This window comes from Dendrobates tinctorius, unplaced genomic scaffold (genome assembly GCF_039654945.1).
Source record: "Dendrobates tinctorius isolate UK_male_01 unplaced genomic scaffold, ASM3965494v1 ptg000016l, whole genome shotgun sequence".
In the NCBI taxonomy this organism is placed as follows: domain Eukaryota; kingdom Metazoa; phylum Chordata; class Amphibia; order Anura; family Dendrobatidae; genus Dendrobates; species Dendrobates tinctorius.
Genome location: NW_027361684.1, coordinates 30252708 through 30310054, shown reverse-complemented (window position 1 = coordinate 30310054; position 57347 = coordinate 30252708). Strand labels below are relative to the sequence as shown.

Here is a 57347-nt window from a genome sequence, read left to right as displayed (position 1 = left end):
ATGTCGTCTCTCCGCCTTTCCCTTTTCTTTCCTTGCTTTTCCCATTGCTTTTCTTCCCCTCCTGCTCTTAAACGTTTGATATATAAGGTATCTTATATCTGTACCGTAACCAGGTCCAGACTGATAATCTGCCCAGGCGGGCAGATGCCCGCTGGGCCAGCGGCACTGAGATTAAAAATGGGCTGCTGGCCCTTTAAATCTTCTGCACAGGCCCTGGTGAGCACGGCCCTCGTCAGTGCGGACAAGCACGAAAGCTCGCACCAGGGCATGTGAAGAAGTTTGAAAAGCCTGCCGCCGCCACGCGCACAGGACGCCTGACCTGTAGCGGACCGGACGCATGATGATGGGGAGGGGAGTTAAAGGGGGACTGCACATGATGATGTGGGAGGGTTAAAGGGGGAGCGCACATGATGATGTGGGGAAGGTATTAAAAGGAACTGCAAAGGATGACATGGGGTAAAGAGGACTGCACATGATGATGTGGGGAGGGGGGATAAAGGGGGACTGCACATGATGTGGGGAGGGGAGATAAAGGGGGACTGCACATGATGATGTGGGGAGGGGGATAAAGGAGGACTGCACATGATGTGGGGAGGGGGTTAAAGGGGGACTGTACATGATGTGGAGAGGGGGGTTAAAGGGGGGCTGCACATGATGATGTGGGGGGTTAAAGGGGGAATGCACATGTTGATGTGGGGAAGGTATCCTGCAAAGGATGACATGGGGTAAAGGGGACTGCTCATGATGAAGTGGTGGCAAAGGGGACTGCACATGATGAAGTGGGGGAAAGGGGCCTGCACATGATGAAGAGGGGGAGGGGGACTGCACATGGTGAAGTGGGGGGAGGGGACGGGAGACTGCAAATGATGAATTGAGAGTGAGGGAAGAGGGACATCAATTGAATTGAGGGTGGGGAGAGCAAATGATGATCTGGGGAGAGAGGAAATAATAATGTATTGAATGTCCTGGTGTGACAGCATTTGTCCCTTGTATGTGGTATTATAGGTCACTATGTGGTGGTAATATGTAGTCTGGTCATGGTGTGACGGTATTTGTCCCTTGTATGTTGTATGAATGGTCATTTTAAAAAAAATGTATGTGACTCACTCCCTTAAAGAAAAATACATAAAAATATATTTATATTTAAAAGGTTAGAGTAGAGTAGGGTCCGGCCAAAAGAGTCTACTGTGTTGTGGTGGCGGCTTAAAAAATCTTTTGGCTAGAACACAAGCTGCTGGTTATGTATGTGATTTGGTGTTTGATGGGAACTGTTAATCTCTAATTGATGAGGAGGTGGTGGAGACGTTGAGTTTTTCCAAGAGTGAGCGGTGGGACTGTGGAAGGTTTGAAGGGTGGAGGCGGAGCTGGGGTAGAGCCTGGGCGGAGTCTCAAGGGGGCCCAAAAATGTTGCCAGTATGGGGCCCCAATATTCCTAGTGGCAGCCCTGCTGCTCAGTACCACTTTTCCTGTCTTGTATATATACAATGCACAGTACCACGCCAGTCCTGTTGTTGGAGAGGTGACATTGGTCTTTGGGAGAGTTAATACTGGGTTATTATTTTCAGGAATACTATGGGAAAATAAAAAATACCGTATTTTTCGGACTATAAGGCGCACTTTTTTTCTCCCAAAATGTGGAGGAAAATGGTGGTGCGTCTTAGAGTCCAGATAAACCAGCAGTGGTGGGGAGGTGGGGGAGCGGCATTGGCGGAGCAGTGGGTTACAGACGCAGGGGCCGGCGGCTGCGGCTAACTCCTGTGCGCGCTGCTAAATAGAAATGAATTTTCACTGCATTCCACCCCCATGGGCCTGGAGGGCAATAAAAATTAATTTCTTTTTAGCAACCCGGTATAATTGGCCCCCATCCCGGTCCTGGTATGATTGGTCCTATCCTTATTCTGGTATGATTGCCCCCCACCATCTTGGTATGCATGGCCCCATCCTTATCCTGATATGATCTTTTCCTTATTCTGGTAAGAATGGCCCCATCCCTATCCTGGTATGCAGGGCCCCATCTTGTCCTAGTATGCAGAGCCCCATCTCGTCCTAGTATGCATGACTCCTCATGCCTATCCTGATAGGAATGGTCCACCTCATCATTATCCTTGCAGGAATGATCGCCCTAATCCCTATACTGGTATGCAGAGTCCCCATCTCGTCCAAGTATGCATGGCCCCATCCCTATCCTGGTATGCAGGGCCCCGTTTCATCCTAGTATGCATGGCTCCTTGTTGTGAGTTCATTTTTCCCTTCACCGTTGAGGTCTGATGAACTCCCTCCTCTGGTGAAGGAAGGTAGTGAGGCTGATTACCAAACACCTGGGCAGCTAGGTGATGACTGGGTGGCTGGAATTGAGGACTGGATATAAGGCAGCCGACGCCCTTCTGCCTTGCTGGTGATCCTGCTGGATTCTTGGAGACCAGTCTGATTCCTGCATCTCAAAGCTAAGTTTTTCTGCTCTGCTTTGTACACTTCAGTTTTGTTTTTGTTTTGCCTTGTTTTTTGGGAGTTCTGCCATCCCCGGCCGGGGGTGAGCTGAATTCCATTTTTGTCTCTGATCTGTTGATCTTTTGCTCTGTCTTCAGAATATACCTGAGTGCTGATATAGTCTTTTGAAGCCTAGCCACTTCAGGGCCTGTTTTTCCTATCAGTCGGTTGGCACATTTTGGATAGGGTTTTTGCGGATGGCAGACAGCGGCTTTCCTATCCTGTCCTATTTAGTTAGCTTGGGCCCCATCATTTGCTCAACCTATCTTTCTATCTGTGTTAGTGTTTTCATCTTGCTTCACCGTCATTATATGTTGGGGGCTGCCTATTGCTTTGGGGTCTGCTCTGGGGCAGTTTAGTTTTTCCCCTTTCTGTCTTTAGGCTATGTAGTTCTCCGGCTGTGATCGAGGGGTCTAGGGCACCGTAGGAACCCCCCATGGCTACTGCTAGTTGTTGTGGATAGGTTCAGGGGTCTGCAATCCGATAGCTGCCAACCTCTCTGGTTTTTCTGGACTTAGCTAGTATTTTGTTTTTTCCTCCTTCGGTGACTCATCATAACAGCTCCTCATGCCTATCCTGATAGGAATGGTCCACCTCATCCTTATTCTGGCAGGAATGATTGCCCTCATCCCTATCCTGGTATGCAGAGCCTCATCCTTTACCTGTTATGATGGGCCCCCATCCAAAAAAAAACATTACACTTACCTTCCTGGCGCTCCCTCTCAGCATCCTGCTCCGTTGCCAGCAGCTGCTTAATGCTTGTAAGCAGCGCATGGCAGGAATGTCATGTCCTGCTTGCAAGCCGCAGAGCAGCTGCCGGAATAATCAGTGCTCGCTGCACGCCGGGACTGTTCATCGCAGAGAGCTGTGAGTATTCATTGCTCTTTAGTAGCGCGCAGTGTCAACTGGAGCCCTCCTGCAGCGACCAGCGTTCATGTGTGCCCATACTTAAGAGAAATTAATATTCCTATGTAGTCTCGGAGGTCCGACCGCTGGGACCCCCATGATTCCGAGAACCGGCGCTCTAAAGAAGAGGTCGATCATGCGCACTGCGTCGGCATTCACACATGGCTCTTCAAATAACGCCTTTAAGAGAAGTGCTGAAGGGCACGACAAAATATAGCAAAATCTACTGATCGGGTGTGGGGGGAGTGTTAGGCCGGGATCACACACAGCGAGATACGGCCGAGTCTCGCAGGTTAAAACCAAGCTCTGGCGCCGGCACTCCGGAGCGGAGTGTGCAGCCGCACAGCAATACATGGAGCTGCACGCTCTGCTCTGGAGTGCTGGCGCCAGAGCTTGGTTTTAACCTGCGAGACTCGGCCGTATCTCGCTGTAGTGTGACTCTGGCCTTATAGTATGTGGGCTGGTGGGGTTTGTGTGGCAGGGCTGCTTTTTTTTTGTCCCAGTCCGGCTCTGACCGTATCCCCTTTCCCTCGCCTATCACGTACAGACCAATCTTTTTCATTTTCCTTCTTTCCCTTTAATTTCTTTCTTTTTTTTTCCCGTTTCCCATTTCCCTTAATAAACCATATTTTTCCTTCCCCCTTCTCATCCTTAACCCTTTCCACCCTTTATTTTGCCTATATCTTTCATCCTTGTATATTTCCCTTTTTTGCTGTTATTTGCTCTTGTTGGCGTCTGTATTTATTATATGTCTCTCCCCTTTTTCTTTACCCCATTTCTGTAAAAAATCCTTAACAAAAACTACTTTAAGAAAAACTTAAAAACTAAAAGTTAAGTTTTAAATATAGGTGCACGGTTAGACGCATATTTCTTTTTAAATGACTAAGCAGATTGATTATGGTGATGCATTGAATACAGTAGAATAAGCGCTATAACCCTATCAGATCTACTAATCACTATAAAGGAGGGTTATCACAAGTCATTAATGACTATTCATTAGTACCGCGATTTGTTAAAGGACAAATGGCTGCAGCTGGGTGAGCTAATATATAAGGACGAGCTGACAGGCACTCATCACAGCCCTGACGAAGAGGGAAGTCTCCCTCGAAACGCGTTGGATTGTGCCCTCTGTGCACCCATCCTTTTTGCCTAGCTTGTGACGTCACATAGCTCCGCCCCCTGATCGCGCAGCGTCCTCACTGTTGCTTCCGGCCGGAGTACACGAGGTGCTGGTGTTCACCCACTCCCCCAGCCACGTGCGGTGCAGCCTTATCCTCCTCGCTTACAGCTATCGCCTCGCTAACAGCCACCACCTGGGCATATTGCGGTATTCAACAAGCGGTACAAGTAAGTCCAGACGAGTCCTATTAGGACTGACTGATCACTCTAACAACACTATACTAAATGTTTGTCTTTTTCTGTTTAGAGCCTTGCCATAACCAGCATAACAGCAAACATCGCTCCTGCTCCGTTCAACTAGCAGGAATTACCAGAAGCATTCTATCAGAATCCACTGACGATTCGGTGGCCACTACTATTATGTAGTAAAAGCAAACTTTTTATAGCTAAAGCTCCATTACAATGCTCATATGAGAGGATATTGTTTCCTGCTTACTTTTTTCAACACTAAAATTAAGTGCAAGTAAGGCTGGTTTCACATTTGCGTTTTTTAGCGCTGGAAAAAAACGCATACCTGCGCATGCGTTTTTTCCCCTATATTTAACATGGGTGCGCATACCTGCGCGCTGGTAAGCGCATGTATGCGATTTTCATGCGCTGCGTTTTTTTGGGGTGTGCGTTGGTATTTTCCAGACGCAGCATGTTGCATTTTTTGGCCCTGCAAAAAAGCGCATGCGCACATATGCGCACGTTTTGCGCTAAAAATGGCCATTATAGCCTATGGATGCGCATATGTGCGCACTGGCATGCTCATGTATGCGTTTTTTTGCATATGCGTTTTTTTTTTTTAACCATGGAATTTAGGGGTTTGGGTTAGAGTTAGGGTCAGGGTTAGGGTTAGGGTTGGGGTCAGGGTAAGGGTTAGGGTCAGGGTTAGGGTTAAGTATGGTTTTGTTAAGGGTTAGGGTCAGGGTTAGGGTTAGGGTTAGGGTCAGGGTTAGGGTTAGGGTCAGGGTTAGGGTTAGGGTCAGGGTTAGGGTTAAGTATGGTTTTGTTAAGGATTAGGGTCAGGGTTAGGGTCAGGATTAGGGTTAAGTATGGTTTTGTTAAGGGTTAGGGTCAGGGTTAGGGTTAGGGTTAGGGTCAGGGTTAGGGTCAGGATTAGGGTTAAGTATGGTTTGGTTAAGGGTTAGGGTCAGGGTTAGGGTTAGGGTTAGGGTTAGGGTCAGGGTTAGGGTTAGGGTTAGGGTCAGGGTTAGGGTTAGGGTCAGGGTTAGGGTTAAGTATGGTTTTGTTAAGGATTAGGGTCAGGGTTAGGGTCAGGATTAGGGTTAAGTATGGTTTTGTTAAGGGTTAGGGTCAGGGTTAGGGTTAGGGTTAGGGTTAGGGTCAGGGTTAGGGTCAGGATTAGGGTTAAGTATGGTTTGGTTAAGGGTTAGGGTCAGGGTTAGGGTTAGGGTTAGGGTCAGGGTTAGGGTTAGGGTTAGGGTCAGGGTTAGGGTTAGGGTCAGGGTTAGGGTTAAGTATGGTTTTGTTAAGGATTAGGGTCAGGGTTAGGGTCAGGATTAGGGTTAAGTATGGTTTTGTTAAGGGTTAGGGTCAGGGTTAGGGTTAGGGTCAGGGTTAGGGTTAGGGTTAGGGTCAGGGTTAGGGTTAGGGTCAGGGTTAGGGTTAAGTATGGTTTTGTTAAGGATTAGGGTCAGGGTTAGGGTCAGGATTAGGGTTAAGTATGGTTTTGTTAAGGGTTAGGGTCAGGGTTAGGGTTAGGGTTAGGGTTAGGGTCAGGATTAGGGTTAAGTATGGTTTGGTTAAGGGTTAGGGTCAGGGTTAGGGTTAGGGTTAGGGTCAGGGTTAGGGTTAAGTATGGTTTTGTTAAGGGTTAGGGTCAGGGTTAGGGTTAGGGTCAGGGTTAGGGTTAGGGTCAGGGTTAGGGTTAGGGTTAGGGTCAGGGTTAGGGTTAGGGTTAGGGTCAGGGTTAGGGTTAGGGTTAGGGTTAGTTAGGGTTTAGGGTTTGGGTTAGGGTTAAGTATGATTTGGTTAAGGGTTAGGGTCAGGGTTAGGGTTAGGGTTAGGGTCAGGGTTAGGGTTAGTAAAGTCATGGTTTGGGTAGTGTGAGGGGCCACCTAAAAATGTTGGAAAAAAACGCAAACGCGGTAAAAACGCACTAAAAACGCATACAAACGCATAAAAACGCTGCGTTTTTTTCATGCATGCTCATAAAAATGCTTGAAAAAAACGCAGCAGTTGTATGCTTATGTATGCGTTTTTTCAATGCGTTTTTTTGCGGGAAAAACGCGCTGCAAAAAAAAGCAAGTGTGAAACTAGCCTTAGTGCAGAGGTACCCTTATAGCTGTGACTTATTATCCAGTTCACGGTTACTAGTATTAATTAAATCCAATTTTATCTGAACAGCACTGTGAAATTGGGCTATCAGCAAGCACCACGGTACCACCTCAAAAGGGAATAGAAATACTTAGAAAATACTAGTAAGTACAGTGAATATAAAAGGTTCAGCATGGGATATTAATATTACTGTTATTTTAATTCTATCCTTATTATTTTATTAGCACCACTGACCACTACAAGAAACAACCAACACAATACCATTAGCGAGGTAGCCGCTGGCAGATAAGCGCCTTAAACTGTAAAGAATATTCTACAACTCCTTCATTTATAAGTAAGTATTGATAACTGCATAAATAATCCCTTTTTGTCCACTACAGACTTCTTTCCTGTTTCATACATCTGCTCAGTATAGCGCGGTAAACTATATAATTATACAGTTTTTTAGTTTAAACAGGAACCGACACAGTCCTGTCTCCTTACCAGCTACATCTGAGCTATAATTTGTAGCTAGGTAGCGCCCGTGTATACTCCACCCCATTTGTTTTATACTTAAAAACGTCTTCCGCTGTGTGCCCAAGGACGCTGCTGAACTGTGCGGTTTTGGGGCTTTTTTTTCTCTCTTGTCTTCATGTAAAAGACTGCAGATACTTTATTAAGTGCAAAATTAAAGCTTTTCTGGACCATAAAAAGCACACTAAAAACGCATCAAATAAGGGGAGAAGATTGTTATTGTGTAGTTTGGTGCGGATCCTGCAGCAAACAGAAAACACAGTATTTCTGCAGCGTGTGAACACGGCCTTACAGACACCAGAAGCCGGATGTCGTATAGTGACGCTACATAAAGATGAGAAAGTTCTGGCGGCTCCGACTGTGAATGAAGGAACAAACAATCCCCAGGTGCCAACTAGAGATGGGCAGGATGCAGAGATGATGCCGCACTGCCCGGACTAATGAAAAGCTGCGCCAGGGGCGACGGAAGGTAAGAGATTCGCCGCCTCCCGTTCCACCCCGGTACCACTGACCTGGACCAGACACCCAGGATTCCAGCCGCTCAGCTCTAGTCCCAACTGTCCCGGATACAGCGGACAGTCCTGGATTTGGGTCTACGCCCTGTAGTCTCAGGCATCTGCTGAATGTTCCTCACTGCCAGCGCCCCTCTGACAACTCCTCCTGCCAGGAGAGAAAGAAATGGTAAATGGGTGCGGATTGGGGTGTGGCCATCATCTCTGGCTACGGCTACGCGATACACAACCCTCATGATCTGTCCTTCTGTTCCTCAGAAGTTCTGAGGTGTGTAGATCCCTGGATCTGATATTGCCCCAAATCTGAAGGGACAGAATCAGCGGGATCCGGTGAAGCGTTCCAGAGTTATTACCTCATAAAGTGATACAGGTCAGAATTGTAAAAATTGGCCCAGTCAGAGGAAGGAGAAAACAAGCTGGGGGTGAAGGGGTTAAAAAGGCCTTAGCAACTAATATGATTCCTACTCTCATTTCACAGCCGGGTTAGTCGCTACAGAGAGTTCGCTTTATTATGACTGAATACACGGAGGGGTCACTTAGTGATAGCACTGTGTGGTAGAGCCATCACCCCAGAACTAGAGATGAGCGACTTTGCCTTTTTTTGGGTCGAGTCGGGTTTCATGAAACCCGACTTTCGCAAAAGTCGGGTCGAACGAAATCGGCCGATTTTTGTGAAAAGTCGAAGGCCAACTGAAACACGAAACCCAATGCAAGTCAATGGGCAAGCAAAGTCGGCAGGGAGTGGAGGCCAGGAAACACACCTACAGTGCCCTTTTGAATGCCAAAAACATCAATTCTTATTACAGAAGCTTTTCAACCTTAATTTACTTCATAATACTAGTTACGCACTGAAAAATGGGGGTTATTTGGCTAAATTTGAGGGGGGGTAGGGCTGGCTTCAGGTTTTCATGTGCCCTGGGCCAAAGAGCGCCCCTTTAACACATACCACAACTCATGATGCTCCGATACGGCAGAGAAATAGCGGTATAGTACAATGACACATACTTCACTTTTTACATCTCATGACTGATATCCATTTTCAATTCTCCAATAGCTCCAAAAACGGACAGGATCTTACTCCATACAGTATTATGGCCACCGCATATTGCGCCATACAGAGTAATGAGGCCCATATATTTCACCATACAGAATCATTGGTCCCATATAATGTTTGAAACAGTATATGATGAGCTCCACATAATGCTACAGTATATGTTGGTCCCCATGGATGAAGCTGCACTGTCTTATGGGCCCAAATAATGCTCTATATATAATGGGCCCCATTTCTAATGCTCTAGTGTATAATGGGCCCTGTAAATGCTGCTCCAGTGTCTGATGTCCACCTTTGGAATGCTCCAGTGTATGGTGGGCCCCATATATCATTCTCCAGAGTATAGTGCTCCCCAAAAATTGCAGTCCCAACATTGAAAACAATTAAATAAGTCTCCTCAAATAAGTCTCCTCGCTAGGGAATCCATGTACTAGTCTGGGCGTACAGACGTGATGTCATTGCGCTCTCTGATCAGAATATCACTGTCAGGAAACGCGGAAGACGTTTATGGAGGTGGAGCAGGGAGAGGTAAGTATTTCAACTTTGCAAGTGCTGTGATCCAGAGCAAGCAGGGGGGGCCCACTCGTTGGCGACGGCACTGGCACAGGGCCCCTCATAGTACGGCGGTGTGTCTGACGGTGGGTGGGCCGAACCTGCACTTTCAGCTGCACCTTCCTTTTTGTCACCGTGTAAGGTGGTACAGTATATGGTAAGGGTAACCTGAGTTTCATCTGGGTCACATTCAGGCTGTGTAGAGTGCGAGGGGAATGTAGTGGTCTGGGTCAATGTACCAGCAGAATCATCTAGCAGTGGCTGGGCCTCAGTGCACTTGTGGCACCCCCAGGAGTACGGTCGCCACAGTGGCATTACCTTCCTCCTAGGGAGTGTGATGTCATGCTTAGGAGCATCGAAGGATCTCTCTAGCAGTTAAACCAACACACAACACATTTCTCACTCCAGGCCAGCAGGGAGACCTCTGAACCTGACTGCTGAGGAGCTGCTGTCTGTGGTCGGGAGGAGGTAAGTTAGGGCAGTCTGTGAAGGGAAGGGGAAGTGTGTGGACGTGAGAAGGGGAGCTGGAGGATGAGCAGAGTTAAGGCTCACTCCTAGCTTGAGCGCATGGTCCGGATTCTGGTCTCCGAGTTTGTAGGGACACTGACGTTCCTGCAGCAGAAACCGGAGGAAGTAGCAGCTGTAAATGCTCTGTACCCAACTAAGGCTCGGAGGCCCCAGCAGCGATGTGTGGGAGCCAGAAGGAAAAGGCTACGGCTGCCTGCCATACGAGAAAGTTCCAAGAGAGAGTCAACAGGGGGAACTTCATTGAACTCAGCACTGCGAGTACCTCAGATAAGCGCTAGAACGGAGGCCACACTACCTATCTGCAGAGAGAGAATTCCAAATTGACTTCCAGGCTGACCAACTCCTTCTCCATCTGTACTCTGGGTCCTGGACGGCACTTACCAAGTTCAGGTAAAGGAACTGCATGACTGTGTCTGTCCCCTTTCTCCTGCGCCTGGCGCACGGCTCTGCTACATCCTGCACTGCACACCAACTACCAACTCTTTCATGTGCCCTGCGACAACGGCCATACCTGTGCAGGGCTTCTACATCTTAGCTGCACCACAACTTCTGTCCCAGAGAAGCGCCACTGCAGCGCTGGTCAATCTACTCAGAAACCACAGGTGGCGTCACGTATCATTCACCTCTAAACGTAATTCACCCCTTTGCATGGACGCCCAGGGCCATGGAACGGGTCACCACCACTGTGACACATCCCAGGGAGACACCGTCCCGGTACTGATTAACCCCACTGCCCTGCCTGGCCACCCACACTCCATGTCAGATTCATCTTGGACTGAGAAATTCACGATTTGACTTGATAACCCATGCATGGTATGATAGAAAGAGCTACATGGACTAATGTGAAGTTTGGCCTGCTGCATCATTCACTTTGGGTGGGGGTGCAGGACACAAGGAAAGGGGTTCTTCCTGACCAGGAGCCAGCACTTGACGACTCAGTGCTTGCATTTTTTGAAACTTCAGAAGAGGAGGGCATATTTGCTGGAGTCTGTTTCAGCAATGTAAGCCCAAACCAGTTCCTCATGCTCCGGCTTTAAAAACGGTTAACCTACTCCCAGAAAAAGTAGCCTTCCAGGCTTTCCATAGACAGACCATGACGCAGGCTCAACACCTCCTGCCTTAGCTACTTGTCATGATCTGAAGTGATCTGACAGTTTTAAAAGCACTGTGTGAACTTTTTTTCCTTTTGGCAAGTTGCCAAGGTGACTTGACTGTCCCCGGTGGTGGTTAGTGGTATTGCACCTTAGGTTTCAGTTTAATGTGCACGTAATTAGGAATCAGGTGTGGGGCTCTATAAAGGAGTCTCAGGGTGTGCAATCACTGCTGGTGATATTGATTGATTCTGAGTTTGTGAGAGCCTGGTGGAAGGATGGTGCTCAGGAGGAGTCCTGCGCAGCTTAGCCAGGGGGGAAGTGTGTCAGCTATGGTGTCTGGACAAAGGGCTGGCATGGCGTGGTGGGGTCGCAGTGATGGTGTCAGCGGGAAGTGTCTGCATGGTCTGGTGGAGTGGCTACTATGGAGAGTGGCACTCACCATGTGGGACTTGGCTGCTGAGCTGGACTCAAGCATGCTTGACTTCGTGGCAGAAGCTGAACTCATCCTTGGGACTCTGTTACTAAGCAGCAGCAACTGGTGGTGGACTCTGGTCCTAGGCAGCACTATGGTGCAGGATCCTGTTATGGTGATGGATCCGGGTGGAGGAGAAGACGCACGCAGGTGGAGGTCTCTGTTGCAGGAGCATAAGCACAGAGCATAAAGCTAAGTGGTGTCCCCCTGTATTGTCTCTTTCCCTCATGTGTGTTATTAGTGCAGTGGTGGGATTAGTTTCCGCACCGACCAATTCCCTAGTGAGGGTTTAGGGTCAGGGCGAGCTAGGGCGTTGAGGTACGCGTGCGGCGCCCGGTGCGGAACCGGCATAGGGAACGTTAGGAGTGCAGGGACACTGGCTCAGGGGAGCTCAGGAGGTCTCCAATTCCCTTTTCCCTATCGCAGGGCCCACCACTGTTAATGTTTCCCAGGTCCCCCTTATTATTTAAATTCGCCGTACTGGAGGCGGGGTTTCCAGAATGTTTATTAACGTGTAATACCTAAATTCGCCAGGTGGAGGCGGTGTATCCATCTGCACGTTTTATTATTTAAATTCGCCCCACTGGAGGCGCTGTATCCAGGGTCACGTGTGTTATGGGTTCGCCTTGCGGTAACACCTGCGCCCAGACACACAGTGACCATGAAATTATCACCAGCCCTACCTTTTTTCCGGTGGGCCTTGGCCGTGTGGAGACCTGTGGGTGGTTGCTGCCGGGCCTCACTGGGGTGAGTGGGGAGCGGCGTGGTGTGTTGGAGCCGCTGCAGCAGCAGTTGTCAGGGTCTGGGGCCTCTGCTCGGGTAGCCAGGAAGTCAAGATGGCGGCGTTTGGCAAAAGGTCCCCTGGAGTCGCTGCTGGGGAGCGGGACTTGCTCATGCACGGGGGGTGCCCAGGCGGGTGGGAGGAGTGGTGCCCCACGGAGCTGCCTGGTATTCCCCGAGGTGGGGGGGTGCATCCCTGTGGTGAGCGGACTGGTGTGGTGGTCCGCGGGGTTTATGCCAAATCTTCCATACCATTGAAGAAGCTGCCCCCTCCTGGTCGTGTGGAGGCGACCAGCGAGTGTATTTTTCCTCCATATTCCTGCGGCTCTGGAAAAGTGCCCCCTAGAGTCGCTGCTGGGGAGCGGGACTTGTTCATACAGGCGGACGTAACCAGACAGGTGGGTGAATTGGTGTCCCCATGGTGCTGTCTGGGGTTCCCCGAGGTGAAGGGGTACATCCCTGTAGTGAGCAGACTGGTGTGATAGTCCGCGGGGCTTACGCCAAATCTTCAAATACCACCGAAGAAGCCGCCCCTCCTGGTCGTGTGGAGGCGACCATCGAGTGTATATTCCCTCCATATCCCGGTCCCTTCACCTCCAGGTTTGAGCAGCAGGTGTGCTGCGGGGGAATAGGGACAAATCTCACCCCTCGCCATTAACCAACCCTGTGAGGTGCAGACCTCATGGTGAAAGGGTTGGAGGGTGGTGTCCCTTGGTGAATAGCGGGGTTGTGAGTATGGTGACAGCGGAGGGACGCCTCTGTTGTCGAGTCCAGAATGAGTTCACCAAATTATGACTAACGAATGTGTGCAATAAACGTTCAGGTCCGGACCTGTGTGTGAACGAGCGTGTATGTGTGCCACCAAAAAACATCTTGTGGAAGTGTGTTGTGGAGCCTGATCAGCTCATAACAAACAAACATACACATACATAAACTCGTACCCCAGGTCGGCGCTGTGGAGATGTGTGGTGCCTCCAAAATGAACTTTATTGCCAATACCAGCGGTGTGTTGTCATAAACCTGAAGTGTCAGGTAGTGGTGAGTGAACTCAGGATCTGGCCATCCCCGCTGTAGGTGTTTCCCTAATGAGGGGTGGTCTTGAGGGTCCAGAGGCCCCTCATTAAGGAGGGGGTACTGTCATGATCTGAAGTGATCTGACAGTTTTAAAAGCACTGTGTGAACTTTTTTTCCTTTTGGCAAGTTGCCAAGGTGACTTGACTGTCCCCGGTGGTGGTTAGTGGTATCGCACCTTAGGTTTCAGTTTAATGTGCACGTAATTAGGAATCAGGTGTGGGGCTCTATAAAGGAGTCTCAGGGTGTGCAATCACTGCTGGTGATATTGATTGATTCTGAGTTTGTGAGAGCCTGGTGGAAGGATGGAGCTGAGGAGGAGTCCTGCGTAGCTTAGCCAGGGGGGAAGTGTGTCAGCTATGGTGTCTGGACGAAGGGCTGGCATGGCGTGGTGGGGTCGCAGTGATGGTGTCAGCGGGAAGTGTCTGCATGGTCTGGTGGAGTGGCTACTATGGAGAGTGGCACTCACCATGTGGGACTTGGCTGCTGAGCTGGACTCAAGCATGCTTGACTTCGTGGCAGAAGCTGAACTCATCCTTGGGACTCTGTTACTAAGCAGCAGCAACTGGTGGTGGACTCTGGTCCTAGGCAGCACTATGGTGCAGGATCCTGTTATGGTGATGGATCCGGGTGGAGGAGAAGACGCACGCAGGTGGAGGTCTCTGTTGCAGGAGCATAAGCACAGAGCATAAAGCTAAGTGGTGTCCCCCTGTATTGTCTCTTTCCCTCATGTGTGTTATTAGTGCAGTGGTGGGATTAGTTTCCGCACCGACCAATTCCCTAGTGAGGGTTTAGGGTCAGGGCGAGCTAGGGCGTTGAGGTACGCGTGCGGCGCCCGGTGCGGAACCGGCATAGGGAACGTTAGGAGTGCAGGGACACTGGCTCAGGGGAGCTCAGGAGGTCTCCAATTCCCTTTTCCCTATCGCAGGGCCCACCACTGTTAATGTTTCCCAGGTCCTCCTTATTATTTAAATTCGCCGTACTGGAGGCGGGGTTTCCAGAATGTTTATTAACGTGTAATACCTAAATTCGCCAGGTGGAGGCGGTGTATCCATCTGCACGTTTTATTATTTAAATTCACCCCACTGGAGGCGCTGTATCCAGGGTCATGTGTGTTATGGGTTCGCCTTGCGGTAACACCTGCGCCCAGACACACAGTGACCATGACACTACTATTGTACTTTTGCCACTACCAGCAGATGCACCACCATCAGCACCAGCTGGTCCCCCCACGCCCACGTCCGCGGCCTCTTCCACCAAACTTCCAAATTTAGCACAAAATAGACACAAAATAACATCACATATACAGTCATATGTTAAAGTTTGGGCACCCCTATTAATGTTAACCTTTTCTCTTTATAACAATTTTGGTTTTTGCAACAGCTATTTCAGTTTCATATATCTAATAACTGATGGACTCAGTTATATTTCTGGATTCAAATGAGGTTTATTGTACTAACAGAAAATGTGCAATGTGCATTTTAACAAAATTTGAGCGGTGCAAAAGTATGGGCACCCTTATCATTTTCTTGATTTGAACACTCCTAACTACTTTTTACTGACTTCCAGAAGCACTAAATTGGTTTTGTAACCTCATTGTACAAAGTTGAGATAGGGTACATTATCACTGGATAGCAGGTATATACAGCATAGTTTAAACATTTAAAATCTCCGTGTTCTCTGCATGGATTACACAACAATCTAAAAACTAGAAAAAAGGAATTTCAAACGTACACCATGATACACTTTTGGTGGTATTTTTAAATCTTGATTTATATTTCTGTCTCAGTAAGACAGCCCAGACTCTCTGCAATAGGAAATTAGATGCATACAATTATTTACCTAAAGTCTAGTGATTGCAAAAATCTACAAATTACTATTCACGGGAACAACTTCCGTCACAATTCTCAGAGGCGATGCTGACCCTCAATTAATTAGTGTGTGGACACAGCAAAAACCTTTCTTTGTGAAGAAAGTGTTGCTGTATCGTAGTACCATTGATCCCATCGCCGTTACTCATATCCATCCAATTTTGATCACAGGGAGAGATGTAAACATGGTGCTCATTGCCTATCATGATCTGTCACGTAACTTTGAAGTGCAAAACACAGAAGCCACAGGCCGTAGGTGATTCAATTGGATTGGCATGAGAGGGAGGGCACATTTAAAAATGTGCGCTGGAATGTCACACGTCTGTGGGTAGGAAAACTGTTAAAGCTGATGAGAAACCACCACTGCATCTTAATGTGAGTCGACGTCGATAAGAAATGGAAGCCATTGATCATCTGAAGCTAGATCCCGGCCAGCGGGACAGGGCATAGCTACGTCTTAACCATCATCTTCTATCAGTTCACCAAATTTGAAGTGCCAGTCCCAGTGATGGATTTGACAGCCCAGACTTCACAGCGTAGGAGCAGGGAGAGGTAAACATTGCAAATGCTGGGGCCCTGCCCAAGCAAGGGGGGCCCACTCGTGGGCGTCGGCACTGGCACTGGGCCCCTCATAGTACGGCGGTGTGTCTGACGGCGGGTGTGCACCACCACCGTCAGAGACACTTGATTGCACTATGAGGGACCCTGTGCTAGTGCCCGTGCCCACGAGTCGGCCCACCCACCTGTCCAGGGCAATGGCACTCGCACGGTTGCGTGCGCTCGGTGGTGACCCCGGCCATTGGGGGGGAGGAGGCTGCCCAGTTAGGGAGGTTTAAAAAATGCCATATGTTGATGTGGGACATTCACCTGCTGCTAAAGGCGAAATTGGTCAAGTCCCAGGAACAGGGGACCAAAGAAAACAATTTTTCTGGCAACCTATGTGTCATCAGGGTAAGGTGGGACAAAATCCTTGGAAACCCATGCATGGTTCATTTTAATGAAGGTTAGATCATCTACATTTTGGGTCGACAGATGGGTCCTTTTTTCTGTCAGTATTGATCCAGCAGCACTGAAGACTCTTTCCGACAGCACACTTGCAGCTGGGCATGCGAGCTCCTGTAAGGCATATTGTGCCAATTCAGGCCAGGTGTCCAGTTTAGCTGCCCAATAGTCAAATCGGAATGACCTGTGAGGGAGAACATCGATATGGGAGGAAAAGTAGTTTGTAACCATACTTGACAACTGCTGTCTCCTGTCACTTTCAATCGATGCAGTATTACCAGTCGTGTGAGCGGGACTTGAAAAATCAGTCCACAACATGGTCATGAAACCCCTGTCTCCAACGCCACTTCTGATGTGTCCACCACCAACACTGCTTCCAAGTTGCCCCCGGCCCCTACGGCTCGTGTGAGAACCATCACCGCTGCTGTGTGCTGGGAATGCCTCAACCTAACGGTTTACCAGATTAGCTTGTTAGCCAATATTAAGTCATGGTTCTCCTGTGGCATGATGTTTTGGAATTTGCCTTTATAGCGTGGATCCAGGATGCTGGCCAACCAGTAGTCATCATCGGTCATCATTTTGGCAATGCGGGGGTCCCTTTTTAGGATCTGCAAGGCATAATCTGACATGTGGGCCAATGTTCCCGGTGTCAATGATGCACTGCGAGTGCTGGGTGGAGGAGCACTTTCTGGCAAATCCACATCCCTCCAGTCACACACAAACCCTGTACCAGACCTTGCAAAGCCAACATTTTCTCTTGCCCCACGAGAAGCATCCTCCTCCCCTAAATAATCATCCCCATCATCATCCTCCTCCTCTTCCTCTTCTTCCTCCACCTCGTCCACGACAGTTCCCTGACCAGACAATGGCTGACTGTCATCAAGGCTTCCCTCCTCTTCTTCCTCCTCATCAACCTCGGCTGCAGACGCCTGCTCCTTAATGTGCGTCAAAGTTTGCATGAGCAGACGCATAAGTGGGATGCTCATGCTTATGATGGCGTCGTCTGCGCTTACCAGTCGTGTGCATTCCTCAAAACACTGAAGGACTTTACAGAGGTCTTTCAGCTTCGACCACTGCACACCTGTCAACTCCATGCCTGCCCTCAAAGTGCCTGCCCGTGTATCCTCCCACAAATGCATTACGGCCTGCCTTTGTTCGCACAGCCGCTCAACCATGTGCAGGGTGGAGTTCCACCTTGTTGCAACGTCGATAATTAGGCGGTGCTTGGGAAGGTGGAGCAATCGCTGCAGCTTCTGCATACTAATGGAGTGTACAGGTGACCGGCGGATGTGCGCGCACAGTCTTCGAACCATAAGTAGCAGGCCTGTTAAATCCGGATAATTAGTGAGGAAGCACTGCACCACCAGGTTCAAGGTGTGAGCCAAGCAAGGTATGTGTCTGAGTTTTGAAAGGGCTATGGCTGCCACAAAATTCCGGCCGTTATCACTAACTACCTTGCCTGCCTCAAGATGTAGACTGCCCAGCCATGACTCAGTTTGTCGCTGAAAGTAGTCGGCCAGTACCTCTGCGGTGTGTCTGTCGCCCAAACACATCATCTGCAACACAGCCTGCTGACGCTTTCCACTAGCTGATCGATAGGGGGACACCTCGTTTGCAACACTGTCAACTGCGGATGCAGTGCTCGTGCGACTGCGCTCTGTGGACCAGCTTTCGCTTCTGGAGGAGGAGGGTCGAACGCCTACAGCCAACTGTTTCCTATACCGTGGGCTAGGCAGCACTGTGCCACCACCGCTGTCCCCTGTGGACCCTGCATCCACCACAATAGCCCAGTGCGCAGTGATGGACACGTAATGGCCCTGGCCATGCCTACTGGACTATGCATCAGATGTGAGGTGCACCTTTCCACTCACTGACAGCTTGAGTGCATGGACAATGCGGTCTTTCACATGAAGGTGGAGGGCTGGGATGGCTTTGCGAGAATAGAAGTGGCGACTGGGTAGTTCATAGCGTGGTACTGCATAGGCCATTAGTTCGCGGAAAGCTGCGCTTTCAACTAACCAATAGGGCATCATCTCTAACGAGATTAGTTTGGCAATGTGGGTGTTCAAACCCAGTGTATGCGGATGAGAGGATGAGTACTTTTTTGCCCTACTCATAGTCTCTGGTAGGGTGAGCTGGACTTGAGAGCTGGATATGGTGGAAGTAGCGGCGGATATGGCGGACTGAGAGAGGGTTGATGATGGTGATGGAGTTGGTGTTCTTTCTGATGGTCTAGATTCAGTCTTTCGTTGCAATAACAGTGTGATTCCCTGAATGATTTGCCCTTGCGACGACAACTCAACATTTGCTGCTGGTGGTGTGCTAACCGGTGGGCTTACAGTGGGGGAAACAATGTTGCGTTGCTGACTACCTTCTTTGGGAGCAGTAGCACATGTGGTACGTGAGTTTTGGTAGTCCATCCACGCTTGCAAGTGCATGGTGGTTAAATGTCTTAGCATCCAACTGGTATTCAAATTTCTCAGATTTTTCCCTCGGCTAAAGGTCTTTGTGCACTTCTTACAGATTACCTTTGCCTGATCATTAGGATTTTGTTCAAAAAAGTGCCACACTGCACTCTTCCTACTAGGGAAGACAGTTTGAGGCCTTGCACGCTGTGCTTTTTTGACCGTATGGCCAAGCTGTCCTGCAATATTTTTGGTTTTTGTAACCCGTTTTTGGACTGCTCCGGGCCTGCCAGATAACAACTGTTGCGATGTCGATGCCCGCTGCGGATGCTCCTCCTCCTCTTCTGAGCTATTGGCAGCGGCACACTCTACCCCCAATGGATGCCAATCTGGGAACAACTGGGTCATCCATCACCTCCTCTTCAATGTCATGTGCACCTTCCTCTGTGTCACCGTGTATGGTGGTATAGTATGCGGGAAGGGGCACCTGAGTTTCATCTGGATCAGATTCTGGCTCAGTACACAGAGAGGACAATGTAGTGCTCTGAGTGAATGTACCAGCAGAATCATCTATCAGTGGCTGTGCATCAGTGCACTCCATGTCAGATTCATCTTTGCCTGGGTAATTCACGATTTGACTTGATAACCCAGGCATGGTATGTGAAAACAGCTCCATGGAGTAATCTGTAGTGTGGCCTACTGCATCCTTCTATTTTGGTAGGGGTGAAGGACACAAGGAAAGGTGTGGTTCCTGACCATGAGCCTCCAATGACGACTCAGTGCTTTTATTTTTTAAAACTTCAGAAGAGGAGGTGATAGAGCTGGAGGCTGAGTCAGCAATGTAAGCCAAAACTTGTTTTGAAGCTCCGGCTTTAGAAGCGGCTTACCTACTCCCAGAAAAGGGAGCCTTCGAGGCCTTGTGGAGCCAGATGATGACGCAGCCTCAACACCTCCAGTATTAGGTGCTATTTTGCTTTTGCCACTACCAGCAGATCCACCACCAACACCAACACCATCATTACCAGCTGCCAACCCCCGCCCACTTCCACGGACTCTTCCACCACACTTCCTCATTTTTTGGAAAAATGTACCCAAATTTACACCAACTCTCTGGTACTGTAAAACAAGGTACAAGGTGTATATAGTACTGGGGAGAATTGGAATGTCTCTACACTTCAGGACACAGTGGGATTCAGTCAGGCCCTGTTTATTTAACACCGCAATATGACAGGCAGATTCTCTATGCTGTTAGAAGGGTGTATAGAGGACTGTGGAGAATTGGAATGTCACTACACTTCAGGACACTGTGGGATTCAGTCAGGCCCTGTTTATTTAACACCACAATATGACAGGCAGATTCTCTATGCTGTTAGAAAGGTGTATAGAGGACTGTGGAGAATTGGAATGTCTCTACACTTCAGGACACTGTGGGATTCAGTCAGGCCCTGTTTATTTAACACCGCAAATTTGACAGGCAGATTCTCTATGCTGTTAGAAAGGTGTATAGACTGTGGAGAAATGGAATGTCTCTACACTTCAGGACACTGTGGGATTCAGTCAGGCCCTGTTTATTTAGCACCGCAATATGACAGGCAGATTCTCTATGCTGTTAGAAGGGTGTATAGAGGACTGTGGAGAATTGGAATGTCTCTACACTTCAGAACACTGTGGGATTCAGTCAGGCCCTGTTTATTTAACACCGCAATATGACAGGCAGATTCTCTATGCTGTTAGAAAGGTGTATAGAAGACTGTGGAGAATTGGAATGTCTCTACACTTCAGGACACTGTGGGATTCAGTCAGGCCCTGTTTATTTAACACCGCAATATGACAGGCAGATTCTCTATGCTGTTAGAAAGGTGTATAGAGGACTGTGGAGAATTGGAATGTCTCTACACTTCAGGACACTGTGGGATTCAGTCAGGCCCTGTTTATTTAACACCGCAATATGACAGGCAGATTCTCTATGCTGTTAGAAAGGTGTATAGAAGACTGTGGAGAATTGGAATGTCTCTACACTTCAGGACACTGTGGGATTCAGTCAGGCCCTGTTTATTTAACACCACAAATATGACAGGCAGATTCTCTATGCTGTTAGAAAGGTGTATAGAGGACTGTGGAGAAATGGAATGTCTCTACACTTCAGGACACTGTGGGATTCAGTCAGGCCCTGTTTATTTAACACCGCAATATGACAGGCAGATTCTCTATGCTGTTAGGTGTATAGAAGACTGTGGAGAATTGGAATGTCTCTACACTTCAGGACACTGTGGGATTCAGTCAGGCCCTGTTTATTTAACACCGCAATATGACAGGCAGATTCTCTATGCTGTTAGAAAGGTGTATAGAGGACTGTGGAGAATTGGAATGTCTCTACACTTCAGGACACTGTGGGATTCAGTCAGGCCCTGTTTATTTAACACCGCAATATGACAGGCAGATTCTCTATGCTGTTAGAAAGGTGTATAGAAGACTGTGGAGAATTGGAATGTCTCTACACTTCAGGACACTGCGGGATTTAGTCAGGCCCTGTTTATTTAACACCGCAATGTGACCGGCAGAAATTGCCTAGTGTATGACAAACTACAAGGTGTATATAGAATTGGGCAGAACTGGAATCTCCCTAGAGTGTAGGTCTGTAAGAACGGAACAACTCCTCGACTTATCCTTACAGAGTCACACACAGATAGCTTCAATGTGGCCCTGATAACAGTCGTTACACGGTACTGAGAGAGGAGCGTGCACGTACACCGCTGTCCAGTGTATGTAAAATTGTCAAGCTCCGTGTTTTAGTATACAGACTGACACGCTGTCTCTCTATAGTTTTGAATGTAATCAAACAGCAAATATACTAAACTGTTTGAAAACCAGACAAAACTATAAGATGGAGGTCTGTAAGAACGGAACAACTCCTCGACTTATCCTTACAGAGTCACACACTTAGCTTCACTGTGGTCGTGATAACAGCCGTTACACGGTACTGAGAGAGGAGCGTGCACCGCTGTATGGTGTGTGAAAAATGAACGCTCTGTAACTCACAAGGACAAAACAATAAAATCTGGATTGCTTTGAAAAAAGCAGTTTGCTCAGCAGTGGGCACACAGCAATGCAGCTACCAGGTAGCCTTAAAAGGCAGCCTAATAACCAACAGAGCTGATGCACCAAAATATAGCCTCCCCTTGCACTGCACAGTGACTGGTGTGTTGTACAGGCAAAATCGCTAGCAGCAGAATCAGTTTTTGGTATCTTCTTCCCTGCCTAATGCTCTCCCTACAGAATCAGCAGCAGCTCTCTCTAGTCTGAGATCAGCATGAGTAACATGGCGGTCGGCGTGCACGCCCTTTTATACCCCCTGTGACGCCCACCAAAGCAAGCCAATCACTTGCATGCCCTTCTCCAAGATGGTGGTGACCGCTGCCTATGTCATCACGTTGCCCACAGTGTCCGTTCTTCCTGATTGGCTGCAAAAAAGGCGCTCAAGCATCTTTTGAAACGCGACTATGGCGCTAAAGTCGCCGACCTCGTGGACGACCTCACGCTAAGGTCGGGTTTCGTTTCATGAAACCCGACTTTGGCGAAAGTCTGCGACTTTTCAATTTTTTTCGACCCGTTTCGCTCAACTCTACCCAGAACCCCACTCAGCGCCATTAACAGGAGGACACTGACGGCCGTCGGCCCGTCACCGCCGAATGTGCCGGCGAGAATCACAGAACAGATTACCTCAGCTCTGTCTCCTTGGAAACGGCCGCAGCCTATCAGTGCACGTGCTGCTATGGAAACACTGACGCGGCTGGAGTAGTGTAGGCCTCGGTAACAGGAGTCAGAGTGCAGCGCCGGGGTTACAGCGGCTCCTAATGCTGCAGTGACAGGAGCACATTACCGGCTGCTCGCCCTCCCGCCCGCCGGCCGGCCTACAGCCCCAGTGACCCGGCAGAAGAATGCTGAAGGCGAAGGTTCTGATTGTCGGCCCCAGTGAGGTGAGCGCTGATGTCCCGGCATTCTGACGGCTCCGGAGCCGCGGCTACCTGAGGAGGAGCCGCCTGAAGTTGTAGGAGGCGGGAAGGAGAATCTCTAATGTTTTCCAGCGTTTCTAAAGCTCCTAAGTGCCCCCATAATGTGTCCCCCAGTGCTCCACCATAACAAGGACAGCTCTAATGCCCCCATAATGTGTCCCCCAGTGCTCCACCATAACAAGGACAGCTCTAATGCCCCCATAATGTGTCCCCCAGTGCTCCACCATAACAAGGACAGCTCTAATGCCCCCATAATGTGTCCCCCAGTGCTCCACCATAACAAGGACAGCTCTAATGCCCCCATAATGTGTCCCCCAGTGCTCCACCATAACAAGGACAGCTCTAATGCCCCCATAATGTGTCCCCCAGTGCTCCCCCATAACAAGGACAGCTCTAATGCCCCCATAATGTGTCCCCCAGTGCCCCACCATAACAAGGATAGCTCTAATGCCCCCATAATGTGTCCCCCAGTGCTCCCCATAACAAGGACAGCTCTAATGCCCCCATAATGTGTCCCCCAGTGCTCCACCATAACAAGGACAGCTCTAATGCCCCCATAATGTGTCCCCCAGTGCTCCCCATAACAAGGACAGCTCTAATGCCCCCATAATGTGTCCCCCAGTGCTCCCCCATAACAAGGACAGCTCTAATGCCCCCATAATGTGTCCCCCAGTGCCCCACCATAACAAGGATAGCTCTAATGCCCCCATAATGTGTCCCCCAGTGCTCCACCATAACAAGGACAGCTCTAATGCCCCCATAATGTGTCCCCCAGTGCTCCACCATAACAAGGACAGCTCTAATGCCCCCATAATGTGTCCCCCAGTGCTCCACCATAACAAGGACAGCTCTAATGCCCCCATAATGTGTCCCCCAGTGCTCCACCATAACAAGGACAGCTCTAATGCCCCCATAATGTGTCCCCCAGTGCTCCCCCATAACAAGGACAGCTCTAATGCCCCCATAATGTGTCCCCCAGTGCCCCACCATAACAAGGATAGCTCTAATGCCCCCATAATGTGTCCCCCAGTGCTCCCCATAACAAGGACAGCTCTAATGCCCCCATAATGTGTCCCCCAGTGCTCCACCATAACAAGGACAGCTCTAATGCCCCCATAATGTGTCCCCCAGTGCTCCCCATAACAAGGACAGCTCTAATGCCCCCATAATGTGTCCCCCAGTGCTCCCCCATAACAAGGACAGCTCTAATGCCCCCATAATGTGTCCCCCAGTGCCCCACCATAACAAGGATAGCTCTAATGCCCCCATAATGTGTCCCCCAGTGCTCCACCATAACAAGGACAGCTCTAATGCCCCCATAATGTGTCCCCCAGTGCTCCACCATAACAAGGACAGCTCTAATGCCCCCATAATGTGTCCCCCAGTGCCCCACCATAACAAGGATAGCTCTAATGCCCCCATAATGTGTCCCCCAGTGCTCCCCATAACAAGGACAGCTGTAATGCCCCCATGTGTCCCCCAGTGCTCCACCATAACAAGGACAGCTCTAATGCCACCATAATGTGTCCCCCAGTGCTCCGCATAACAAGGACAGCTCTAATGCCCCATAATGTGTCCCCCAGTGCTCCTCCATAACAAGGACAGCACTAATGCCCCATAATGTGTCCCCCAGTGCTCCCCCATAACAATGACAGCCCTAATGCCCCCATAATGTCCCCCAGTGCTCCCCCATAACTGTGTCCCCCAGTGCTCCCCCATAATAATGACAGCACTAATGCCCCCATATGTCACCCAGTGCTCCCCCATAACAATGACAGCACTAATGCCCCTATAATGTGTCCCCCAGTGCTCCCCCATAGCAATGACAGCACTAATGCCCCCATAATGTCTCTCCCAGTGCTCCCCCATAGCAATGACAGCACTAATGCCCCCATAATGTGTCCCTCAGTGCTCCCACATAATGACAGCACTAATGCCCTCATAATGTGTCCCCCAGTGCTCCCCCATTACAATGGCAGCACTAATGCCCCCACAATGTGTCCCTCAGTGCTCCCACATAATGACAGCACTAATGCCCCCATAATGTGCCCCTATAACAATGACAGCACTAATGCCCCCATAATGTGTCCCCCAGTGCTCCCCCATAACAATGACAGCACTAATGCCCCCATAATGTGTCTCCCAGTGCTCCCCCATAGCAATGACAGCACAAATGCCCCCATAATGTGTCCCTCAGTGCTCCCACATACTGACAGCACTAATGCCCCCATAATGTGTCCCCCAGTGCTCCCCCATAACAATGACAGCACTAATGCCCCCATAATGTGTCTCCCAGTGTTCCCCCATTACAATGACAGCACTAATGCCCCCATAATGTGTCCCTCAGTGCTCCCACATAATGACAGCACTAATGCCCCCATAATGTGGCCCCATAACAATGACAGCACTAATGCCCCCATAATGTGTCCCCCAGTGCTCCCCCATTACAATGACAGCACTAATGCCCCCATAATGTGTCCCTCAGTGTTCCCACATAATGATAGCACTAATGCCCCCATAATGTGTCCCCTATAACAATGACAGCACTAATGCCCCCATAATGTGTCCCCTAGTGCTCCCCCATAACAGTGACAGCACTAATGCCCCCATAATGTGTCTCCCAGTGTTCCCCCATTACAATGACAGCACTAATGCCCCCATAATGTGTTCCTCAGTGCTCCAACATAATGACAGCACTAATTCTCCCATAATGTGGCCCCATAACAATGACAGCACTAATGCCCCCATAATGTGTCCCCCAGTGCTCCCCCAGTACAATGACAGCACTAATGCCCCATAATGTGTTCCTCAGTGCTCCTACATAATGACAGCACTAATGCCCCCATAATGTGTCCCCTATAACAATGACAGCACTAATGCCCCCATAATGTGTCCCTCAGTGCTCCCACATGACAGCACTAATGCCCCCATAATGTGTCCCCCATAACAATGACAGCACTAATGCCCCCATAATGTGTCTCCCAGTGTTCCCCCATTACAATGTTTCCCTCAGTGCTCCCACATAATGTGGCCCCATAATGTGTCCCCTAGTGCTCCTCCATAACAATGGCAGCACTAATGCCCCCATAATGTGTCCCCCATTGCTCCCACATAACTGAGGGGCCTAATGCCCCCATATCTGTATCCCTCAGTATTCCCACATAACTGACAGTCCTAATGCCCCCATAACTCATCCCCCTGTACTCCCACATAACAATGACAGCACTAATGCCCCCCATATTATGTCCCCAGTGCTCCTACATAACAATGATAGCCCTAATGCCTCCTTAACTGTCACAAAGTGCCCCCTATTAATGGCTCACTCAATGTTTCCCCTTAACAATGACAGCCATTGTGCCTTTATACCTGTGTCACCTAGTGACCCCATTACAGTGACAGCCCTAGTGCCCCAATAAATACATCACTCAGTGGTGCCCCTCATTACAGTGGTCGCCCTAGTGGCATCTGTTCTGCTTTTATAATAATACTAGCTGAAGAGCCTGGCGCTGCCCGGGCATAGTAACTAACTGTGGATAGTTATAACAAATTATAATTATCCTCCATCCCATAGTCCCGTGCCCATATACCCAACATACATATCCACCATTCCATAGTTCCATGCCCATATACCCAACATACCTATCCTCCATTCCATAGTCCCGTGCCCATATACCCATCACACATCCTCCATTCCATAGTCCCATGCCCATATACCCAACATACCTATCCTCCATCCCATAGTTCCATGCCCATATACCCAACATACCTATCCTCCATCCCATAGTCCCGTGCCCATATACCCATCACACATCCTCCATCCCATAGTCCCATGCCCATATACCCAACATACCTATCCTCCATCCCATAGTCCCGTGCCCATATACCCAACACACCTATCCTCCATCCCATAGTTCCATGCCTATATACCCATCATACATATTCTCCATCCCATAGTCCCATGCCCATATACCCATCATACATATTTGCCATCCCATAGTCGAGTGCCCATATACCCATCACACATCCTCCATCCCATAGTCCCATGCCCATATACCCATCATACATATTCTCCATCCCATAGTCCCATGCCCATATACCCATCATACATATTCGCCATCCCATAGTCGAGTGCCCATATACCCATCACACATCCTTCATCTCATAGTCCCATGCCCATATACCCATCATACATATCCTCCATCCCATAGTCCCATGCCCATATACCCATCATACATATCCTCCATCCCATAGTCCCATGCCCATATACCCATCATACATATCCTGCATCCCATAGTCCCGTGCCCATATACCCATCATACATATCCTCCATCCCATAGGCCCATGCCCATATACCCATCATACATATTCGCCATCCCATAGTCGAGTGCCCATATACCCATCACACATCCTCCATCTCATAGTCCCATGCCCATATACCCATCATACATATCCTCCATCCCATAGTCCCGTGCCCATATACCCATCATACATATCCGCCATCCCATAGTCCCGTGCCCATATACCCATCATACATATCCTCCATCCCATAGTCCCGTGCCCATATACCCATCACACATCCTCCATCTCATAGTCCCATGCCCATATACCCATCATACATATCCTCCATCCCATAGTCCAGTGCCCATATACCCATCACACATCCTCCATCCCATAGTCAACCATTATGACATCATAATGAGCGGCGGGGCTTGCAACCTATGATGACATCAGCGTCGCCATGGCAACCATTATGATGACATAATGAGGGGCGGGGCTTGATACACACTTTTTCCCCATTATGTAGATAGGGCAAAATTGGTGAATTGGAACGCGCGGGGTTAAAATTTCGCCTCACAACATAGCCTAGGACACTCTCGGGGTCCAGACGTGTGACTGTGCCAAATTTTGTGGCTGTAGCTGCGACGGTGCGGATGCCAATCCCGGACATACACACACACACATACATACACACACTTGAGCTTTATATAATAGATAATATATATAAACTGTGTTCCAAATTATTATGCAAAAAGAGTTTAAGAGTGATAAGGTTAGAATTTTTTTGTTTGTCATTTAAACTCAGTGATGGTGATGTGTGTTAGGGCTCTTTATATCACTGAAAGCAATTGCAGATACCTGTGCAAATTAGTTTGGCAGGTGTGTCCAAATAAAGGCAAGACTACTTAAGAAGACTGCTGAGAAGCAACAAATTGTGGAGTATTTAGGTCAAGGCATGACTACAATCAACATTGCCAAGACACTTCATCGTGATCATCATCGCGGATTCCCAGCACACACGTGTGCGTGCTGATAAGGAAACATTGAGGACTCTTTCCAACAGGCAATTGCGGCAGGTTAAAAGAGCAGCTTCAAAAATGCCTTGTCATAGCAGCAGACAAGTTTTTGAAGCTGCAGGTGCCTCCAACGTCCCCCGAACAACAAGATGCAGGGTCCTTCAGAGGTTTGCAGCTGTGTGTAAGCCATCCTGTCGACCACCTCTATCCACTGCACACAAGCAGAAACGGCTCCAGTGGGCCAAACGATACATGAAGACTGACTTCCAAACTGTTTTGTTCACCGATGAGTGCCGTGCAACGCTCGATGGTCCAGATGAATGGAGTTGAGGATGGCAGGTTGATGGACACCCCATGAAAACACGGCTAAGGAGCCAACAAGGAGGAGGTGGAGTAATGTTTTGGGCTGGAATCATGGGGAGAGAGGTTGTCGGCCCCTTTAGGATCCCTGAAGGGGTAAAGATGAACTCCATAATCTATGTGGAGTTTCTAAAACAGCACTTCCTGCCATGGTTCAAGAGGAAGAACCGTGCTTTCCGCAGCAAGATCATTTTCATGCATGATAATGCACTGTCTCATGCTGCAAATAACACATCTGCATATCTGGCTGCTATGGGCATAAAAGAGGACAAACTCATGGTGTGGCCACCATCTTCCCCTGACCTCAACCCCATTGAGAACCTCTGGAGCATCATCAAAAGGAGTGTCTATGATGGTGGGAGGCAGTTCACATCTAAGCAACAGCTCTGGGAGGGTATTCTGTCCACATGCAAAACAATTGAAGCACAAACCATCCAAAAACTGACAAATTCAATGGACGAGAGAGTTCAGAAGCTTCTTTCCAACAAGGGATGACTGGAAAATAACAATGACTGCAATTCTTATAGGTAATTTAGAGAAAATATGAGGAAATATTTTTTCATAATAATTTGGAACACAGTGTAATATATATATATATATATATATATATATATTATTTTCAGAGAGGTTTTTAAAACTTCTTGATTTAATTTGTGTATTAAAATTTGTTTTGTTTTTTTTAAATGAATCAGATACATGCTGCCCAATTCATGAGCAGTGTCTGTATGATCTCTCAGCCAGGTTTGTCTTACTCTGAAATTCTGCAGTGTGACAGATAAAAACATACATTCCCTTCCCGCCCGGCCTTGCTGTAGACTAGTCAAACAGACGGGTACTCGGCGTCCTCTCCCATAGTTGCGTCTATAGGCAGAGACCTGTCACTGGCAGCGGGCAAGGAGAAGCCACCGGGGACCATCCTGTCTGAGTAGTGTTTAGTGCGGCTCTCCCTGATGATTATTAAAATTATGGTTTTCTATGAAACGCCGCAGCATGTATCAGGTGTCAGGTTCACTTTAATTTAAACATTTTTCTCATGTGCCTCTACATAGACGCCTATGGAAACAGCGATTGAACCAAAACCACAAGCAAAAGCGTAAAAAACGCCACATAAATGTTCATGAGGTATATGTATTAGGGCTCTTTCACACGTCCTGATATTTCCGGTACTGGTAAGATATCCGTGTACGTGTGTTAAATACGTGTGACAACCGTGTGCTATCACATGTACCGGCGCCTGAGAGACAGCGGTACTGTTCCCCAGCGCCTGGTGCTGAAGACAACTCACACCATCGTCCCCTGCTCGCGCAGCGATCAGCGCTAGCAGGGGGCAATATTGAGGCTTGTATTGAACTGATAACAGTGAGAGCAGCTGGCGGATAATGAGAGGAGTAGTCATCAGCTGGCGCCTGCGCTATAAATAAACATATTTTTTAAAAATGGCGTGGGTTCCCCTGTATTTTTGAGAACCAGCCAAGCAAAACAGACAGCTGCGGGCTGCAACCCTCAGCTGTCAGCTTTAGCAAGGTTGGTTATCAAGAATAGAGGAGTTCCCACGCCATTTTTTTTAACTATTTATTTATAGCACAGTCACCAGCTGATGCATACTCCTGTGTCCGGTTCAGATCAGCACATGTCACGGTCGATCTATGAACCGCAATGCCCGGATTGATTGCTTGACTGACTGCCTCATATTTTAATAGCAGTCAGACTGTACAGTGTGGTCCATGTTTGGACTGTGAAATACGCCAATCTGAATCCTCGCTAGTATCAAACAAATGGAAATCTGAACCAAATCAGATTTTCTGGCTAACTGAAGCTGAAGCCTTCACTGATTATTTTGGGGTCCATCTGCGTTTGCCGTCAAGTGTTTTCCATTCTAAAACCGGACACATAACAGGCTAAACGAACCCCATAATAATCTTTGGGGTCACTCTTCTTCTGTTTACATGACTTGGCAAGCAAATCTGGTTTGGTCTTGATTTCCATTTGTCTGTTCCTGAGGCGGACACGTGAACTGAGCTTTACTATGGCCCCAGTCTTGATGACATCCATCCACCAACAGACCTCACAAAAATGTACAATTTTTTGCATTATTGAGTGGTGTTACTACTATTACTATTGAGTGGCATATTTCATCATGGTGTCACCCTTTTATGATTTTGCTGTCATAATGATTCTGTCAATTTTTAATGTGTTTTTATTTTTAATTTTTTTTTGCAGTGCGGAAAAACTACTTTGGCAAACTTTTTAGCTGATGCAACAGAAAATATTGGGGGAGAATATAGTCCAACCCAAGGTGTAAGGTAATGTATCATCCCATATTGTAGTCTGCAGGACGTGATGCCATCGTACCACCAGAACATGCTATATACCAGTAGATTATAGCAATGATCACTTGAATAGTAGCTGATCTGCAGTCCCTGGGAGATGACTACTATTGTACGGCGCTGTGCTCCACATTCTGTTTACATCTTACCAGACCTTATAACAGCTGATTAGTGGGGGTGCTAGGTGTAGGAACCCCAATGATTTGTTATTAATGCGTTATGACGAGGATAGGTCAACAATATCAAAATAGTCGAGAACCCCTTGAACTCCTATTCAGGAGGACTCTTGGCCCATCAAGATTTCAGAGATGGCATTTAGTTCCCCTATTACTGCTATAATTGCAGGTGTTGGCAAGTTGATGTGGGAGCCTTCTGTTGTGGTAGATGATCTCATGAACTTAAGACTTTAATGTATGAGCCAAAAGGGTTTGTGTCCTTCAAAAAAAGTTGGGGAAGTAGTCGGTGGAACAAGCACCTGTCCAGGGAGCAATGGAATAGATAGGAATGAAAGATTTTAAATTTGTCCTATGTTTAGACACTTGGACCTGTAGCCAGTTGTGTAAGGCTGGAGCCACACAAGCGTATGGCATTGGATGCAAGTTGCTAATGACCCTCGGCTTTTGCTCTGCAGCAAGCCGGAGCTGAGCGTCATGCTACTGTGATCTGATCCTCTCGCACAGAGTATCAGCGCACAGCTGCGGATTAGGTGGAGAAAGTAATTTCTCCATGTCCTCCTCTGCCGGCATCGGAGTATATGTCGCACCGCACTCAGATGATATCCGAGTGCTGTGCTTTGTGTCACTTGCACCCATAGACTTACAGTGGGTACGGAAAGTATTCAGACCCCTTTAAATTTTTCACTCTTTGTTTCATTGCAGCCATTTGTTAAATTAAAAAATGTTCATTTTTTCTCATTAATGTACACTCTGCACCCCATCTTAACTGAAAAAAATACAGAAATGTAGAAATTTTTGCAAATTTATTAAAAAAGGAAAACTGAAATATATCACATGCTCATAAGTATTCAGACCCTTTGCTCAGTATTGAGTAGAAGCACCCTTTTGAGCTAGTACAGCCATGAGTCGTCTTGGGAATGATGCAACAAGTTTTTCACACCTGGATTTGGGGATCCGCTGCCATTCTTCCTTGCAGATCCTCTCCAGTTCCGTCAGGTTGGATGGTGAACGTTGGTGGACAGCCATTTTCAGGACTCTCCGGAGATGCTCAATTGGGTTTAGGTCAGGGCTCTGGCTGGGCCAGTCAAGAATGGTCACAGAGTTGTTCTAAAGCCACTCCTTTGTTATTTTTAGCTGTGTGCTTAGGGTCATTGTCTTGTTGGAAGATGAATCTTTGGCCAAGTCTGAGGTCCAGAGCACTCTGGAAGAGGTTTTCATCCAGGATATCTCTGTACTTGGCCGCATTCATTTTTCCTTCAGTTGCAACCAGTTGTCCTGTCCCTGCAGCTGAAAAACTCACCCAGAGCATGATGCTGCCACCACCATGTTTCACTGTTGGGATTGTATTGGGCAGGTGATGAGCAGTGCCTGGTTTTCTCCACACATACTGCTTAGAATTATCATCAAAAAGTTCTATCTTCGTCTCATCAGACCAGAGAATCTTATTTCTCATAATCTGGGAGTCCTTCATGTGTTTTTTTAGCAAACTCTATGCAGGCTTTCATATGTCTGGCACTGAGGAGAGGCTTCCGTCGGGCCACTCTGCCAAAAAGGCTCGACTGGTGGAGGGCTGCAGTGATAGTTGACTTTGTGGAACTTTCTTCCATCTCCCTACTGCATCTGTGGAGCTCAGCCACAGTGATCTTGGGGTTCTTCTTTATCTTTCTCACCAAGGCTCTTCTCCCATGATTGCTCAGTTTGACTGCACGGACAGGTCTAGGAAGACGTACTGATCTGCCCTGTTGAGGGTAGAGCCAAGGACTGCAGTGCGCAGGCGCCGGGAAAGGTCAGAGAGGCCCAGCGCCTGCGCACTGCAGTATTTGGCTCTGCCCTCAACAGGGCAGAGCAGAACACCTGCGCAGGAGCCACTACACGAAGCAAGGAAGATGACAACTTCGCATGAAGACAGGAGGCGCCGACTCAGACCTGCGACGGCCATTGGACCGGACCGCCCCCAGGTGAGTATAATAAAACTAGAATGCTGTAGATAAGCTCTGAAAGGCAGTGGCTGCAGCTTATAGCTGAAAAACGAGGCGACAGGTTCCCTTTAAGTCCCGAGTCACACGTCCGTAGATGTTCTCCTCGGATCAATTATGCTAATGACACTCTTATCAATCTCTGATGAGAGAATTATGGTACACTGTAAGGAGAAGATGGAGAACCAAATTCATCAATTTGTTCCATTGTGTCCACGGAAATTGGATGCATCCATAGACTTTAATGGATGAGTCTCATCCGATTTCAAAATGAGATCACAGCACACAGATTCTGTCAGTGAAAAAAATTGGTCATCAGCACTGCCCCATTGATTATCATTGGTCTGCGTGCTATCGGATAAAACATCGGCTAGCACTTCTCCGATGTATACCACAGTGTGAGCGAGCCCTAGTGCGGAGATCCAGGTCTACTGTGCGCAATGTCAGGAAACCTAATGGCCATGTGTGACCCAGCCAAGAAGCCAAATCTTTTGGAACAACCTGTGTTTATTTTTGTGTGGGGGTTGTGGAGATCCAGCTACGGCTTGGAGTCTTACAAGCAATGTTCCTTTGACACAAACATGTATAATAGCTCTGCAACACAAAGAAAGCAGCTGTTTTCTTTAATAATAATAATAATTTTTATTTATATAGCGCCAACATATTCCGCAGCATTTTACAATTAAGCGGGAACATGTACAGACAATAAATTCAATACAAGTTAAGACAATTTAAACAGTGACATTAGGAGCGAGGTCCCTGCTCGCAAGCTTACAATCTACAAGGAAATGGGGGGGACACAGTAGGTGAAAAGTGCTTGTTATTTCAGGTCTGGCAATTATAATAAATGGGGATTTTCATATAAAGCTGCATGATCCGGTCATCAGCCCGTGTGTTTAAGTGCAATAGTCAAGTATCAAGTGCAGTTATCGTGTGCATGGAGGGTGTGGAGACAGATGAAAAGTAGGGTGCAGATTCAGAATAATATTTGGAAGGAGGGAACAGGGCAAAGTTAGTTTACTGAGCAGTTGATGTGGTAGGCTTGTTTGAAGAGATGGGTTTTCAAAGCGCGCTTGAATAGGTCGGGGCTAGGTATCAGTCTGATCTTCTGGGGAACTGCATTCCAGAGAGCTGGCGCAGCACGAGAGAAGTCTTGGAGACGGAGGTGCGAGGTTCGGATTATGGGGGATGTTAGTCTTAGGTCATTTGTAGAACGGAGGGCACGTGTAGGGCGATAGACAGAGATGAGAGAGGAGATATAAGGCGGTGCAGAACAGTGGAGAGCTTTGTGGGTGAGAGAGATGAGTTTATACTGGACCCTGTAGCGAATAGGTAGCCAGTGTAATGACTGGCACAAGATGGAGGCATCGGTGAAGCGGCTGGACAGAAATATGGCTGCCGCATTCAAGATGGATTGGAGAGGAGGAAGTTTAGTAAGAGGGAGACCGATCAGAAGAGAGTTGCAGTAGTCCAGACGAGAATGAATAAGAGCGACAGTAAGAGTCTTAGCAGTTTCAAAGGTGAGAAAAGGTCGGATTCTGGAGATGTTTTTAATATGCAGGTGACAAGAGCGAGTGAGTGATCGGATATAGGGAGTAAAGGAAAGTTCAGTGTCAAATATGACCCCAAGACAGCGGGCATGCTTTAGTGCAACTTGCAGATCGATTCACTGGACATACTCCATTGGCGATGTCAGTAATGTGTGCCTGCTAGACAGGATCCCTAAGAATCGCCTCATACCGAATAGAATCTGCGGCCCTTTTTTGATTAGCCTGGCTGGCACAACATCACATGTACATCACACAGCAACGGTGACGTTGCACTAGGCTGGCTAATCAAAAGAAGAGCTGCAGATGCCACCACGTAAGAGGCGGTTCACGGTGCTCCCGACCAGTAGCCACAGATTACTGACTTCGTCGATAGACCAAATTCTGCAAATCAATTTGCATCTACTTTAGTAGCTTCCTATAGGTGACCCCAGAAAGAGCAATTTCTTTCTTACAGAGGAGAGAGAAATTTCTTACCAAATCCTTGTGCACAGCTGCAAAAGGTTCTGATATGGAAGGGGAGGCACACGTGAATTGCAGAACTGTATACTTTAATCTCTTCTTTTCTGTTCAACACCATTGGAAATGTTTCAAATGTTCATAACCAGGTTGTCTCTGACATACATGCAAGCCCTTTTCTTTGTGTGTTACCATTTAATAAAAACATGTTTACCATCTATTGACTGCTGGACTGTATTATGATCCCTCACCAGTCTAACTGGTGTACTTTGTCTCTTTACAAATTTACAATTGTCCCCTCACAGAGCTGTCAGCTCTCCTGTAATGCCTCTTCATCCCCACTCTCTCACTGGCTGCCTGTGAGATTGCAGCTGTTGTCATCTCTTGCTTCAGCTTCTAATATGTTTGTAATGAGACAAAGTTCAGTTCTGCTGTACTGTGTTATAATCACACAAAGCTCTGCAGTGAAATCAAGAGAGCAGATTGTCAGTCATTACATGTCTCGCACTGGTAACACCCCCTTTCAATTAAAATAAGCTCTGGGGGCAGAATCACATGCAGATCAGTGTCTTTCCCAGAAATCTTAAAGTGAACCTGTCATGTGAAAAACACTATTTACCTGCAGATATTGGGTTAATCTACAGGTTAAGAAGATTCTGAGCCTGCCAAGCGCCGACACTGAGACCCCTGCTGCTGAGAGGAAGTTAACTTTATTCTCCCGGCAGCGTTCGGCATTGTCATAGGGGTTGTGCCAGCTTGGGTTCAGTCACCGCTCTGTGTATACTGCGCTCCTGACACTGACTAACACCTCGCTCATCATTAGGGCCGTCTGTCTGTCAGTCAGTGGTGGGGGTGCGGTTACAGTGGCCGCTCATTATACACAGAGCGTGACTGAACCCTCGCCGGTACCACCCCTATGATGGAACACCAAACGCTGCCAGGGGTAATAAAGTTCATTTCTTCCCAGTAGAGCAGCTCTAATTGCTGGCGTCGGGCAGATTAAGAACGCTATTAACCTGCAGATTAACCCTGTATCTGCAGATTAATAGTATTTTTTCCCATGACATGTTCCCTTTAATAGCTCATTTAAATATAAGAAAAACTTGCATTTCTCTGCAATAAGACATCGGATCGTAGATATCAAGATATAATTTTCTTCAGCTTCCGATGACCTACTGTACATGACCATATAGGCGCTTAGGAGGGTTGATCCTACTGACAGATTCCCTTTAAAGCCCATTATTTGGGGGTCTTGGTATTTGTGTTTATTTTTGGTTTGAAAATAAATACAGAAGAAAATGTTTTCAGTAGGGGAAATTGAGCAGGAATTTGAAACCTAAATTGTGATGTTAAAAGTTATTGTTTAGTCATCATGTTTCTATACCGTAAGGAAAGTGGATCGAAGCTAATGCATGCAACCTACATAGACTAGAGAGTAGAGCCTTCACAGATGTATCAAGCAGCACTGTGTCTGCGATATATATTACCATGATAAACTCTTTTAAATATTACATATAAAACAGACAGGAACTAATGAACGCACATCCACACAGAAAAATGAACTGCAAACTACATTTATAAGTAGTAATATGCAGTGAATAGGTGACACAGATATATTTTCAAAGGGCAGGATTAAAATGTTAGGAAATTTTGGGTCAGGGTGCAATATGTTATAAAAAAAAAACAAACAAACTGAGCTCTACTCACCCTTCCTGGGTCCCGTGCTGAGTTTCTCTGCTCCCGATGTCTGGCATTGGCTGCGCTGCTGACATCATGTCGACAGCAAATCAGCGCTGCTTGCTATGTATGTTGCAGATGCAATACACCCTTCCATGGTAGGGATTCCCTCATAGCAGGGACCACCACGGCAGGATATTGCACATTGCAAAATATGTTTAGGAATCATTTGAGGAAAATAACAAAGAATGCAAGGTGCCTTCAAATTCCCCAGATCCCAATCCAAGCGAGCACCTGTGGGGTGTGCTGGAAAACAAGTCTGACACAATTTTTAGGATCTGCTGCTCACATCTTGGTGCCAGATAGCACATTCAGAGATCTTGTGACGTTCATACCTTGAAGGGTCAGAGGTGTTGATGGGGCACAAGGAGAAATGATCCAGTATGTGTTTGTTTGCCTTCATTCTTGGGCTGTAGTTGCATTTTAGGCCTCTTTCACACTTCAGTCTTTTGACGTCAGTCGAAATCCGCCATTTCTTGAAAAAAAACTGATCCGTTTTTTTTCCTCATACACTTACAGGCGGATTGTGATGGATGGTCGTCCGTTGCATCCTTTTTTTCGACAGATCCGTTTGAATTTAAGCGTCCGCCGTCTTGAGTAGACGGACAAAGTAACATTTTTTTCAGCGGCGGACCCGCTTTTTTAAACTGGGCATGCCCGGAAGACTTTCCATTCATGCAATTTAACCCTAAAAGCCATTCTGGAAAAGACCAAAAAAATTTCTCATTTTCTCTTTTATTCTCCTTTTTTTTCTCCTTTTTTTTTCTTCTTTTTTTTTCTCTTTTTTTTTTTTTTCTCTTTTTTTCTCTCTCTTTCTTTCCAGAGTTCCATTAGATTTCATACACTGGCGGCTGCGGTGGATCCGTCCAAAAAAACAGATCCGGTGCATCCCTTTTTTGCAAATCCACAACGGATCCATTTTTTAACACTTTGACAGTTTGGAACTGACGTCAAAAGACTGAAGTGTGAAAGAGGCCTAAGTAAGACATTCTTCAATAAATATGGATCACTCGAGCAGGCCACTACTGTAGGGAATAACATTAAATGTCTACTTTCCGATCGTCTGGGTTTTATAGCCTGCATATGTTCAGCATTCACTGAGCGAACATAGTGGAGCTGAGCCTTATATAATACATGTATATTATACAGACACATTGTTATTGTGTCCCCCAGATGTGCAGTTTAATAAACATTGTAAACTCCACTGACTGTAGAATAATGGACTTTTTACTAGGAGAATGAAATTCACTTTTTTCTTTTCACTAAATATGTGCTTTGACATATTTCCAATCCAGATTGTACTGATTTCTTTCTTATTTTATGCAGGATACTGGAGTTTGAATGTCCAAATGTAAATGGAAACAAAGGACCTGGATGTGAAGTTGAACTTTGGGATTGTGGCGGCGATCATAAGTAAATGTCTTTTGCTACTTCTGTCTGAACAGGTCACAGATTAATGCAAATAGATGCAGATAGGTTCTGCAGGGAGAGATGTGCAGCTAAAATAATATATTGGAATAATCTTAAATTAGTAAATTGTGTCACTTACTAATATACTTTACATCAGAAAGGTGCCTTGATCTTCATCTCTCTAAGGCAGGGGTCTCCAACCTGTAGCTCAGGAGCCACATGTGGCTCGCGGGCCCATGAATTGTGGCTCGCAACTGCCATCTTGGTGCATTAGCTCCAGGTCTAGCAAACAGATATGAAGAGTACATCTCAAAATGGTGAATTTTGTGATTAGCCCTGCACAGGAGAGCAAATCTGGATGCACATTTACTGGTCTTAGGGGTTTAGAGATTTTCAGGATCCTGCCAGCGCCGACGTGCAGCCTCCGCTGAGCAGGGACTCACCCGCACTGTAGGGGGGCCCGGGGTCAGGTACAGCCGGAAAGTACAGATACACAGGACCTGTGGACGCTGAAGTTTAGCAGGCAGTCACAGGACCTACGGTCATGTGACTGGAAGGGGGCGGGGCTTAGCATCCTGCTTTCAGAGATGGCAGGACACTATACAGAAATACTCGGAGTCAGGCAAAACGGAGGTCATACACAGAGATATTAGTTAAGTACCAGGGATGAGACAGGACGGATAGTCAGGGCCAAGCAGAAGTCAAAACCAAACAGACATAGAAGGTACCAAGCAGAATCCAAAGCAATATCTAGAGAACAGACCGAGTTGTACACAGAAAATCAAGCAACGAGAACACAGCACAAACGCACTCAGGGGTCACTACACAATGCCAAGGGCGAAAGTATAACTGACGGGGGATGGGAGCTTCCTGAGGCTATAAGAAGCTTTCCCAGAACCAATGAGAGGCCACCATAATAGGTCCCAGGTGTGCAGGTAAGAGTCTGCACTGAGATCAAAACATTAACCCCAGAAGTGCCGGTCACCCAGCACTGGTATCATGACCGTACCCCCCCCTCTCAACGGGTGGCCTCTGGACCCTCAGGCTTGCCCGGGTACCTAGCATGGAAAGCCCGAACCAAGCGATCCGCATGCATCAACCGGGCCAGCACCCATGACCTGTCCTCCAGCCCCTACACCTTCCAATGAAATAGGTACTGTACTGACCGCCGTACCAACCTAGAATCTACGATGTGACCAATCTCATATTCCACATGTCCCTCAACCGAAACCGGAGGAGCAGCGGACTCGGATTCTCCCCGGACTGCTTCAAAAGGCTTCAGTAGAGATCTATGGAAGACGTTAGGGATCTTGAAAGAGGCTGGAAGGCACAGTCTGTACGCTACTGGGTTGATTTTTTTTCCACAATCTTGTACGGGCCAATGAATTTGGGGCCCAACTTGGCTGACGGAATCTTTAACTTAATATTTTGCGTGGAGAGCCAAACTTTCTTTCCAACCTGAAACATGGGACCAGGTGTTCGTTTCCTATCCACGAAAAACTTATACCTGCCTTGAGACCTAGATATACGCCGCTGGACTTCTGCCCATGTACCTTTTAACCGCTGAACAGAGTCCTCAGCCCCGGGACACCCCGAATCCAGACGAGAAAACTCACCAAAATGAGGACTGAACCCATAGTTGATCAAGAAAGGGGACATACCAGTGGATTGACTCACCCGACTACCCCACTATTGAAGGCAAATTCAGCCAACGGCAGTATATCACACCAGTCATTCTGTCTAGCAGAAGTCAGACATCTGAGGATCTGTTCCAGAGACTGATTAGTGCATTACTCTCAGGATGGTATGCAGACGAAAAGGACAGAGATATCCCTAATTTTTTGCATAAAGCACGCCAAAACTTAGCCACAAACTGCACACTACGATCAGACACCACATTCAGGGGTATCCCATGCAAGCGGACCACATGCTGCACAAACAATCTGGATAAGGTCTCAGCAGAAGGTAATGCGGACAGGGGTACAAAATGAGCCTGCTTTGAAAATCTGTCCACCACTACCCATACCACCGTATTACCCCTGGAAGAGGGAAGATTGGTAATAAAATCCATGGACAGGTGGGTCCATGGTCTTTCAGGAACTTCCAAGGGCATCAGCTCCCCCGCCGGCCGGCTATGGGGGCTTTTAGAACGAGTGCAGACCCCACAACCAGAAATGAATTTCTTTATATCAGAACCAAGGGTAGGCCACCAGAAGACCCTAGCCACCGCCAGTCGCGTGGCTGATATAACAGGGTGAGCACACAACTTGGATTCGTGGAACTCTTGCAAGAGTTTAAGGCGAAGTTGCTCTGGGACAAACAACTTGCCCCCTGGCTTGGCCGCAGGAGCCAGCGACTGGGCCCCCTCAATTTCCCGTTCCAATTCAGACGAGATCCCTGCTAACACCATCCCAGGGTGCAGAATGGAGGACGGTGGCTCAGGGACAGACACAGGGTGAAAACTACGAGATAAGGCGTCAGCCTTGACATTCTTTGACCCTGGACGGAATGTAATAGTAAACTGGAAACGAGAAAAAAAAAGTGACCAACGGGCCTGTCTGGGCGTTAATCTTTTAGCAGACTCAATGTATGACAAATTGTTGTGATCAGTGATCACAGTAACTGGGTGACTGGCCCCCTCCAAAAAGTGCCTCCACTCCTCAAAAGCCAACTTGACCGCAAGAAGCTCTCTATTGCCTACATCATAATTTCTTTCAGCAGCAGAGAACTTCCTGGAAGAGAAAGCACAAGGCCTGAGGTTGGTTAGAGTGGCAGGCCCTTGGGACAACACTGCCCCCACCCCCACCTCGGAGGCATCACCTCCACCACAAATGGTTTGGACGGATCTGGCTGTACCAACACAGGAGCAGACATAAAGCAGTTTTTTCAGCGTCGCAAAGGCCTCTTTTGCGAGTGAGGACCAATTTCTCACATCTGCACCTTTGCATGTTAGATCCGTGAGAGGTTTGACCACCTGTGAAAACCCCCGGATAAATTTGCGGTAATAATTGGCGAACCCCAAGAAGCGCTGAAGACCCTTAACATCTCGGGGTTGCACCCAATCCGCAATGGCCTGCACCTTCTTGGGGTCCATGCGAAAACCCTCACAGGATACAATTAATCCCAAAAAATACAATTCTTGCACACAAAATACACATTTCTCCAATTTGGCATACAGATGATTTTCTCTCAGTCTCTGGAGAACAGTTTGTACATGTTCCAGATGAGAGTGCCTGTCGGAGGAGTATATCAAAATATCATCTAAGTAGATAACGACAAAACGACCAATGAGATCTGAGAGTACCACGTTGATGAAATTCTGAAATATGGCGGGGGCATTGGTAAGACCAAACGGCATGACTAAATTTTCATACAGTCCCTCGGACGTGAGGAACGCAGTTTTCCATTCATCCCCCTCTCGGACCTTTATCAAATTATATGCCCCCCGAAGATCCAGTTTAGAAAACCACTCTGCCCCTGATAGTTGGTTACACAAATCGGGAATCAACGGAAGGGGGGTACGTATTCCATACAGTAATCTGATTAAGCTCCCGAAAATCGAGACAGGGGCGTAACCCGCCATCTTTTTTCTTTACAAAAAAGAAACCTGCCGCCACGGGTGAGACTGAAGGACGTATGTGTCCCTTGCGCAGACTTTCAGCAATGTACTCCTTCATAGCCAAGCGCTCAGAGCCGGGTAAATTAAACAGACAGGCTTTAGGTAATTTAGCCCCCGGGACCAGCTCGATAGCGCAGTCAAAGGGTCTATGTGGCGGTAACGTCTCGGCCTTGCTTTCAGAGAATACATCTTCAAAGTCCTTCAGGCATTCCGGAATACCTTCCAGCTCGACAGATTATACGGACACAGATTTAACAGGTTCAACCAGCAGTGCGGATTTATCACATAACTTAAAATCATTAAACCCCAATTGAACAATCTCCCCCGTTTTCCAGTTAATAACTGGGTTATGGCATTGTAACCAGGGCATGCCCAAGACCAACCCTGCAGGTAGATTGTCCAGAACAAAACAACTTAGGTTTTCCACATGAGTAGCGCCCACTCTGAGCGAAAACAAATCAGACATAAAGAGAATTCCCTCCTTAGTGAGGGGAGAGGAGTCAATGGCAACCACCTTGATCGGAACCTTGAGCCTAACTGTCCCTATCTTGCAGTGTGTGACCAATTGGGAGTCAATGAGATTAATCGATGATCCGCAGTCCATGAAGGCTGTAGAGGGAAAAGAACTACCGTCCACAAACAGTTCCACATGAAGTAACACTTTACAAAACGAGGAAAAGGGTACCTGAGGGTCTGAGTAGTCTCCCCGTTGACTACCCAGACCTAGTCGTTTCCCGCCGACCGGGTCGAAGACAGGCAATCAGGACACTCCCTTTTCCAATGTCCCGTTTTACCGCAGTAAAAGCATAACTGCTTGTCCTTCCGGCGTTTCCTCTCCGTATCCTTCAGGGAGAGGGCGCCTACATACATGAGCTCAGGGGCAGTCTCTTTTCCACTGGGGAACAATGGAGTCTCCACCTGCATCACCTCTCTGACCCGCAGCCTGCGGTCCTTCCGGACGGCCTGGGTTATGGCGTCCTCGAGAGAGTTAGGTTGGGAATGTAACGCCAAGGCATCCTGCAGCCGCTCGGACAAGCCTCTGCGAAAGAGTCCTTGGAGTGCGTCGTCGTCTCAAGAGACCTCTGCGGCCCAGCGGCGGAATTCAGTACAAAACCACTCAGCCGAGTGTTTCCCCTGACAGACGCTCATCACCATGTCCTCTGCCAATCGCACTCGGTCAGGCTCATCATAAATGTGCCCGAGGGCCTCAAAGAATGCATTCACAAACACTCAGGGTCAGTGGGAGGGAGAAAGCCCAAGCTTGTGGGGACCCTCTTAATAACGACATAATGACCCCTACCTTCTGGTTTTCGTCCCCAGGGGAACGTCTCAAACTAAAAAAAAGTTTGCACCCCTCCATGAATACCCTGAACTCCTATTTGTTCCCAGAAAAAAAGGCAGTTTAACAGGTGGTTCCGGGGACACCAGAACAACATCCCTCGCCCCAGCCCCTGGAGACCCAGCAGATAAAGCCCCTCACACTGTCTCAGAAACCTGCTGCTGAGAACGAGCCAGAGCTTGCTGCTCCAGAGATAAACCCTGAAACATCTGACTCAGACTTTTCATCTGGTCAGCCAGAGACTGTATGGGATCCATAACTCTCTGCACAAAAAACCCCCAAAAACTTAATGGTCAGTTATGTCAGGATCCTGCCAGCGCCGGCGTGCAGCCTCCGCTGAGCAGGGACTCACCCGCACTGTAGGGGGGCCCAGGGTCAGGTACAGCCGGAAAGTACAGATACACAGGACCTGTGGACGCTGAAGTTTAGCAAGCAGTCACAGGACCTACGGTCTTGTGACTGCAAGGGGGCTGGGCTTAGCGTCCTGCTTTCAGAGATGGCAGGACACTATACAGAAATACTCGGAGTCAGGCAAAACGGAGGTCATACACAGAGATATCAGTTAAGTACCAGGGATGAGACAGGACGGATAGTCAGGGCCAAGCAGAAGTCAAAACCAAACAGACATAGAAGGTACCAAGCAGTATCCAAAGCAATATCCAGAGAACAGACCGAGTCGTACACAGAAAATCAAGCAACCAGAACACAGCACAAAGACACTCAGGGGTCACCACACAATTCCAAAGGGCGAAAGTATAACTGACGGGGGATGGGAGCTTCCTGAAGCTATAAGAAGCTTTCCCAGAACCAATGAGAGGCCACCATAATAGGTCCCAGATGTGCAGGTAAAAGTCTGCACTGAGATCAAAACATTAACCCCAGAAGTGCCGATCACCCAGCACTGGTATCATGACAGAGATGTTTTAGGTATGGTACGCTGGAGGATGATACCTCTTTGAGGAGGTGCTCAAAGCTGGATGTGTGTTGGGAGTCCTTGATGAGAGAATACTGAATGGAGGTATCATGGGAACCCCTGGATCTCAGTGTACTGCTTTGGAGTGATTTAGGTGGAAAAGCTTTGATTATGATTATACCTGTAATGGAGGCTTTGGTTGACACTATTTTGAGGGGGGTGGGAGCTGGATGTGGCTCGCGACCCTCTCTTTAAGCTGAATGTGGCTCTCAAGGTCAGAAAGGTTGGGGACCACTGCTCTAAGGCATCCTTCACACGTCCGTGTTTCTGATACGTGTGGTGACAGTTTTGACACGTACACAAGCACACCCATTATAATGTATGGGGCTGCACATATGTCCATGTTTTCACACAGACCGTGTGTCCACTTGACTCACACATTGACATGTCACTTGTTTCTGGCAGCATGGATGACAATACATACCAAACATGCACACACGGATGACATACATGTGACATCTGTGTTCCGTCCATGTGACACATACTGGAATTGAATGGAGAACAGAAATTAAAGATTTATATGTGTTAAAGGTGTGCAAAGATAGAGATGGTTAGTTAGATATGAGGTAAATAAATGATAAATAGATATCCATGAGATATTTAACCTCTTCACGACCGCCCACAGTAGATAAACGTTGGCGCTTGCTGGGCTTTGTGCAGCGCCGACGTTTATCTACTGTCGGCGGTTTTGTGCCCCCCGGGACCCCCACATACCTTCCAACGCGGGGATCCCGGTGCGCAATGCATGCTGGGACCCCCGACGTCATCGAGACCTGATTGGTTCAGCCAATGGGAGCGATCGCTGGGAAAGCTGCTTGTTTCCCGGCGATCTCCCTCATTGTAACGCGGCTTCTCCCTCTGATCTAACACTGACAGCTGATCAGAGGTGAAGCAGCGTTATTGTGTGACTAGATCGCTGCCTGGCACAGCTGATCGCTGCCTGGCACAGCTGTGCCAGGCAGCGATCTTGTCACACAGTAACGCTACTTCACCTCTGATCATCTGTCATTGTGAGATCAGAGGAGAAGTCGCGTTATTATGTGCCAGGCAGCGATCTTGTCACATAGTAACGCTGCTTCTCCTCTGATCTCACACTGACAGATGATCAGAGGTGAAGTGGCGTTACTATGAGTCAGATCGCAGGGCAGCGATCTTGTGACAAAAATAAAAAAAAAAGTAAAAAAAAAAAAATGTTAGGGCTAGGGTTAGGGTTAGGGCTAGGGCTGGGATTAAGGTTATGGGTGTGTTGGTGTTAGGTTTGTGGTTAGGGTTATGGTTAGGGCTGAGATTAGGGTTAGGGGTGTGTTGGGGTTAGGGTTGGAATTAGAATTGGGGGTTTCCACTGTTTAGGTACATCAGGGGCTCTGTAAATGCAATATGACACCCGCAGACCATTCCATCAAAGTCTGCATTTCAGAACGTCACTACTTCCCTTCCGAGCCCCACCGTGTGCCCAAACAGTAGTTTTCTCCCACATATGGGGTACCAGCATACTCAGGACAAATTGGACAACTACTCTTAGGGTCCAATTTCTCCTGTTACCCTTGTGAAAATAAAAATTGGGGGCTAAAAGATCATTTTTGTGGAAAAAAAAATGATTTTTTTATTTTCATGCCTCTACATTATAAACTTTACTGAAACACTTGGGGGTTCAAAGTGCTCACCACACATCTATATAAGTTCCTTGGGGGGTCTAGTTTCCAAAGTGGGGTCACTTGTGTGGGGTTTCCACTGTTTAGGTACATCAGGGGCTCTGCAAACGCGACATGACACCCACAGACCATTCCATCAAAGTCTGCATTTCAGAACGTCACTACTTCCCTTCCGAGCCCCACCGTGTGCCCAAACAGTAGTTTTCTCCAACATATGGCGTACCAGCATACTCAGGACAAATTGGACAACAACTCTTGGGGTCCAATTTCTCCTGTTACCCTTGTGAAAATAAAAATTGGGGGCTAAAAGATCATTTTTGTGGAAAAAAAAATGATTTTTTTATTTTCACGCCTCTACATTATAAACTTTACTGAAACACTTGGGGGTTCAAAGTGCTCACCACACATCTATATAAGTTCCTTGGGGGGTCTAGTTTCCAAAATGGGGTCACTTGTGGGGGGTTGCCACTGTTTAGGTACATCAGGGGCTCTGCAAACGCGACATGACACCCGCAGACCATTCCATCAAAGTTTGCATTTCAGAACGTCACTATTTCCCTTCCGAGCCCCACCGTGTGCCCAAACAGTAGTTTTCTCCAACATATGGCGTACCAGCGTACTCAGGACAAATTGGACAACAACTCTTAGGGTCCAATTTCTCCTGTTACCCTTGTGAAAATAAAAATTGGGGGCTAAAAGATCATTTTTGTGGAAAAAAAAATGATTTTTTTTTATTTTCACGGCTCTACATTATAAACTTTAGTGAAACACTTGGGGGTTCAAAGTGCTCACCACACATCTAGATAAGTCCCTTGGGGGGGTCTAATTTCCAAAATGGGGTCACTTGTGGGGGGTTTCCACTTTTAGGTACATCAGGGGCTCTCCAAATGCGACATGGCATCCGATCTCAATTCCAGCCAATTCTGCATTGAAAAAGTCAAACGGCACTCCTTCCGTTCTGAGCTCTGCCGTGTGCTCAAACAGTGGTTTAGCCCCACATACGGGGTATTGGCGTATTCGGGAGAAATTGCACAAAAAATTTAGTGGTTCATTTTCTCTTTTTACACTTGTGAAAATAAAAAAAAATGGTTTTGAAGTAAAATGTTTGTGAAAAAAAGTTAAATGTTTATTTTTTCCTTCCATATTGCATTCATTCATGTGAAGCACCTGAAGGGTTAATAAACTTCTTGAATGTGGTTTTGAGTACATTGAGAGGTGCAGTTTTTAGAATGGTGTCAATTTTGGGTATTTTCTGTCATATTGACCCCCCAAACTCACTTCAAATGTGAGGTGGTCCCTAAAAAAAATGGTGTTGCAAATTTTGTTGTAAAAATGAGAAATCGCTGGTCAACTTTTAACCCTTATAACTTCCTATAAAAAAAAAAATTATGTTTCCAAAATTGTGCAGATGTAAAGTAGACATGTGGGAAATGTTATTTATTAACTATTTTGTGCGATATCACTCTCTGATTTAAGGGCATAAAAATTAAAAGTTTGAAAATTGCAAAATTTTCTACATTTTTGCCAAATTTTGATTTTTTTAACAAATAAGTGCAGATCATATCTAAAAATTTTTACCACCATCATGAAGTACAATATGTCACGAGAAAACAATGTCAGAATCAGCAGGATCCGTTGAAGCGTTCTAGAGTTATGACCTCATAAAGTGACACTGGTCAGAATTGAAAAAATTGGCCCGGTCACGAAGGCAAAAACAGGCTCGGGTGCGAAGGGGTTAACTAGTGCATTACATTTAGTTTATTGTACATGTATTAGCCTAATAAATGAATGAAAATTTCATGGGGTCCCCCATATTTATAACCAGCAAAGGTAAAGGAGCCAGCTGTGAGCTGACATTATCAGGCTGGGAAGGTCCATGGGTATGAGGCCCTTCCCGGCCTAAAAATACAAGCCTGCAGCCGCCCCAGATGTTGAACATTACATGAGAGCCTTCATTTCTAGCGCTTCGCTCTTCCAGATTGCCCTGATGCGTTGGCAATTGGGGTAATGGTAGTTGGGGTTGATGTCAGCTGTGAATTGTCTAAAAACACAAGCAAGGCACTTTTTACGCAAAGATGCTTTTTACGATTTTGTCTTTTCTGTTGGTAGGTTTGAAAGCTGCTGGCCTGCTTTAATGAAGGACTCCCACGGGGTCATTATAGTATTTAATTCAGATATTCCCAGTCACCTGAAAGAGATTGAAATATGGCACAATAATTTCATCCAGCAGCAACGATTACTAGACACGCAGAGTCTCCTGATAGCACATCTCAAGCCCGGATCGGGGAATCAAGACGGAAAACCTGAGCTATGTAAGTGTATATTAGATTGGTGAACCGCCATGTCAGCATCTCTCCCGATGTAGCAGATTCAGCCCATCCCAATGGCCATTATATTCTACCAGCATATGGCCAGCTTGTCCTGCCTGTATCACCTGAGCACCAAAGGTTAGGGCATGTGCAAATCTGTGTTATAGGAAGAGAAAAATAAAAATGTCAGCACCAGATGCATGCCAGTGGCACCTGACGACTGCATTGTCTGTAATGGGGCCGTTGGATATGTTTTATAGCGCCCATCTTTTCTCTGGTAAAGACGCGTGTTGCACTTTTTTATCAGCTTTTTTGGAATCTGCAACAGAGGCTTTAAAATTGCTCCAGTGGTGGAAGCATGCTCCGTACAACCAAAATCAGTGAATGCCAAATTCTTATACTGTACAGCGGATAAGGTCCTGTGCCATCATACGTGTGACTTTTAGCTTTCCCAAACCGTATCCTCACTTGTCACAACGTTGAGTAGGAGAAGAGAGGGAGGCGCACTAGTAATAGAAATCAACGAGTGGTGGCAGTGGCCGTTGGTCTGAGCACTGAGGAACGTGTCGCTCTGCTTGTATTTGTGTCTTGTTCTCAGTATGGACGCCGAGTCAGTCAGACGCAGGAGCGCCGCTTGAATTCCTGCCGTACTCAGGTCCAAAATCTGCCAGGATTACAATTTAACTCTATTATATCCATGCTGTCAGCGCCAACTCTTCATCATATTGGTCCCACATCCCCTAGAGACTAAATATCTATTTCTGCACTTGAGTCTCTCTACAAATTGATTGGCCTAAGCGACGAATATGATTAAGGCTCTGGTGGAGCCGAAACGTCATTATTCTGTTTAGTTGCTGTCCACCATCTTTGTTTGCTCCCACTGCTTGTTAATAAATTAACAATTGGTATGAGAAATCAATCTGTGCGGTAAAAACTATTCTGGGCTCTAATTTGGACCTCCTGGTCCGTTATACCAGCACCTCAAGCTTTTTGACAGTGTGCACGCCTTATCTATTTCTTTCTCTGTATGGATGGCACATATAGCTTCTAAGCGTCATCCAGACACAGAGCGACACCTTCCCCTGTACTCGGTCCAGCGCCATTTCCCATGATTCTTGGCTTCCAATGCTAGTGAGCCATACTCTCTCTTCTTATCAAACATTGTTGCAAATGAGAGCAAAGCAAATCCCAAAACATCACACACAGTATATTACCGGAACTTATACACTTTACAGAACAAGTATTTGGGATTCATTGATGTTTTTTGGTACGGCGCATACCTCCTCTTATTAAATGTATGAATACACCTTTTCGTAAGTGCAAAATTGGAAATTTAGATGCGCTATTTTTTTCTACAGAGACTGTATCTTTGGATTTATCCCCTCACTGACACCTCCCACATCATATAGAGGACGTCCATTCGTTGTCTACACTGCAGAACTGCTCAGAGCTCTAGATAGATCACCTGGATAGGTGTATATTCATAGCTTTGTCCACTTTGACTTCTCCTCTCCCTCATTCTTCTTCCTTCCTTCTCTTCAACTTTGTAAAATGAGGATTTTTTTATTCACTGTAAATCTCTTTCTCGTAGTCTTCATTGGGGGACACAGTAAGCAATAGTCTTCTGCCACCTGGAGGATGATGCTATTAATGCAACTAATTGAAGATCCTCCTCAGCAGACTATACCTTGGCTGCTGGCACCAGGCTCTTCAATTCAGTTAAAAAGCAGTGAGAGAAAGCCAAAAGAATTAAAGCACGAAAAGAAAAATAAATCATGCCCGACTGGGTAACTAAGGGTGGGAGCTGAGTCCCCCAATGAAGACTACCAGAAAGAGTTTACAGTAGAGTAAAAAATCCTCATTTCTTGTTCGTCTTATTGGGGGACATGGTAACCGTGGGACGTCAAAAATCTGTTCCTGGGGTGGAAATAACTTAAGCATTATACAGTTATGAGAGAACAGTTTTCACTTTTGCTCAAGCAGTTGCCTGAGCAATGGCTGCCTGCAGTGTCTTCCTCCCCAGATTACATCAGCCGAAGCCATAGGTTTAGACCCTGTAAAACCTGGAAAACATATGCACCGATGAGCAAGTAGCTGCTTTACAGAGCTGCAAGGTCGGCACCTGGTGAGGAACTGCCCAGGAAGCTCTTGCAGTCCACGCAGAGTGCACCCTAATCCTGAAGGGGGAGCACTGGCACCTGCCTTACAAGCCTCACTAATGTCTGATCTCATTCAGCGGACCTCTACCAGAGCATACCGGGATGACCCCAAGGCATCTGGACGGAGCTTTGAGACAGGTAGAACTGCCCTATATAAGACCCTCTCAGGGAGACGAGAGGCAAAGTACCTAAAGATGAGAGCAATCTCCTCATTAAAGTGAAAAGGCGCAGAGCTCTACCAAGGCGAAAGGAGGGAACGGAACACTCGAGCGCTTTGTTCCAGAGACATAGAAAAGTCTGAAAAAAGAGAGAAAAGGTTAAAGCCTAACCTGGCCTCTAAAGGCAAAAAATAGGTGTGAGACTCAGACCTGAATTACCTCCAACTGACCCTGAAAAGCTGAGGAGCCTGGTGCTGCAGGCAAGGTCTAGTAAGCTGGGGAGCATTAATGCATTAATAGTGTCAGACTCCACGTGGCAGCAGACTACCCCACGGTTACTGTGTCCCCCAATAAGAAGAATGAGAAATAGAATAAATATGTGTAAGTGTCTGCTTCTCCATCTTCTGGCGTGCTGTCATGTCAACATCACTCCCCTGTTACCATCTTGCTGTGATTACAGTATATCATGTCAATCAGTCACATGGGTCTATAGCTTTCTCCGGTCCATGGGATGTCATCAGATTCAGTCTGGGCGTACAGCCCCATCACTACATCACATACACAGACCAAGCAGCAGCTGCTTCTGTGCACACAGTCTGAGGGACAAGAGAGGAGATGACAGGACGGCTCATTACTTCAATTGTTGCCTCTCTACCTCCACATTTTATCTAATATTAAATCCATTTGCAGTCAGAAGCGTGTTGTCCAATCTAAGCTGAGCCAAGTGTGTCTGGTGTAGCAGGCTGATTGTTGTAGTGTATCTGGTGTAGCAGAGCTGACTGTGCTTTGTGTGGTGTAGCAGAGCTGACTGTGCTGTGTCTGATGTAGCAGAGCTGACTGTACTGTGTCTGGTGTAGCAGAGTTGACTGTTGCTCCTGGTGTAGCAGAGCTGACTGTTTTGTGTCTGGTGTAGCAGAGCTGACTGTTGTTTCTGGTGTAGCAGAGCAGATTGTTGTGTCTGGTGTAGCAGGGCTGACTGTGCTGTGTCTGGTGTAGCAGAGCTGACTGTTGTTTCTGGTGTAGCAGAGCAGATTGTTGTGTCTGGTGTAGCAGGGCTGACTGTGCTGTGTCTGGTGTAGCAGTGTTGACTGTTGCTTCTGGTGTAGCAGTGCTGACTTGTGTCCAGTGCAGCAGAACTGACTGTTGTGTGCTATGTAGGCACTAAAGCAACATGGGTAATAGTAACAAGAAATTCTGTGTATATATTTTTACCTAAACCGAAAAAAAGAATTTTAGCAGCAGCAAAAATGTGAAAATAAAGTTGTAAACTAGTGAGTACCTCTCCAGAAAGTGCTGACTAGGATATGGCCGAAATACTCTTGACCCCCTGCTGTAAGCGCTCCCCAACCCCTCACCTCTGCCCATGTCTGATGGCTGTTGCAGGCCCCTGGTTGGATGCTACATCTGTCACACAAGAGAAGTGAGGGATGGTGGAGCACTTACTGAGGAGAGACAAGAACTGTATGGACTTAAAGGGGTATTCCCATCTCCAAAATCCTATCCCAATATGTAGTAGGTGTAATAATAGTAATATTAGCAAATACCTCCAAATAGGAATGTATTATAGTTCTTCTGATTAACTATGTCACTTATCCAATGTGCAGGGGATTGCAGTACGGTAGTTGAGGTATCCATGGTCACGACAACTAACTGTCACTATATGCCTTCATCATATTATTGTGATCACATCTACTGCATATTGGGATAGGATCTTGGAGATGGGAATACCCCTTGGAGGACAGTCCACATAGTACTTGTCGGAGCTGTGCCATACAGTGCTGCTGCGTAAGCCGTACCCCTCTACAGATCTCCTATCTAGAGCTGTTGGTGGATTTGCAGGGTGTAATTTCCGGCCCCAGAACTATCTTTCATTACTTGTACCATATTTGATGTGATTTAGACACTTACAGGTTGTCTGCGTAGGGTCTGTGGTCTCACAGCACGTGGGCTTGAGTTATCTGATTTGGACGGCGTGGTGTAACGTGCCACAGCATGTGCTCAAATTGTGGTGAACATATCTGTCATAAAGTAAGCCAACTTATAGGTGGTGTAAATTTAGTCTAGACTTGCCAATGTGAAAAATCCTGACATCTCAGAGAGGCCTGAGGGCTCTTTTACACCTCCAATCTCGAATCGCAATGTCCACGCATCTCCAGAACCAAGTATGACAGCCTCATAGAAATATATGAAGCTGTTGAGCTGGGGTCAAAAGACGCTCGACCAGTCCGTGCATTGCATCCTGTGATCGGACTGATGATCATGGACGTCTGAAGGAGACCCAAGACTGACTCCTCAACGTTTGCTCGGCCTTAGAACCAGCCAGTTTTGATGAATCTGTCCAGTATATTTTTTATTATATACAAAATGAACACGGCACGTGCTGCTGGTATATTCCCAGTATAGAGTCCTGGAGGCGATGCCATCTCCCAAAGAGCAGAGCTAGCTGGTCCCTAAAGAAGATTTTCTGACTTCTTAGTGTCGGTCATAAAATAATAACGCTTGGTACTCACAGGCCGCTGCATTTCCTGCAATGTCGGTGATGTGGACTTCTGCACGTGACCACTCGGAATCCCCGCACGGACATCTCTGGAACAGCGCCGCTGCGGGAAGTAATTCTCAAATGTTTTTATTCCATGATGAGCACTAAAGCGATGAAGACGTAGCTGTCCACCATTGGACAATCCCTTTAATTGCCACTGACCAGTCTATGTCATCCGGGCTGTGGCCAGTACTTGTCTATTCTCAGCATATGACAGTAAAGCCAGAAAGCCTAGGTTCCTGTACAAGAGATTAATCACAGAAAACTGAAGAATCTTTTGATTAATTTGCAATAAAATCTAACTCGCATCAGTAGGATTAGCACGTGTGCTGTGCACGATCATCTCCAGATTTACATAAAGATTATTGACCGTGACAACCAATGCTCTAGCTGCATTAATGTGCACCTGTCAGGTGGATTGTCTCTCCGGAGAAAAGAGTTCATTTTCTCCCAGGAGCCGCCCTTTCAGTACAGCCTCCCTCGCTAATGCGATTAGGCCACAGTCAGTATTTGGTCAGTATTTTACCTCAGTATCTGTAAACCCAAACCAGGAGTGGGTGATAAATCCAGAAGTGGCGACGTGTCTCTATTATATTTTCCTCTGATTGCTCCACTCCTGGTTTTGGCTTACAAATACTGAGGTAAAATACTGACCAAATACTGAACGTGGGCTAAAAAATCTAAAATTGTGCACCCTGATTGTACGCTGATGCCATCTGTGTGCTGTCCATGATTTTTACAGGCACGTAGGCTTCTTTTGGTGACTCATGTGTGTCACTGATTAAAAAAAAAAAACTTCAAAAGAACATACGGCTCCAGAATTTGAATAGCCCCACAGACCATAATGGGTATAGTCTGTCAGTAAAGTTCACATCTAGAACTAATTTACTGAAAAATGGCCGTCTGTATGGAGCCTTAGAGGTGGGCCCCATGTTTCTTCCAAAACCGAGCCACGCTCGTACTTGTTGTGCTTTCTAACACAAGATGGCAGTATAACACCAGGAAGCTTTTTACGCTGGCTCGCTGTATGGCCGGCTGCACAACTGGCATGTCAGGCTCTACAGAAAGTGCAATTTCTACATGTTTTTATTGGTTCTGATCACGTGAACAGTCTATGGAATAGGGTTCATTCAATAAGGTTACAGCATAATATAGGGTGATGAAATGACCTGTTATTCTGCCTACATTGCTTATTAAAGAACACCTTCATGGGTCATCATTCCATCATGGCGTAACATACAATGGCTTTAGTTATCACTCATTTTGTAGATTTAATTAGACACAATGGACTGTTATCCCCAGCAAAGGCCTTGATCAAGCCGATCGCAGCACTAATTCTAATGCAGGGATAACTGGGCCCAACTTGGGTAATGAAATCTTATAGCAGATCTCACCTATAGTTACAAATAAAAAAAAACATCCTGCATCTCTGACCTTAGATACGCTGTATTTCACATTCTTTTTGTATTATGCCATGTATACACAACAAAAACCAGAGGTGTTATGGAAACCGAGTCTCCAGCCAAGATTAAGGCCACACATACAGGCTGTCCTAACATCTGCAGAAGAATCTAGATGTGTTAGGCTATGTTCACACGGAGCGTTTTTCCTGCTTCCCAAACCTGCTCTCTTTGCGTTAAAAAGCAGAGATTGTTGCATTTTTTTTCAGTATTTTCTGTGCCTTTTTTTAAAATGTGGATTACGTGTGATTTCTCTACAGTTTAATAAGGTTAGTTTTATCATCACATGTAAAACGCCATGGAATAAATGGCGCTATAATAATATAATTACCAGAAATGCTGCAAAATGCAGCAAAGCCTGTTTGATGCGTTTTTGTGCCACTTTTTGCATTTTATAATTGTTTTCTATGGATGGGGAAAAAAAAACTTAAAAATTGGCATTCTGCCTTTTCGATATTCTCTAGTAGTTTTTGCTGGTACTGTAAAAAGCAGCTTTGTATTTGCATAAAGAAAAGCTACAATAAAAACCTGCTGTATGTGAACATGGCCTTACAATAGTTGATATCCGTGCCCGAACCTAAAACAATCTGTCACATAGAGGTCATCCTGTGGACTTGAAAGTCTTCAGCTTTCTTCAAACCTATTCAGATTTTTGCTTCCTTTATGTGTTTGTACTGGTGGAAATAGGACTGCCATTCTTGTTATTGAGGGGGACCCATCAGTGGACATTCATCACCTATCCTGTCGATAATCCCTTCAAGGAGCATTTCAAGTCATTTTACACAGGAAAATCCTGAGGTCACTCCAGCCTGTAGTCCTGCTCCTCCATTTTCCTTCTATTGAATACAGTTGGAAGTCATTGATCCTTTTTGACCTTTTCAATCTTTTATTCTTTGTCCTTCATAATTACAGGAATTGTCTGTTTGTTTTTCTTTACAGCCCCGGCATTAGCCAAATTAACATTGGTACATTCCAACCTAGAGGAAGATCCTGAGGACGCAAGGATGGAATTCGTAAAATATCTCCGAGGTGTCATCAGCTCATTGTCGGAGAGCAGAGACCAGGAAGAAATGTCTATTATCACATAGCATTACATAATGACGCACAAACCTCTATTCACCAACTGATGAGTTTCCTTATTCAGAGACCGGCTTAAAGAGCGGATGCTCCAGTAAGCATAGCAGAAAGATAGTCACTGATATTCTAAGATAGAACATGCAATAGTTGGAAATATACAAATATTTTATACTGAGCATTATATAGCCACAACCTATTCATCCTCCCATCCTTTTACCACTATTAAAAAAAGTTGCCAGTGAAGGGGTTGTCTGACACTGAAATATTTTTTTTAAAGGAATGGATGGTTTTAAAACAATAAATGCATGCATACTCGCCTTCCAGCACCCTTGTGGATCCAGCGCGGGCTGGAAGTGATAGCTGCTTTACTTGAAAGTCAACAGAACCATTGCAGCCGGTGGTATTACAGTGAACCTGTCACCAGGTTTGACTGTTAAAAGTCGACTACCTTTCAGGCCTGATACACAGCACTCTATAATCCTATATCTCTGCCCCCAACCCAACCTCCAAGATAAGAAAAAGACCTTTTGTTATACTCACCTGCAGTCCAGTCTGAGGGGTGTCGCTGGTCTTGGTCTAGCGCCTCCCTTCTTGCGATGCCTTCTTCTTGCTTCATGTAGATGACGAGTCCCTACGTCATCCACACAGTCTCCCTGGCATCGCGCTCTGGCACGGGCGCACTTCTCTGCCCTGACTAGGGCAGCATAAAATACTGTAGTGCGTATGCGCTGGGGCTCTTCGATCCTTTCTGGCTCCTGCAAACTGCAGTACTTTACGCTGCCTTCAACAGGACAGAGAAGTGCGCCCATGCAGGAGCGCGATGCCAGGGAGACTGTGTGGATGACACAGGGACGCGTCATCCACAAGAAGCAAGGAGGACGGTATCACAAGAAAAAGGGAGGCACCAGATCAGGACCAGCAACACAGGTGAGTATAATAAAAGGTATTCTTATCTTTCATTTTATAATGCTGTATATCAGGCCTGAAAGGTGGTGGCTATATCTCATATCGGTGAAACCTGGTGACAGGTTCCCTTTAAATTAATGACTACAGATCTTTAGACGAGTCGTCATCAGAGAAACATCGACTGATGCGATCTAGTGTTTACTGGATGCTCTTCTAGACAGCTGGCCACTGCAGGCGCTCCTTGTGACTTCCAATAAAGCAGACATCTCTTCCAGAGTGGCCCGCTCTGGATCCCCGCGGGTGTTATAGTATACATCCGTTTGTTGTTTTTAATCCGTGCTTAAAAAATGCTATTTCCCTGTTGGACAACCCATTTAAGACATAAAAGAATAGATAAGATGTAGGCAAGTCTCAGACACTACTTTATTTTCCATAGTCTGTATTACTTGACCACACTCTCATCCCACCCTGAAATCATAGCCATATTGCATTATCCATACAATAACTTATTGCCAGTATGTACCCAGTCATGTGGAATAGTCCGCTAACTTGGGCAAGAAGTCCTCTAGTTACTCTGGGAAAATAAAGAAAATATATTTATCTTGATGAGATTTTGTGTTGTGTTAAGCACATATTTTTTCTATGGCAAATTTCGACACATCTAGTCCCAACTCCAGTATATCATAAACCATTGTTCCCCCTGAGGGCTGACATGAATAACAGTGATTTTCTTGTAATCATGGCACCTGTCCAGGGGTTGGATAAATTAGGCAGGAAGTGAACTGTCCATTCTTGAAGTTTATTTGTTGGTGGCAGGAAAAACATACGGTAAGTGTATGGATTTAGGCAACTTTGACATAGGCCAAATTGTGATGGCGAGATGACTCTCAAAGCCGCAGTATCACAGTCCGCCAATACATGGCACCAACAGTTTACTTCTAATGAAAAATGACTGTTCAAGTAGACAATCCCTTTTATCTAAAAATTATTCTGTAGGAATATTGACCAATGCGGACCGGATATAAACCAGTCGTCAGCCAGAGTGGGATAGCCTTAAACATTTTCCTTTTAAACTCCCCATATCACTGATTCCTGACACCAAAAGATATCTTTGTAGAAATCTCCATACAAAAAGTATGTGAATATGCCTC

The 57347-nt window shown here is 46.8% G+C and overlaps 1 protein-coding gene across 2 annotated transcripts; it reads left to right on the top strand.

The window, feature by feature from the left end:
- Positions 1-22448: 22448 nt before the first annotated feature.
- IFT22 (intraflagellar transport 22) lies at positions 22449-55679 on the top strand. 2 transcript variants are annotated; one of them, XM_073565616.1, is made up of 5 exons: positions 22449-22683; positions 30594-30676; positions 37922-38008; positions 47698-47900; positions 55153-55679. In XM_073565616.1, the coding sequence occupies exons 1-5, from the start codon at positions 22645-22647 to the stop codon at positions 55299-55301; spliced, it is 561 nt and encodes a 186-aa protein (XP_073421717.1). In that variant the 5' UTR covers positions 22449-22644; the 3' UTR covers positions 55302-55679. The 2 variants fall into 2 exon arrangements, with proteins under 2 accessions (XP_073421717.1, XP_073421718.1); XM_073565617.1 differs by lacking the exon at positions 37922-38008.
- The last annotated feature ends 1668 nt before the right edge of the window (positions 55680-57347 follow it).

Coding starts and splice junctions, on each gene's coding strand:
- IFT22 (XM_073565616.1), top strand. CDS start 22,645: ATGCTGAAGGCGAAGGTTCTGATTGTCGGCCCCAGTGAG. Junction 30,677..37,921: donor AGTCCAACCCAAGGTGTAAG/GTAATGTATCAT, acceptor TATTTTATGCAG/GATACTGGAGTTTGAATGTC. Junction 47,901..55,152: donor AGACGGAAAACCTGAGCTAT/GTAAGTGTATAT, acceptor TTTTCTTTACAG/CCCCGGCATTAGCCAAATTA.